We start from the raw sequence: 72,089 nt of genomic DNA on the forward strand, positions 1-72,089 counted from the left end.
CTAAGTCCATAGGATTACCTACTAAGCTTCAAGATATACGGCTTCTATTAGACCAACGACCAGAAGATGAGGTATCTATTTATTTAAATTCGAACTATATAATATTAACGTAGTGGATTTTGTATTTAGTAGTATATATATAACTAATGTTTTTTTATCCATTGGTAGTGTACACTACCGTCGAGATGCACAAGACCAATAAAGCATTGCGGTAGTTCGGATTCCGGCAGTTGATTCACGTGGCTCCTCAAGACCTTGATTATTTGCATCCTATCAACTTGCGGCGGTCAGATGAGAATTGGTCGGTATTTCACTCCTAACATATCAACATGTGAAATAATCGGTATGATTTCTTACCTACTAGTGAACCTATTGTCGCTCCGGAGTTAGCATGTGATCCAAAGTACATGTAACACCCTAAACCCGGCCTAGACGTCTAGACCAAATTTGGAGAGTTACATCATCAATACTAAAAATACCACAATTATAACGCAGTCAAAATAAGTCATTCATCACATAATATCCATCACAACAATTAACTAAGCATAAAATCTTCACAAATACCATAACATCATAAAATACTAAAATTCCTAGTAGTAATACTTAAAAGAAAAATAAAAGCTTGACCGAGCTCTCGCAGCGCCGACCCGTTCAAGTCTGTGAACCACCTACAATTCAATTAGAAAATAATGAGTTGTGAACTCAGTACATAAAAGAGGTTCATTCATGTGTAATACAATTGAAAGAGCATTCTCAAATTCCTGAGATTTGATTAAGCAACAAAAGTCATTCCAGTTCAGATACAAAACAATTCAATTACAGAAGCAGAAGCAGTCTCAGTTTCATTTACAGAACAGATCAATTTCATATGCAAGTTTTTCTACACCTAACCTCTATACACCATTTTCAGCCATCCCAACACACTATTAGGGTGTTCAATGCCTATCCAACCCTATACACCATAGAGTGTCTATCTGACACGTTTACAAAGTCGCAACTTAGCTGCTAAACCAGTATGCGCCAAAGCGCCAGATTCAGAGTTACCCGCACTGTGGCTTAGCCACTAGTTCGGATCAAAGTGCTTTCTTCTACACAGAATCTCAACCCATACATATGCATTATACAATATCCACTTTTATAGAATACAGTTCAATATCAGCTATAGCTATCACAGTACATATATATAGTTATGTTATACATATGTCAATCATAGAGCATCAAAGATCCCTCATACAATCAAACTCAGATCATTCAAACATCGAGGAGATCAAGATTTGTAACACTTCTTACCCGTACCCGAGGTCGAGATAGGATACGAGGCGTTACTGAACACATATACAGTCATTCATGCAAAAACCGGGCTATAAAATTTTTTCTTCAAAACAACTTCATTCATACATACACAGTTTGTCCCTGATACGGGCCTACAAGGCCCAAAACAACCATCAAAAAAGATTCGGGACTAAATCAAAAAATTTAAAAAGGTTTGAGAAAATTTTCCTAATATAGAGCCACACGTCCGTGTGAGACAGGGGACACACCCGTGTGCTCTCGACACGCCTGTGTCTTCCGGTCGTGTAACTCTCTAACTATGATGTCAGCACCAGTTTAGGGTCACACGGCTGTATCACACGCCCGTGTAGCCAGACCATATGGTCAATTAAAAATAAATGAATTTTTCATAAACTGGTGCAGACTTCACACAGCCAGAGTACACGCCCATATGGGTAGGTCGTGTCTCTCACACGGCCAAGACACACGCCCATGTCTTAGCCCGTGTGTTTACTACTGGCATACTGACTTGTAAAATTTAGGTGCAAGGGACACACGACTATTCAACACGCCCTTGGGGCGGACCGTGTGTCATACACGGCCTAGACATATGTTCGTATGTCTACCCTATGGACCATTTAAAGGCTATTTTCCAAGCCAATTGTCACCCTCAATCATTTATACACTCAAACATATTTCATAGAATGTAATATGACCTATTTAAAACACTCAATTATTCAACACCATGGCACTTTCACATCTTCATAATGTCGTTCTATTACACATTCAATTAGTCACACCAATTGGAAGCATTCCACACCAATTTTATGCATAATCAAATTTGTTACCATAACCTCAAATTACACATTCATGTCTATAGTCATCTTAAGTCATTAAGTCATTCCTTATTTCGAAGTACTTAATTTATTCCTCATCATATATCCATCAAACAAACCACATAGCACATCATCAAGGCATTAACACATGCATACATGAATAATTAGACATTACAATCCAATAATCAATTATGAGCCATACACATGGCTATTACAAAATGAATTATCAACATCATAGGCCTTCACAATTTGGCCAAATAGCATGACACATATCAAAAAATGACCAAGTCCACTATACATACCATACTCAAAATAACAATTTCACTCTACCCAATATTCTTTTGATAGTGTGATCGAATACTCCGCCAGCTTCTGATCCCCAAGCTAGCTTGGCCAAACTACAAAGGATGGAAAGAGAGAGGGTAAGCATTAAAGCTTAGTAAGTCCACATGCAAATAATATGCAATGATAGTAAGTAATTAACATGCAAAGACATAGTAACACATACATAAGGATTATTCATCATTTAAACCTTTTGACTTACTTATCATATGTACATATATACTTTCTCATCACAAATCATTCTTTATCAAGGCATTATTCATGGGTTTTGCGTGCATACCTGTACTTATCGCAGTATATCATATAACCATACCTCTTTAACATGCCCTCCTTGGGACTTTCATCACATCCATTGCATCACCCATTGAACACTCGGAATACTATTGGATACGCAAAAAACTTGCACATAAGTGCCACATATACATACGTAGCCAAAGCTACCTCATAACATGTAACGCTCGTAAAGAAGCTACTTATGGGCTTGCTCATATAAGCTATTGATCAAGGTGTAACTACACGGGCTGCTCGCATAAGCTGTCAGGTATCCGACCCACTCAAGGATTACCTAGCCACCGGTAGGACACACAAGAACATTGCCTGGAACCCAATTACATGTATCGCATCCATAATGAACTCAGACCAACTCAACGAGCCCGAATGCCTCATATATATCACGAACCCAGACCAACTCAATGAGTTTGAATTTCTTAATTCCTAGTGGCATGTCACTTGTATCCTAAACTATTCTTAAGGTTCAAACAAGATTCTTTCTCATATACACATAGGCGCTCTATCGTACTTGCTCGTAATGTCGTGGATAACGACCAATATCATTCATACTTACAAAGTTATCATTAGGCATAACATACATAATATTGATAAAACATTTATCACATAATATCAACACATCAAAATATAATACATTGTCACATTATTTACACATGTATTTACCTCGGTACAAAATGATGGTAATCGAGCCTAATCGTCGTATACTTTATTCTTTCCTCGATCAAAACTTGGTTCACGTTTTTCTTGATTTATAATACCAAATTTAACTTTTTTATTAATCACATTATTCAAATCATTCCATTATTCATACTTTGGTAAAATTACCCCTATTTTTTTACTTATTTACGATTTAGTCCCTAGGCTCGTAAAATGAAATGTGTGCATTTTTTTGGTTATCCAAGCCTAGTCGAACTTATACCATGCTCATATCAGCCCACACTTTCCTTTATTTCACATTTTTACTACCTACTTTTACACTTTTATAAACAAGTCCTTTTTAGGTGTTTTCACTAAAAATCATCTAGTAAAAGATGTTTATCATGCATCAAACATTCATATTCCTCCATTAACCATCAAAATACATGCATGGGCCAAATTTCATACATGAAACCTTGTTCAAAATATAGCTAGAAATGGATAGATGATGCTTCAAGGACTTCAAAAATGTAAAGAATATTAAAAACGAGGTTAGGGAGCACTTACAATCAAGCTTGAAATGTTGAACAAAACCCTAGCTATGGCTATTGGAAATTTCGACTAACACTTGGAGAAGATGAGCACATTTTTGCTTTGATTTTCCCTTTTTATTCTTTTAATTACCAAATGACCAAAATGTCCTTAGGGTCTTTCTTTCAAATTTTTCCTATGCATGCTCATTTTTGTCCAAAATTATAGAAATTGATAAAATTTCTAATTAGGACCTTCTAATTCATAATCTAAAACAATTTCATGCTTAAAGCTTCTAGAATGTAAGTTTTGCATTTTATTCAATTTGGTCCCTCAAGTGCAATTAGACATTTTATGCATAGAATTTCTTTAAGAAACTTTCACATAAGCATGAATTCTCATCATAGACCTCATAAGAATCATATAAAAATTATTTTTATCTCAGATTTGTTGTCTCAAAACCACTGTTCTGACTAGGCCCTAATTCGGGATGTTACAATATCAATGTCGGCCATACACACGGCCTCAAAAACTCAAGATTCAAACTCAATTTATATGCTACATAGCCTGGACACACGCCTATGGCCTTGCCCGTATGGTTGCAAAACATAAACAATGAGTTACACTGCTTGAGCACACGCCCATGTCCCTGATCATGTGGTCTAGACACAAGCCCGTGTCCTTACCCATGTAGCACTAAGATAATGAACAGTAAGTTACATGGCCTAGACACACACCCATGTCCTTGCTCATGTGAACCCTGCACTAATATGGCCACACACGGCCTGGACATACGCCCATGTGTCTTACCCGTGTGGCCTCAAATCGATAAATAGTGAGTTACACGGCCAACCACGGGCTTGACATATGGTAGTGTGGCTCATGCGGCCTAGACACACGTCCGTGTGCTTGGTTTTGTGGTGTCGATAGCCACTATTTTCGGAGACTAAAACTCATAAAAATTAAAGTTTTCGGCACGCATCTGAAGAGATTTAGAAGCAACAACAACAAAGAGGATCTCCAAAGCCTAAAACAAGCATTCAATTAAACAATTAAGTTATTTTATCGACAACCATTTCCAATTTCACTCATAAAACCCAAGTCGAAAGTGTTGACACGAAACTTTCAATTAACTCAATACCAACTGAAAAATCAACAGCAATCGTTGGAATTGGTGTGTCACTGTTCACCACTTCCGATACTTCTACCTAAATAGAAAAATCAACAATCCTCTGCCAACGATTCACATGGAACTCATAATACTTAACTTAGAGTAACTTATGAAGAATAAAAGGACAACCATACAAACAACTGACTGGCTGAGACTTACTCGATAGCCTTTCCATCGATGTGATTTACAGTGTATAATCTCGACTAGACCGTATCCACTTGCGACCACATTCAAAATGAAAAAAAAGAAAAGTAAAAGTATTGGAAATAAAAAGGAAAAGAAATGAAAATGACGCAAAAAAATAACGAATAAGAAAATGATACTTTAAAATTCTATTAACTTCTAATCAACTTCCCATATTTAACAAAAATATTCACTCTTGTATATTACGGGATTCAAACTTAGAACCAGATAGAATAAAAAACAGATGCTTAACAGTGAGCCAGCAGGCTAATTCTTGACATAGGATCACACAGATTTACACATTGTTATGTGATGTATGAATAGGGTTTATTCTAAAATGATAAAACTTTGAACGATGCAACTCAAACTCCATACCTCGAACACATAAGCAGAGCACAGAACCACAGATACAAAAATTAATTACTGTAGATTCTCACATTTAAATTCTAAAATTTTGGGGTGTTATAGTACATGCCATGATTTAGGATCCATAGCAAGCCATTTTTGTACGGGGGAGAAATAAGACGTCGACATCCCCATACGAGTAGGTTACGACGGCTCTCTTTAAATTCAAGGGTTGGCGAGGTGGCTCCATTATCAGCGCCTGTGAAATAACCAACACTAATGGTTGCAGCACCAATACCTACACCACTTACCGGTCAGTATGTACTGTCTTATTTTGGTGCGTATTCTAACCCTATTATCTTCACACAAGCATTATATGTTGCACCACATTTTTTTACTTCTAGTTCCATGTCAGGTTGGTCTTTTGGACATCCATCTCTGATGTATTACATGCTCATGCCATCTACTTTTCTGATGACGATGATGCCAACGACGATGTATAGGTCGTCTATGTTTCAAGCACCAACGAATAGTCCACTCGTTATCCCGTTAGTGTATGAGACTCAACATAATTATGCTTATTCACAGTTTATGACGCAAACACCTCCTGGATATTTGTTTTACCAAGGTGGGTCATCTTCCCAACCACCTATTCTTAAACTAAAGGATGCAAGATGTCAACCGAGAACGCACAGATCGTAATCGATCGAAAGTGAAGATGAGGAGCTACCGAGACCACAACCCCACTTGGAGGAAGAATTAAGAAGGAATCCAGCATGCAACCATCGATCATCCCAATATGGCACAGATTTTGATTGGCATTTGGACTGATTAATTTATCATTCTATTGAACATTTATATTGTACCGATGATTTTTATTATTATGTTTTTTTAGAAGAATATTGTTTTCATTTCACAAAATTAATGCATTGGATAAGTATTTTACTGAAATATCGGATCAATTTAAGATTAAAAAAAAGCAAAGATTTTTAAAACTAGTTCTACATCCAAACCGAGTACTCTGAGTTTTGATTTTTAAACGATTTTCAAAATCAAATTTGAATATACGATTAGTGTAAATAAGAATATTTAAATTCAATAATTACAATTATTATTATTTTAAAAATTTTATCAATTTAAAATTTAAAATCCAAAACCCTACTTTAAAACCCTAGCTTTAAACCCTTAAACACTAAAAACCATAAAAAAACTCTAAATAAACCCAAACAACCTTAAACCTTAATATAACACTGGGAAAACACTTCCGACGAGAAGGGTTTTCCCTAAATTGGCCTATTATGGTAATTTTAAAAAAAATAACTTTTTTGAGTAATAAACTCTATATAACTAGTATTTGATAAGAAAAAAAACATATATCTCTACTTAGGGTGAATTATATTTTGATTTATTTATTTAAAAAATTTAGATAAATTAATTTTTATGCATTTTGAAATGTGTAAATTAACCATTTTTGTTAAATTTTATTTGTTAAATGATGATGTGAAATATTAAATCCATGCTGAAAATTAATTTTTTATGGGAACACTACAAAAATGATCACCCAACTATACCTTTCATTTTATTTTGGTCACCCAACTATTAGTTTTTTCAATTTAGTCACTAAACGACCGAAATTAAATATTTTAGTCACTTTGAGTTGGTGTGAGCTTTTTTTATTGGTCTAGTAACAAAAATTAGCCTTCTAATGTTTACACATTCTATTAATTTAATCCTAAATATAAAAAGTTCTACAAATTTAGCCTTTAATGTTTATAAAAATTGTCATTTTAGTTCTAATTCTAGAAAATTCAACAAAATTTGGCCTTCAACATTTACAAAATCTATCAATTTAGTCCTAACTCTAAAATTTTCAAAAATATTTAAAAAAAATCATTTTTAGTCCTTTATAACTCATCGGCTAACCCATGAGAGATATTAAAATAAGAAAAAGAGTGCTCTAATTCAAGTCACTTGCAAAATAACTTTAAAAAGTTGGGACAAAATACACACAAAAAATTAAGATTCAAAGGAAAATAAAGGCATTAAAAATGTCATTTGTACGAGTAGTAATGCAACCAATTATTTCAAATAGGATCAAAATCAATTGGTTTGGTCTAGTGTGAAGCCTAAATTATAGCAAAAGAAATTATTGCAAGCGACTTAAAAGAATACTTTTTTTCTTATTTTAATATCTCATATGGGCTAGTCAATGGGTTATAAAGAGATAAAAATTATTTTTTTAATATATATATATATACACATAAAGGGTTATAAAGAGGTTTGGGGCCTCTTATGTATTAGGTCTAATTATATGTGCTTCTTAGACTTTTAACCCAACACTTTATAATTTAAACCATCCTAATATTTATTTTTTATTTCCCTAAATAAATATTATTTATTCAATTAATTTAATTAACTAAATTAATTTCTCAATTAAATAATTTTTTCAACCCAATTCTAATATCGTTAAAGTCATTACAACTTTAACGTAAAGAAATCTATGAGGAAATATATTTAATTTTTTTATTCAAAGAATTCATAATAACTAGTCTGATACAATTGAGACTTGGTACATTTGTGACTAGGAGCATATTTAGCCTTACACTAAAAGCATAGTCCCCTTTTACTTCTTTCCTCAATGTCAGTGGAAAGGAAAACTTAGTGGAAGGCTTGGTAGTGTTTGAGGTGGAACGAGGAGCATTAGAAGCCTGACTCACAGTTGAGGTGGTTGAAGATCTGGAAGAAGGCACAGGGATGAGAAAAGAATGGAAGCCTTACTAACGAACCTGAAGACATGAGAAAAACTCATTCTTTGAGTATTAGTAACAATACTCTTGTTGGATCTGGTGCCCTAAATGTAATATATTTGCTTTGTATACTTGTATTTTTTTAAAAAAAATGGTTTAATAAAAATATTTATTGATTACATTAATACTCTTTGTATATTGTCCTTAATGGTTTTGCACGCAAAGCAAAATTGAAGCAAATATTGGCTCAATGTTTATCTAATGTTTAACTAATACTAAGTGGTATTACGTGGTTGAATCATAATATAGAAAGACATCTTGTATTAGTAGATGAACTTAAACATGTCTTTACTTTAATCGAAAATTAGCAAATCGATTGAAAGACTAATATGTCATCTATCAAGTCCAATTAGGAAGATGTTTTACCTTGAGCATCAAAGCAAATGAATCTTAAAAGATAGAAACATAGATGTGACTAACTAGACTAATAATACATCAAATAGAACCTAAGTAGAATAGATCCTAGGTCCGTTTATAAGTTTATTCATTTTTGATGTTCATAGTGTAACATATCTTAATCTTGAGCGGATGATGGACTATGTACGTGCGACTAGTATACTTTAATGTAAGTAAAAGCCTGAGTTCAAATAAATAAGGAACCAAAGTCGGCATATTAGGTGTACAACTTCTGCAGTATGTAGCATCATTCACAATAGTGGAATTCATATCATTCATAGTAGTGGAATTCATAGCCTGACCAAAGGGTAAATGATATTCTTTCATCGGTAATACATGATAGATGAAAAGTAAATATGACCACGAATCATTTGCCTTTGTGATAAATAAATTGATTACTATTTGAAGTAATTGACTTTACATGGAGGAAGATATAATGATTACCATGAGATAAAGTAGGATCATATTGGGAGAACAAATTTATCCCAAAGAGATTAAGGATATCCTATGAGGGTAACACACATATGACAAGGGCATTGGATAAGCACTGATCAAGTAGCTTTCATAATGGCATGTAATTAGGAAGAGATCAGTCACGATACTATAATGGAATGAGTTCGTGATTAAATGAGTTTATGATTAATAGACGAAAAGCTGGAACTTAATTATAAATAAATTGAGCCCTAGTTATATACGTCCAAGTGGTCTCTCCGCTAGCTCGTTGAAACAAGAAATTGATTGTATATAGAACCAAACGAACAAAAATAGATGGAAATTATAAAGTTAGAGAAATGGGTCATATTCGGGAAAGAATGTGTTTTCTCACTAAGAATGAAAATGACTTGAGAATTAATTTAAGTTTTTCAAATTATTATTTAATCAAATAATTGAAGTTCGAAAATGGAATTATATTAATTGGTCATTGTGAATCCATTGAATATATAAATTAAATATATTTTCTCATAGATTCCCTTACGATAAAGTTGTAATGATTTTAACGAAATTAGAATTGAGTTGAGAAAATTATTTAATTGAAAATTTAATTTATCTACTTAAATTAATTTGGAAAAATAATATTTATTTTGGAAAAAAAAACATGTATTGGATTGGATTATATTATAAAGTGATGAGTTAAAAGTCTAGGAAGCACATATAATTGGACTCAAGATAGGAGAGGCCCAAAACCACTCATAATACATATGAGGGGCGGCAACTCTAGTTAAACTAGGAGACTAGTTTTTCTGTCAGATAAGTATTATTCGTATTCTATTAATTCAACTAGAATTTTCCTATCTTTCTCTATAAATATATGAGACTGGTAGGCTAAAAAATAAGTTTAACACAATTTTGAAATATTGTTATTGTGCTCGAAAATTGTGAAAATTTATTTTCTAAGTATAAATTCTATTTAATAGTAATAACAATTTTATTGGTTTCTATTGAGAGAATTATTTTCTTACTGAAAGTAAGAAATTATTTTTAGTTTTGTGTTTGATTCGTGATTGTTCGAGTCCACACTCAAAGTGATTTATGGTACGAGAATAGTGAAGAAAACTGTTCGGTTAAAAGTTGGGAATGACTAAGATTTGTTTTACACAAAGCACAAATACTTTTCAAGAAAAATTTATTGCTATAAATATAACAAACTGATTCAATTTTAAAATTTTAATTTTCCACTATAATAAAAAACCGTTTTTAAATTGAATTTTTCCAACAACTCTCCACCTGCCTAGCTATTAGAAACCCTTCAACTAGAGGCTTCAGCTCAAACAAACACAAAAATTGGTCAATTTTAGGCTTCAAACTAGAGAAAATGTCGAGAGCATAAGTCTTTGAGAGTTCCAATTTATTTAAGAGACTTACAAAAGCATTATGGTAATTGTCAACAAACCCCCTTTGCTTCAAGGAAACGAGATTTTCCATTGGATCTTGGAATCAATCTGAGCCAAAACTATTCCTCAAGCTTCCGAAATAAGAGTCCCAAGTGAACAAGTGGAATCCTCCTTTCTGTTGAGTGTAATGGTGCCAGTCCAAGGCCTTCCCCTCCCAATGTAACATGACAATATGGACCTTGGAAGAGCCAGGTACTCCCTCCCCCCTCAAAGTATTGCTCCATCTTGACCTACCAACCTCGAAAATTAGTCCCATCAAACTTGGAACAATCTAGCTGCTTGAAAGTACGAGAGTCACAATCCACTAAACCCCCTGAATAGATCTAGAATCAACAGGAGCAGTAACAGTAGTATCATTGGGAGGAAAACCTAGGGGAGCACCCCCAAGAATTCCTTTGCCTTTATCCTGGGAAACAATCTTGAGTTCAACACGAAATTCATCCTGAAAGCTTCCCAAACGGGTCTCCAATTTCTTATCCAAGTTAACTTAGAAAGCTCTTGCTGAAGTTGCCCAACCTCCTTCTGAGTACGCGTGGTGACGCCATCCCCAACCATGGAAAATCAAGCAGCTCTGGTACCCTTGATGCAGAAGAAATTGTTGACAGAAAAAAGAAGGAAAGAGACGAGAGAGAAAGAAAAAGCACGTATAAGATTTCCCTAAGTGTTTTCCGGAATAATTGCCCATTCTCATGCTAGCCTGTATATGGCCAACAGAAATTGCAGTGACAAATCCGTTTTTCAAGTTGTTACATCGACCAGTTATAAGAACCTCAGTGATATGCACTGTATCAATTAAAATCATAAAATCTCCAAAATGCTCTGAATCACTACCCCTTAGACTCAAACGCACCTTTCCAATAAAAAATATAACTAACTCAAATTAACTAACATTTTATTTCACAACATAATGAGGGTATTATCATCTTTTGCTGTGCTTGCGTCCATGGCTGAACATTAGCTGTCATCGGTATGAGTTGTGACAAAGGAGGCTGCTTCCGGAATAGGGACACTGCTGTTTGGCCAAGTTGAACTTGGTGGTAATGCAATTCTCTCTCTTTGAGCCTGTTCAAGTGAAGGCTAGTCTTATAATACCTCCAACATTATCTAAAAATTGTCCGATATTTGCTGGAAGCATAAGATTCTAATGATGGCGCACGAGATACTCAGTGGCCTACCACTATCAAGAAAAATGCTGGCCTAAAGAGTTTTTCCAGTTGTAATTATCCTGGGAAAAGCTTTGGTTGGTAGTCTAATACCTGTAAGTGTAGTGTTTGTTGAAAAAGATGTAATGTTCTTTGCATTCGACATGAAGAACATGGGAGCACCCTTGGTGAAAATCCTTTAACCAGTGCAATGGACATTGCCTCACTAGAAGTATTCCAAGAGAATTTCAAACTACACTAGGAAAGTTAGGAAAGGGTTTAAGAGTTAAATAGCAGGACTTTGTTCCTTGTTTTAGCACATGAAATCTGTCCAAAATTGAAAGGAGTTCCTGTCAAGCCCACCACACATGAAACGATTGTGCGGTTGGCTCTTTCACTTTGCATTAGTCTAGATGAGCTCCAAGAACGATCCAAGGTGTTGCAAGCTGTTAATCTCAATATTGGACCCTGTATGTATCACAAAATGGTCAAACATTTCATCACATTCTACAGAGCTCCTAAGAAATGGAAGGAACAACCCAGAAGAAATGCTTTTTAGGAAAAGAAATAATAAACAAAATAAGTGTACAACGTAATAGATATATACTACATTTATTTGTCTCTTTCTTATGGTTTAATAGAATTCAAGTACAGTGTAATAACTAATAACATACTATGTGAGGAGAAAATTACAGTAGTCGCAAATGAACATCTTCATTTGCTTATTCAGTTCTATAATGTATTATTTCTGTATTTTTTTTCTATTGTATAAGATTTTAATAGACAGGAATCTGGTTCTCGAATTATGTGAAAAGAAAGATTCGTGAATCAAAAAGGGAAGCTTCCTGTCATCCGAATATGATCAAGGGTCCTTTTAAGACCGTACTTGTTCACTGCTTGATTACCTTGCCTGAATCCCTCTCCATACGCTGTGGATGAATCTGACTCAATCTGGTGCTTAAAAAAGCCGCCAAGTTTCTTCTCAAAATCCGAGCGCTTTCCTTTCTTTGATGATGTGGAAGAGGATGATGATGGTGATGATGATGAAGAAGAAGATGCAGATGACGAGGATGACGATGAAGCTGCATCACTTCCCGCCGCAGCATAGATCTCAGAGTCCAACCACATATGTGCCAAAACCTGACATATTCCTTCCTCAACTTCCGGACTCAGATTTGGATAACCTGCCAAGATTTCCACTCTGTTAATAGTCCATACCATAAAAAAGATGAAAGCATTGATCATCAACTGGTAGAACAAACAACCACCTTTAAGCCTAAGCCAAGCGTGCATCATCTCATGAGCCAGGATAGATCCTGTCAGCAACCTGTATATCGAAAATGATATTCCGTTTTTAGGCCATTTATATCAAAGGTAAAGATAACAGAAATACAGCACCGAAAAGAAACACGAGACAATACCTAGGAAGACCATACAAAATGAGAATAGCTGTAACTTCACATCGACGAATTAGCCTATGAGGTTCAGTAATCATGTCTATGAACCGATAGCCAGCCCCAATCCTTGGCCTCCTTAAGACCTGGTAATTTGAATAAAATGTTGGAAATCCAGTTAAACATAAAGGCATCTTGATAAAACTGAACTACAGGAGTTAAGAAGTAAGAATCAGAGAGGAAATTCATACGGTGGTAACTGTCTGCTCCTCCGACAAGCAGAGTCCTCTAGTTTCTGGTAAGTGATGATGGCCCTGACCACAAGTAACACTATGGTAAACAAGACTAAGGAAATTTCCACTGACAGATAAAGCTTTCAATGTTCAAGCCTTACATTCTTTTCTCCCTCCATGGCCTCATTTAGAGCTTGCCTCTCAACCAGAAGGAGAGGAACCTGTTGTTCAACTTTCATATTTAATCCTTCATAAAATTCTTGGATTTCAAGGTAGAGAGGTTGGCATTCATGAGTATCCATAATTGCAGAATCTAGACACTCTAGGCACAGCCTCCGACCATCATCAAGTGATATATATTTTACATCTACAGGCTGCAAGCATTAGAAGGGTTATTAAAGATATACTACATATATTCTTTGTATAACTATAAAAGAATTTCATTCTCTTCTTTCCGTTTCTAAAAGAGAAAGGAACCATTCTTTCAACTCACCTCCATTCTTTCGCAACTACAACAGCGAGGAGTGCCATCACGCTCATGAGAGGGGCAGTACTTTTGCATCCAGTAGGGATGTGCCCTGTACTCAATTAGACCAGCTGGATTTGTCGGTATCTGCGAAAAGAAATGAGGTCAGCATTTAACTGTTATCATAGGCAAAAAAAAAAAAAAAGCCTTGATTTTCAACATGTTAATGCTTAAACTGGATAACACATGGTCCTAACTTGAATTAAAAAGACTCTGAAATATCATATATCTTGATGATTCCATGAAAAACACATGAAAGGTGGCTTAGACAGTGTGCAGCTGGCTCGTACAGCGGTCAACAATCAATATTAAGAACACTTGATCAGGAGTTTCCTCAGATTTAGAAGCCTATGATGGCTAATAGGTATATTTAGAAATGCCACTTCAGGATAGTTAGCATATGCTGGTATTAGTCTCAAACTAGGTTAAAAGAAGCCAGGTGTTCCTGTTGGTCTACCTCTTCGATGTATTCAATTTACTAATCAAAATATTTGATGAAAAAACCTAACCAACACTCCCTTCATCTACAGATGAATCACATAGTTATCAATTAATTTAGATGCACAGCTATAACTTTATATTAGATAAAGAGATAAGAAAACAAGTTTATGTAAAATAAATAAGGTTGATAGGACCCTGAGATGGATTTTAGCACTTACAAATTTCCTGCAAACATCACATTTTGGATGATGCTGCTCTTTATAGCAGGATTTATGAAAAGGACGATTCCCTGAAACCGAAAACTATCACCAGAAAAACAAACTTTTAAGATTAGGCTATATAGCATACAACATACACGTCTGTAAACCATGTACAACACAAAGTAGGATAACGATTAGAGCACCATGTTCAACAGTTTCAAACTAAATATAGATAAACTAGATGACATATACACCTCGTAATCATTAATTGGCTGGTTGCAAGCATGACAGCGGAAACATTCTGGATGCCAAACAGAACCCATGCAACTAAGGTATCGTCCATGACCAATCTCAGCATTGCAACCAGCACAGATTCTGCAAGCAGCATGATTTTGTAAACTAGGTTGGCTTTCGTAAGATACATGCAAATAAAGTCAACTAATTTCAAAGAAAAAAATGTATCATTTTATATACTTGGAACTCATGTCTGATTGTGCAATGTTGCATAAGTACTATAATGCACTAACTATCTAGGAATCCTTATATTCAACAGAGTAAATAATGCAACCCCGCCCCAGCAAGGCAGCAACCAAGAGAGAGATGCAACTTATTCATACATCACACATTTGTTCCAACCAAAGTGATTACCCATTTTAATCAAACAGAAAACTATATTTTGCATTAAGACTGGAAAGTTGGCATCAACTGTGTCTAGGTCTGACATTGATGTCTACAAGTAAGCTCTAAGCAATTTTCTGACTTTGTCAACAATGCATTTAGTATTGATTAGCTTCCCACTTCTACACTAGTCGATTTAGAAATCAATAAGAACTTAATACAGAAATTTATGTACGGGTAAATTACCTGTAACTAGCTGAAAAGAAGAATGGATAAGGAGAAAATAAACCCCCATGACCAGAACGAGGTGGAGACTCCACATTTAAACTTTCTTGAATTGCCTTAGCAAGTTGTTCATCTTCTTCCAATTGAACTTTAGCGAGATCTTCATCTTCCTCTTGCTGAACTTTGGCATGTCGGTCATCCTCTTTCTCTTCACGAGCTTTAGCATAGCTGTCCTCTTCCTCCTCCACATGAGATTCAACATATTTTTCATCATCATCCTCTATGTGACCTTCATCAAATGTTACATCCTCGTCCGATTCCTCCTCCGGTTCAGACTCATCTTCTACCAAGTCAATAGGAAACATGAGAGCTGATGTATGAATAACTTTATAACGCATTAAAACTCAGGAACCAAGTTGAAAACCAACCCCCAAATCCTGATACAAAAACTTCTGAAGAAAACAATTATCCTTTTGATTTTCATTTTCTCCATCTGACCAAACACAGGGATGAAGAATTGAAGAGTTCTATTAATTCATTTTGGATATGGATATAGATATGGGGTCATCTAACACATTCAACCAGTTCAGGAAAGGATAAATGGAGCTGATTCTAAATTTTGTCAGCTTGGGCAATTTTCTTACGGCGAAAGAATCAGTTTGCTATGGACGGATTTTGTTTCAAATCAGTTCACATTTGCACTATAAATTATATTAGAACTAGTTTAGGTTCAGGACCACATTGTACTGGTCATAAGGTTTCCCAAATGGTCACTATGACATCAAAGAGGTAAATGAAACTAATCTTCCTAGTTACCCAGTTCAAGATCTTTAAATGTAAGATTCAACCAGAAATAATTATGTGCCAGTTTAATTTCCGAACATTCAGAGCAATTTGGATACTAAAAAAAAACAAAACTTATTTCTGAAAACAATGATTAAAGAGTAGAGGCTTGAAGGGTCAAAACCATCTCTGTCACCTTTTAACTAGTAAAGCATAGTGTTTATTTGCATGATCAGTGCTTCAAACATGCAACCATACCTATTACTTTCTTGCCTTTTTGGTCTACTTCTGAAAGGGAAATTGCAATAGCACAATCAATTTCATCTTTGTCAAAACCATCAGAGCCTTCCTGCATCGTAGTTTTCCGAAAAAAGACTCACAGAGTTAACACTAGAAGAAACCTCATAGGAATGAATGAAATAGGATTGTGCAGACTGAAGTTTATGAATCATAACATTACATGCATAGACAAAGGTGTAACAATGAAATCATATTATAAACACTGATGATATCTGAACACAAGCAACCAGTGAATACTTATAAAGAACAGGGCAGTACTGTTGAACGGCGAGGTTCATCCCAAGTTCTACCATCTCCATATCTCTCATGATATCGCCCTTTATTACTTGAACCTTTAAGAATCTTGGTCAGCCAACCCATTATTTGAAATGCTTTTTGCTAACCAAGCAGTGTTCTTTTGCCTGCAACACCAAGTCATCCAGTTAGGAAAGCAAAAACAATTTTGACTCCCGAAATGGAATTGCAACTATAACTATAGATAGGGGAAAGCCATTATTAGAAAACAATAAGTGTTTATATAGCGTTAGATATGATTCTCGTAAAATATATAAAGGAGTTTCCACTTTAGGAGGCATTATCTAAATTGACCGACTGTCAAGGCTGTTGACTTCAATCATACAAAAACTATTTTTAACATAAATAATAGATAAAAGAGAAACTAGTCAATGACAGTACAAGTTTTGACCCAAATCATAAAACTCAAAGGGGTTACCAAATGCAATGAAATTTTCTTAAGTACAATATGGATTTCCCAAATTCAATCCCATAAAATAAATTTCCCCAAGGACCAGAATCCAATTTCCCAGACTTTCCTACAATTATTGCTTTCGGTGGCCTTAAATTGCCTCATCTCATCTCATCTCCTCTCATATTCATATAAATATGTAAGCACTCAAAACTAGAAGAACCAATATTGATGAGTAAAACAAATTATATATAAATACTGGAAATCAAAATGATATCAAACAATAGGCGACGAAGTGAATAAAGAAAAAAGTTAAAAAGAAACAAAGACTAACCAAAGAGTGAAGAATATGCAGAAACAGCAGAACCTGATGAATCCCAGATCAGGAACAACACGAAATTGATATGAATGCATAGTCATGGAATTATAGGAGACAAAAGGATATTCCAAGTTAGACCCTTAATTGCCATCATCTTAGAAAGAAAATAGAAAAAAACTGACCTTTCTTTTCTTCTTGTGACAGACAAAAAAAAAAGAAAGAAAGTGTTAAATAACCAATTCCTAGTGAAAGATAAAGTAGAAAAAAGTAGAGAGTATGAATTAAAAAGAGAGCTTGAATCCTAAGCAAAAACAAAATCACAGTGAAAGCAGGGTTGGGAAATTGAAAATAGCGATCATCCGGGTGTATGATGTTTAGCGTAACAACCACCAAAAAGATTGGTTTTTTATAAAGCAGATTAAAGGAATGAAGAAAAGGCATATGGGTTTGTTGAATTGTTACATTAACAAGTGGGTCCTTCATGTTATTGCCCATTTTCCACCACACTCCACTACACGTCAATAACACTTCAGCTTTTTTTGCTTTTCTTGTTGAAAAACATGACAATGAGAGAGGGAGAGAGAGAGGAAAGAAAAGAAGGTAGGACTTGAATTTCATTTCTTGATCTTCCTTTTGCAGTTGAGTTTTGTGGGGGGCACTTGCAGTTACTCTGTACTTACTCTGGTTTATTTTGTGTCCCTAGTTTTAGCACCCCTCCTTTTAGGTCACTGCCCCACGAATCACATTATGTTAAATGGCAAAACAATAAGCTCACCCTTTTTTTTAATAATAACCCATTAATAAATTGTTGAAGCTGGTTTAATTTGATTCAAAATATGAGTACATTATGCATTATTATTTAATATCATATTAAGAAGTTCTCTATATTAAAAGTTAGATTATATTTTGTCTAGAAAAAATAGTTAAATTAACATTTGTAAATTAGATTAAAGAACAAACTAGTTTTTCTATTAGAATTTTATCTATTTAATTTATAAAGGAATCATCTATTTTTATTATTAAAAATTACTTTTTATATGTCAATATAAGGTACACATAACACGACATATGTCATTGTCGGGTTTTCTTATACCAATTTTTAACCATATAAATAGATAAAATTTTTAATAAAAATGACAAATTTACTCTTTTTAAATAGATACGACAAAATATAATCTAACTCTTAGTTCAAGAATCTCTATGGAACTTTTGGCCAATATTCTACAACCAACCAATGTCGCCCTTTTGAATTATTTTTATTCTTTCAGTTTACTATTTAAAATTTTTTTTATCTCACTTAAAGTTTCATTAGTTTATTCATTTTTTAAAAAAAAACTCCTCAAAAATAAACCCAAACCAGCAAAAATAGTAAAATTTTCAAGAAACAAGTTAAAAAACTACTCCTAATGTCAATACCAAATAGCTTGAAAAGATAACCCTTCATTTTTTTCTTTTCTAAAGGAAGCTTAAAAAGTAAATTTGAAAGATCCATTATCCATAGAAACATTTTTTATATGATAATCAATCATCTGCAATATATACATATAAGGTTCCTAATGAGTGTATAAGCATGTGCATGCTTTTTTTGTTTACTATTCTATTTCTTGTATCCAACACCATACCTTTCATTTGCATGTGCCCTCAATCTAGAGACAGCTAAATTTCATGAGTCTAAGTGCTTGTTCAGATTATACTTAATCAATAATTTATTTAAAAAAAAAGTTTACTCAAATTAGTCAGTGCATGCAAGACTTTATTGGTTTGTTATAGATTAGGTGATATATTTATATAAATAAAAATAAATAAATTATAGTTTTCTTGTTCGGTTGCGTATAGATGTGTAGCTTTCAGGCTGCTTTTTATTGATGGCAGTTAATTAGGTGCTAGCTGAAGTTTGATAATTTCAATACTAAATCTTTTTAATTAAGTACCTACAAAGTTTAGCTATTTTTGACAGGGGTAAAATAAAAAATAAAAAATTAGGGGTCAAGATTCGGATTAAGTTTTATACTTTTTCATAAGAGTTAAAATGTAATTTCATCTTTATATTAATTTATATTTTTATGGTTTTCAAAAGGATTGAATTAAAAATTTAATATTTTTTGGAAGGATCAAACTACAATTTATTACATATTAATTTAAATTTTTTAAAATTTTTAAAATTTTTAAAGACACAAACAATAATTTCCCATTTTATTGGGTCAAGCCCCCGCCAACCTCTCTCCCTTTGCCTTCTGATTTTGGGCGTAATTAATCTTTATTTCTTTCACTCGGTATTCCAATTTCTAATATATATATATATATATATAAAAGTGTAAATTTAAAAATTACTAAAAATAAACAATTGGTTTTAAATTTTTTGATATCAATTATCCATAATTCTTCCCTAATTATTAAATAAGTAAATAAGAGGATAACGCGTTTAAAAAAAATAGAGTTGACATATATTTATTTTTTTATGAGTTTGCTTAAATTTAATATTAACTAAAAAAAATTGTATTATGAACTGAAAGTATAAAAATAAAGTTCATTATTTAATTAAAGTGTAGTTAACCTCCATTATTTAGAAAAAATTAGTAGGTTACCTTAATCAAGTAAGAATGCAGTGATATAGAAAGAAAACTGCATATATAAGTTACCGAAATTCATTAATATCCCCATGTATAATTATTTATTAAAGAAAATTGAAAATTTATCATGTCTGTTTAAATTGTATTTAAAAAATCCAAGTGATAATAATATAGAGAATGTAAACGTTATTCGATATAATTCAGCGTTAACTATTTATAGGTGATTTTTTAAGTAGGTCGTAAATCTCAGTATTAAGCTGAGTGGGCAAACGGTGAAATAGGTAGAGATTAAGAAAAATATCAAGGGCAAAAGCAGTATGCGACTGATACTAACACTAAAAGACGAAAGCTAAAGGAGGGAGTGAGATTAGATACGCAATAGTCCATGTGAAATAATTACCTAAATATAATTAATTATTTGATAAATAATTGAACCCAATTTACTTTAAGAATATTGACTTCCATCCTTTCTGTTCATAATTATAATTCAGTAACTTCTACATAGAAAAGGAAAAATGAAAGGGAGAAAAGACTTATGCTAACATGAACTCAGCTATACATATATATAAAGCAATTATCCAAACCTTGTTCCACATTTTCCATAAATTTTCAACTCACTCTGGCTTTAACATAAAAGAACTCAAAAATGCTGAAAACAAAATTTAATATCTCATAATTTATTTGAGCATTATATTTTAGATCATCTAATTTGAAGCACAAAAATGGACTTAATCTCATTCTCAGTAACATTTAAAACAAACCCAAATTGCATACGTATAATCTGCAGGAGACACCCTTTAATTATTTGAATACTGGAAAAAGGAAATTTCCCTTCTTTGGTCAGAAGATACTACTAATCAGTGGATATATAATTTTATAAGCATCTCATCCATTAATTTAAATAAATATCACTGTAGGTTTATAAACAGACAATAGTTGCATGCATCAGTTGTTACAAACTGACAACAGCTGGAAACAGCGCAGAAGATGCCCTAATGCTTTCGAATGAACAAAACTAGAAATTCTGGGTGGAAAAAAAGGAAAAAAGGAAAAAAGAAAAAAGAAAAAAAGAGTGAAGAATGTTGAAAGAAAAGCGATGGAGAAGTTATATTGACTAGTGGGCAGTTTTAAAGTAGTGTTTTTTTTTTCAGAAGTAAATTGTTTTTATAAAATATTATACAAATTTTAAATTACATAGCTATTCCTATGTTTCTATTGCATAATAATAAATTTAACTTCTAATGTTACATTTTTTTATTAATTTGGTACTTATTTTTTTAATTAAATTTATCATTAATCTTTTAAAATGAATTAAATCATTTTTAATAAAAATACTAACTAAAAATATTATTTTTAATGATCTTCAAGTGCCAAATTGGTGAAACAGAAAATTAGATATCAAATTAGGATATATATTAAGTTTTTATTCCAAATATTACATTAAAACTTAAAATAACTGAATGTGATATTTAGGTGTTTTTTATTTTATTTTTGATAAATTAAACTCTAAGTGTTGACATAATTTTTAGAACTAAATAAGTGTTAAATTTATATTATAAAATTGTTATGTTAGAACTAAATAAATGTTAAATTTATATTATAAAATTGTTATGTTAGTAAAATTTAAGTGAATAAATTATATTAGGATATCTTAAAAAGTATAGTTTTTAGGTACCAATAAAATAGTGTCACATCATTAAATTTTAAAGATAACAAAATATTATTATACACTCATCTATATCTAATATCTTCTCTACTTAATTTAACTTTAATTAAATTACTTAAAATAATTATTTTTTTTAAATTATAAACAAACATTTTTTTCTTCTTTTACAAATTTTATTAATTTTGTTTTTTTCCATAAGTTAATAATTTTTAATATTTGTGCAACCAATTTTAAAAAAATTAGTAATTTTTATGCAATTTTTCTATGTCAACACATAATTTTAGTAATTATTTTACTCTGAACCTGAATCCAGAACCGCAAATCTTGAACTCAAATCCTGAACCTTGAACCCCAAGGTTTAGGGTTTGGATTTGGGATTTAATGTTTAGGGTTCGGGTTTGGGTTTGAGGTTCATAGTTCATGTTTATGGGTTCAGGTTCAATGGTTCAAAGTTACGGGTTATGAGTTTGGGGTTATGGTTATGGTTATGGTTATGGTTTAAGGTTCTAAGTGTAGGGTTTAAGGTTCGGGGTTCTATATTCAGGGTTCAAGGTAAAAAAAAATCACCAAAATTATGTGTCAATGGCATGGAAAAAATTGTTGAAATGTTATTAAATAATTAAAAACGGACCATGAATAATGTGATGAGAAAAGCTTATAAAATATTTTCTCTATGGATGAGTGTATAATAATAAATTTATATATTTAAAATTTGAAGATGTGGCAAAATTTTATTGGTGCCTAAAAACCTTAACTTTTAGGATTATCCCTATGTAAATTATTCCCAAACTTAAATGCATATTATAATTATATTGTTTGATAATAAAAAATGGATTTTGAAAATTACTTATTTCATAATTTTAATTTTTTAATATAATAATTTATATTATTTTTTAATATTTTGAGATAAAAATTGAAAATAATAATTTGAATATTTTATTTACTTAAAAAAGTAATGAGATAATTTAATTTGAAGATAATTTTTCTAAAAATAAAATTAACACCACCTTTTCAACCTTAGTGATAAGTATTTATTCCGCATTTTTTTGTTAAAAATTTTAAATAAGTGAATATTTATTATAGTTATCAAACACATTTAAAAACTTAAATATTGAAAATTTAATTTTTCAATGAAATAAAAATTTCAATAGTTTATCAAACACATATTCAGTTTTGTTTTTTTTTTCTAATTAAATTGGTATTTGATTAACTTGTAACACTAATTTAATTAAAAATTTACAATATTAGAGATATCATATAAAAATTTAAATTGTATAATTACGTATTTTTAATTAAAAATAATAAATATATTATTTTAATATTTTTTCTATTAGGTTAATGTTCATTTAACTCGTGATATCAACTTAATTAAGAATTTTATTATAGTAGAGATTGAATAAATATCTTTAAAATGTCAATTGAATCATAGTTCAATTGAATCATAAATTTGAACTTCTAATTTAAAGGGTTTTTAGGAGTTATGCGTGTATATATATATTCGAAGTAATCATAGAAATAAAGCACCTGAATTAAAAATGGATGAGAGGAAGAATCAAAGCTGAGATAGAAGGCCCAACTTTGGGAATAAATGAAACTAGTTAAGGTGAGAAGCAAAGATCTAATTTTCTTCTCAATAGATGGGAAGCTTGGAAATAATTTTTGGAAATGCGATTAAGAGAAAAAAAATTATTTAAAGAAAATTTGGTTTATAAAATCCACTATTATATTTTTTACTCTTTTAACAATTATATCTATATAATTATAAAAATAAAAAATTTATATATTAAGACAAGTTAAAGTAAATAATTACCAAAACTACTCTTGTTATGATATTTACTATTATTGACTCACAAACCAAATAGATCTGCGTCGGACTCTAGGTGGTTTGCATATTGAGCTCGCATATCGAGCTCGCATGATATTGAGTGTTCACGGGAGGGGAACTTATACCCTCTTGCGAGATCACATTTGAAATCACATATGGGATCGCATAAACACGTGTTAAGTCTAAAATAGAATACGTATTGGCATACATAGAACCTACCTAGACATTACATCAATGAACAATAATTATATTATATAAATGCACAACTCTGCCCACATAAAGGATAAATAGAAATACTCAACAACTTTATATTTACTTTCTTTCACCCCTCTAGAAAAAAATCACCCTATTTCATTGGCACTGTTAAAAAAAGTGTTGCATACAGAGAAGGTTGGTTGAAAACCCATCAGGCATTTTGAGCTTTACCAACCTTACGGATGTTGCACAAGATGTTGAAGACATCTTAGGGTGTGTTTGGCAATGCTTTTGAAAAGTGCTTTTAAAAAGTGCGGTGGAAAAGTGCTTTTGAGAAGTGCTTTTGAAAATTTTAGGTGTTTGGTATTGCTGTTAAAAAGTGCTTTGGGAAAATAAAATGTCTATTTTAGACATGATATTATAAAGTAGCAAATATGTATTTAAATAATGTTTAAATTAGTTAATATTATGATATTTTATCAATAATATAAAATAATTTATTATAACTTATTGTTAAAAAAATTAATATATAATATTAATTTTAAATATTTCTAAGTAATTAATATTAATTATTTATTAAATTTAATTAGAATATATAAACTATATTAAAATATTAAAATATAATAATTAAATATTTGTAATTAAATATTGACAGAATTGTATTATTTTAAAAATTATTTTTTTTTATTTTTAATTAATGTTTTAACACATTTGTATTATTTTATTTTAAAATATAGTATGAATATATAATTCATATTAGATATTAACATAACATAGAAAATATAAACCTAACAAATTAAAATATTACATATATTTGGATTAAAGTCTCAAAAAGGGATAATATTTATATACCAAATATAAATACTAAAAATTTTACAATAGCATCAATTTAAAGTGAATTCATTAAACTAGAAGCTATAGCATCTCTTGTTAATTCCATTTCAAAATCACTTGAATTGTTTGATTCACCGTCATCACCATCATCATCGTCATCGTCATCATCATCACTTTCTCGACCATGCGCATTTTCTGAATGAATAATATTCTCATATGCCTAGTTAATATCTTCGTATTCCATAAAATCTGCATCATTTCGACCGACATGTTTTCGGATAAAATTATGTATCGTCATTGTAGCAACAACGATCATCGTTTGCTTTTCAAAACTATAACTTGGCATATCCCTTAAAATGACCCATTTTTTTTTTCAAAACACCAAAAATTCGTTCAATCACACTACGTAATGATGAATGTGAATGATTGAATATCTCTTCTTTACCAAATACCGGTCTACCTCTACGAAAGTCAGGTAAATGATATCGTTGACCTCTATATGGTCCAAGATAATCTTTCATTTGAGGATATCCAGAATTAACAAGATAATATTTTCCTACATGTCATAATATAACAAAAATTAATTCAAGAATTTTTTTATAAAAATTATCAATTAAAGAACTTATACTTTATTATTTTAAAAAATCACATATAAATAAAATATCTAACCATTTGGTGGGTGCGGAAATTTGTATTTTGGATCTCGAATTGCATCAAGAAATATTCTAGTGTCATGTGTCGATCCTTCCCATCCAGCCATGACAAAGGTGAAACACATATTAAAATCACATACTGCCATAACATTTTGAGTCGGAATACCTTTTCTTCCAATATAGGGAACTTGTTCATTTGGTGGAAGAATAGCAGCAATATGAGTACCATCAATTGCACCTATGCAATCCTGAACAAATAATGATATTAGTCTCGTGCATATTTTTAGTCGACCAAAAATATTAAAAAAATAAAATAAAATTAAATTTTAACCTTAAAATGCGGCATATATCTAGAATCATTACGTATTTGTTCGTGTATTGAGCTAAAAAAAGGATCTTCGGGTGCAATTAGATCAGTGGCCATCCTTGAAACTTTCTCAAGCACAATTGCAAAGTGTCGACTTATTGTTGATCCAGACCTTTGAAATCTTTCTCGACATTGGGAAACTTTTGCACTGGTGCCCAAGATGTATAAAAAAATTCCTAACATTTCAGTAGAAGATATGTTTCTTGAAGTTTGCAAGTTGTATCTTGTCTCCAAAACTCTCAACAAACTTGTGAATACCATTTTAGACATCCTAAAATTAATCATACAACGTGATTCGTGACCGTCAAGGACCTCTCGGATCCATGTCTCACCTGTCTGTTTTGAATCCATGCATGGTTGCTTCAATATATACTTCTCGTAATATAATTGTACAAAAGAAGATGCAACAACAAATATTCGGTTAAAACATTCCATGCGTTGTAATATCTCTTTCTTTTCCTTATCATCGTCACTTTCATCACCGTGGTAATTCTCAACTATACTCATCACCTGTGAATAAATTTTATATCCAAAATCATATATTAATAACTATTGATAAAACTAATTTAGTATAAATAAGTAGAGCATAAATTCAATATCCCAAAGACCAAACATAAACAACTATTAATAAAAGTAGATTACACATAAATAAGTAGAACATAAATTCAATATTCAAAAACTAAACATAAACAACCATTGATAAAACTAGATTACACATAAATAAGTAGAACATAAGTTCAATATCCAAAAACCAAACATAAATAACTATTGATAAAACTAGTTTAGCATTTTTGTTTAGTCAAATAATAGACATCTCCTAACCCTAGAAGATTAGAAAATTTTCAACTATTCTCCATTTCCGTCTTAAGCCACAAAGCTCTAATCTTGGGATTAATTGATAAAAACATAATTCGTTTGTCCTTATTGAGCAATAATCTAAGTGCGAAAAAGTATAGCGGACTAGCTTCTGGAACTTCTTCCGACATGCTGTCAAGCACTTTGACTGCTTCTGGAATACCATATGGATCCATAACAGGAGTCAAACTAGATGTGGCTTGACTCATATTGTCAGCTGCATTGCATAATTTTTCTATTTGACTGGACAATCTTACAGCCCCTCCAATTTGCTTTGAGGATTTTTTTCTTCCAGTTTTAAATTGTGAACTTGATATCTCAGGGTTTTTTCTTTTTTGACCATTTCCATCAATTTGAACATCATTTGAAATGTGAACATCATTTAAAATGTGAACATCATTTCTCACATTTTCTTCTTCATTCTCTTCAGGTATTTCATTGTTAACATCCTCAAAAAAATCACTACGGAGTGTACCAGAAGAAGGTGCCCATGCTTTATCACCTGTTGCAACTATCCCCATGAACATTTGGTCCAACTTCCCTTCGAATTCAGGATCAATGCCCGATGTTCTAAAATTTTGAGCTTCAGGCACAACCTACATATAAAATGATAGTTTAATAACAGTAATTATCAATAATCTCATAAATAAGATAAAAACAAAAATATTCGGAACTATTAATGTACCTTTAGCCTACTCTCCCACCAATCATCCGGTGCATCAACAGTTCTTTTTATAGGATTCCACCCTAGACCAGTATCTTCGCCTTTAAGTTTCTTCCAAGCTTTCCATTCTTTTTTTAGAGCATCCCACTTATTTTTAAGTTGTTTTTGTGAAAAGACCTTGCCCGCTTCTTTCTCAAAGTTGGTCATTATTTTCAACCATCCATCTTTTGTGAAATGAGTACCAGGCCTATTGCCTTTCAAAAACTCTTTAATACAAATATCGCAAAATATTTCTGTCAATCTCTTATCCCACATTGTTTTCACTTTTTCACCACTAACTTCAACCGCCGAAGTACTCATCTATTGTGTATACGAACAGATTCGTTTCAGCCAGTAAAGCAATTAAGAAAATCAAATGTGACATAAGTATATTTTTCTACATGTGTATCAAAATCAAAGATAATATCTTAAGAAAATTAGCACAGCATATCCAAGCAATATACCAGATCATAAACATCATCTGATCTATAAACTGTTACAGCTAAAAAAATAAACTATAAGATATGTGTATTGAAGGAAGTAAATCTCCAATACTAAACTAAAACAATAGGAGAGCAGGAGAAGTAGAGGCAATTACCTTGTTGATGACCAGGAGAAGCAGAGGCAACGGAAATTGTTCCTTTTTTAGCTTCCAACACTTAAAAAGAAAAAAAAAAGTAAAGAGAGATAAACAAAAAAGAAAATAGAAAATTTATGAAACTATAAATTATGAGTTTCATAAAATAAAAATCCAAATCTGTAGAAATGAAATGGCAAATTACAAGTAATTGGAGTCTTATTTTCTAATAAGAACTACGTAACGCTATTAATATAAAAGGTGCTATATCTATTAAAAGGTCCTGTATCTAAAACATAAATAACATGCAGAATTGGATTTAGGGAATAAGCAGCTTTTTTTAGGACAAAAAACAAGTTGAATTCTGCATTAATTAAACTCTGTGTCTTGGGTAAAAGGAAAAAGAGAGATTGGTAAGAATATTCCAACCTAACATTTCACTGACTCATGTTTCAACAATCACTTTTCTTCTTAAGCACAATAATAAATATATTTTTCTATATTGTTAGCAACATCTTTAATAAAACTTGCCACATCCTTGTTAGCATAAATGAATTTCTGACTAAATTCAATTTGCACTCCTATTTCAACAATAAACTATCCTTTCAACTTAAATAAGATGTCAATATATACACAAAATTAAATGGCTTATTGAATTACAACCACATATTCCTCTAAAATACTCGTGTAAAGTGATCGACATAATAGCAAAGATTTTCTAGTCCCTTTAATTGTACTAACAAGTAACTTTGCTGACACCTGCTCATCTAGGAAGTTCCTCTCCATACAGGGGATCTAAGCAAGCTAGTTGGTTCATACAGAATGTTGGAAACCACATCTCGGTTTGTGCAAATTTGCTCTGTATGGCCATTTGAGGAATACAAAGGATAGAATTTTCACCTTTCTTTTTTGCTTTATATTTGTGTTTAATAATAGGAAAGATAAAGATGGGAGCTTTTTAGACTTCAAATAATTTAAAAATAATATTCTTGCAGGATATCAAGACTAAACTATGGCCAGCTAGTCAAAAATCATGAAATTGCAACACCACTGCTCATTGTCAAACAAACAGATCAAACGTATTTGAATTCCACAATGGTTAAGAATATACCTTTTTCCTCGTGTTCATAAAGTGCAAAAACAAAAAAGAGGCACCTAAATTAATAGTGTACATTAGTTGACTTGTAAAATGAAGTTTTCCTTTGTTATTTTTAGTGCCATCATAACACTTACAAAAGCATATCTTAGACGCAGAGCACTAAAAATACACATCTAACCATTCCAGAAACCACAGTTCAACATTTAGGAGGTTATATTTGTATGCAGTCTAATCTCATGTCTCATTATAAACGCTTTTATGGATCATTACTGCTATATGACGGACACTGATAAAAGTTGGTAAGTGACAAGAATTAGCAGTAATACAAAGCAAACAACCTAATGTGAACCATTTACTAGCAATTTACTTAGGTTAATTCCATCCTTACTTAGCTTAATCTTACAACATTTACTAGCAAATTCAAGGTCTAAGCAGATTTGGTTAAAAGCATTTTATCAATTTTACTTTTAAGTTACAATTAGCATTGAACCTGACAAGTAAGACCTTCCGATTTAGTTAACTCAATACTCCCCTTAAATCCATACAATTAAACCATGATTTCAACCATTAATACGAAGAAATATACACATTAACAATTAAATACGAGGCATAAACTTTTTCATATTAAAAATAAATCGAAAGCAAAGCAAAACAAAACTTCAGCCACATCGTCAATCAACCCTACACTGCACCCTCGTCCTCCCCTTTTCTATTCAAAAAAGTGCCAAGGCAGTGACTTGTCGAGTAGCCAATAATAAAACAGAGCACAACAAAAAATAGCCAACGTACTAGAGAAGAGTTCCAGTACCAGTACCAAGACCATAACAGTGCAAAAGAAACTCGGGCTCTCAAATCAGAATGAAAAGGATGAGCTGCTGAGCAAGGGAGCGAAGGCAGAAGAAAGGTTTACAGAGAAGAAATATGCATATCCCTTCGAGAAAGAACAAACGGATGGGAAATCCAACAAGTTGGTGAATAATAAAAATAGTATCACGCCCAATTTATTAAGGTGCCGAATCAAAAATCACAATCCAAACAACTTAAAAATGATCATACAGCTGGGTGCCGCGTGTTAGAAAACAAAAATATGGGTAAATGAAATCACCAGGAAATCGTGCCCTCCAGACCCCAGCAGTGCAGAAAATAAAAACAAAAGCATAATGAACAATTAGAAGAAGAAGAGAAGAAAAAGATAAACTCACCGATGGAGAAGAGAAGAAGAACAAAGAACCAGACCAAAATGGGTAAAAGCAAAAGAGAAAAGCTGAAAGAAATGTGAAAAAATTAGAGTATATTTCATAATTATTTCATAAGATCAAACAATCAGAAAATAAAAACTAAAGCATAATGAAAAATTAGAAAAAGAAGAAAAGAAAAAGATAGAGTACTAGTGGAGAAGAGAAGATACAGAGAACAATTTCAGACAACTACCTGGAGGAGATCAGGTTAAAAGGGTAAAATATCAACCCAAATGAACTTCAGGCTTGAAAAAGCTAAAATAAATGACTTTTTCATCTGTAAAAAAGGCCTTAAACTAAGTTAAAAAAGTTGGTAAACTGATGGTTGTTCTTCGTTGCTTTTCAGATAAAAGCACTTTTTGGGAAAAAAGCTCATCCCAAACACAATTAAGAACAAGGGCTTAATGAACTTAAGGCCTTGCTTCATGGTATGTAAAAGTCACTCTATAAATAATGTGATTGGTGGTCTTACTGGTGAAATGAGGATAATTGAAAAGCCATGAAAAAACTAAAAATATATGGTGGAAAAATTGATTAAGAAAATAGTGTTTGTTGGATAGCAGAAGTTTTTTTAAAACTGTGTTATTTATAATAATAAATTCTAGATTAAATTAGCACCTTTGCTTTAAGTGAGACGGTTTAGATCGTTTCTTGGCTTTCTATCAAATAATCTTTGTTGTTATCCTCTATCCTTAACGTGCATAGAGTGTAGACTCTAAACTCACAAATTGATTGCATGAAATAAAAACTTTAATTAATTTTAGGTGGAAAAATTAATTCTCTCTATAAGAAACCAAAAACTTGAGCACTCAAGAAAATATAATATATTCTCTAAATAAATTCACTATTTTCTAAAAGAATAACAACACTCAAAATCTGAATAATTGCTGTGTTTTTTAGCTCATCTTATAATTCCTATTTATAGGAAAAAGTTAGAAGAGTTTTACTTGAACAATGGGTAATTAAATAATAATATTTTAATGGAAAAATACAACTCCCTAGTTGGGAATACTAAAAGATGATGACAACCATTACTGAGACTAGGGTTTGTCATCCTTCACACAATAGGATAGGCTCTCGAACTCACCTTATGTATTAGGTATAATTATGTGTTATCTGGACTTTTAACCAACACATATAATTTACCCAACCCAATAATAACTTTTTTTCTATTTCCCAAAATATTAATTTATTAAATTAATGTACTCAATTAAAATTTTTTCTTAACCCAATTATAATTTTGTTAAGGTCATGACAACTTTATTGTATTAAAATCTATAAGGAAATATATTTAGTTTCCTTATTCAATAAAATCGTGATGATTAATTAATTTAATATTCACTTTGAACTTCAATTATTTAATTACAATCAATTAAATAATAAGTCGAATAAATTAATTTAATTCCTAAGCCATCTCATGTACTTAACGAGAAAACGAATTCACTGCTGATAGTGATATGTGTGATCTATTTCTCTTAATCATCATTTTTATTCATTTCATAGTATCCGTTCTACATGCAATTCGTTTTGGGTTATGTCGAGTTAACGGAGGGACTGATTGGGTATATATAATTAAGGCTTAAATAATTTGTAATTAAATTCTAACTCTTTATCTATTAATTACAAAATTATTTAATCATGGAGTCATTCCACGAAGGTACCATAATTGAACTCTCATTTATTATATATCATTACGAAAGGAACTTTATACATGTTTATCCAATGAACTTGTCATAAGTGTGTTACCCTCATAAGATACCTTTTATCTCTTTAGGTTAAATTCATTTTACTCAATGTGATCCTATCTCATGGTAATCATTACTAACAAATAGTGATTAAATCATTCATCATAGACAAATGACTTATGATCATGCTAGTTTTTCATTTATTACGTAATGCCAATGAGAGGATACCATTAACCCTTTATCAGCCTATGAATTCCATTATTGTAAATTAAGTTATGTCATGTAAAATTCATATACCCAACATACCAACTTTCAAATATTTAGTTATTTGAAGTCAGGCTTTTAATTATCAAAATATACGAGTCATGCACACATAATCAGTCATTTATTCAAGATTAAGGTAAGTCACACTATAAACGACACTAGTGAATTAATCCATAAACAAATATCAGATTAATTCAACTTGGGTCACATCCTGTAACGCCCCCTAACCCTATACCGTCATCGGAACAGGGTTACGAGACATTACCAGTCAGTACAGTCCAATTTCGGTCATTAATTAAAATAAATATTTACACACATCCTAGTTTTAAGATGTTGTCCCTTTAATGGGCCCTCGCGGTCCAATATGAACAGTAAATTCAATTCGGGACTAATTTAGAATCACTACGAATTTTTAGTAAATTTCAAAATTCATACTACATACCGTTGCCAACCATAATTTACTCATTTCATGAGTACATCTACAACCTAAATGACTCTCATAAAACATCCTAGGTACATGCCATTACCAATAATTAACACACTTTACCTTAATGAATTCGGGATCGAACTGGGATGCTGATTCAACGTTCTATCTTTACTAAACCTGCGCATGGAAACAAACCGTACGCTGAGTATGGTATACTCAGTGGTATTTCCATAATCCGAACACTTAATAATATAACAATTAAACTTAAAATCACAATAACAATTATAAGTATTCATTTATTTGTTTTATAGATAAATTTTCAATTACTTACCATATAAATTCTATACAAGTCATATAACAAACACAATAACATATTTGTTCAATTCTTTTCATTTACTTACCGTATAAATTCTATACAATATATTCACAATTCACTTGTTTTCACACTTTATTTCTTAACAATATACCATTTTAATTCATTCTAACATCAATCATCATCCATTTGAACTTCACTCATTTCATGAACCTTTTGGTTCATGTTTTCAATCTCATATCTCAATTTCAATTCTCAATTCAATTTCTCATTTCATTCCAATAGCTCAATCAATCAAATTCACTCGACTTATCTTTTCACTTATTTACCCCTATTAACAAGACTCGGACCTTGGCGGATACACGGATCCAACCAAACACACCAATATGGCACCCAGTGCCTCATCGGATAGTTCGAAGCAATATTTGACACCCAGTGTCTCATCGGCCTAGCCGAAGGAAAGTTGGTACCCAGTACCTCATCGAATCTATCCGAAGAAATATAGTGACACCCAGTGTCTCATCGACTCGAGGTCGAAGAATCCCTGAACACTTCCAATCCTATGGCATGCCAACTATATCCGACTCAGCCCGATACTATTAATAGGATATTCAATTCACTTTCAATTTTTTTCAATCAATACACATTTTAATTAATCACATAAATTCATAATTCAATACAATTCAATTCACTTTTCAATAACAAATATCCAAATATCACAAATCTCATATTTAAAATTTTCAAACAATTTATATTTCAATTCAATTCAAATAATCAATATATATTCAATATTCAATATATATATCTATATATATACGCCAATTCAATCAATATAAATTCAATCAATATAAATTCAATAATTTCATCACATACAATATCAATCCATTTCATTTGCAAAACACAACAATTCTTACTTCAAAACACTTAATATACATATTAAGAAATAAATTCAACAATTAAGTATTAGGTTCGGATTATAGAAATACAAACCATAATTTTCGAGCTAACTCCCGTTGACTTTGTCTTGTCCTTTCTTAGCCGAGATTTCTGGTACCACATTGACTACGAAATTAATACAATTCATAATCATTAATACATTACTAATTCATATCTTGAGTTATAGAATTCTAAATTAAGATCCGCTAATTTTTCCTGAAACTAGACTCACAAATCTTCTTACAATAAAATTTTCAGAATTTTTTGGTTTAGCCATTAAGTACAGTTTATTCTTTAAATTCACCCCTATTCTGCTGTCTGACAGTTTCGTCCCTTCTTCACTAAAAATTAATTATCTTACAGTACAGAACTCGGATAACATTCTCGTTGATTTCTAATGAAAATAGACTCATTAGGGATTCTAAACATATAACTTTAAGTCTCTAATTATTTTTATTCAATTTTTGGTGATTTTCCAAAGTCAGAACAGGGGAACCCGAATTCATTCTGACCTTGTCTCACAAAATTCATTATATCTCATAATTTACAATTCAATTGCTTATATCGTTTCTTCTATAAGAAACTAGACTCAATAATATTTAATTTCATATTTTATTCATCCTCTAATTCAATTTCTACAACTTTTGGTGATTTTTCAAACTTAGACTACTGTTGCTGTCCAAAATAGTCTTAGTACAAAATGTTGTTTTACTTTAATTTCAATTTAATTCTAACTAAATTCACTTACTTTTCTATCTTAATTCATACTTTATTTCTATTCAAATTTCATCCATACTCTCATTTAAATATTAAATTTCCAGTATACTTTCCTAATTTCCTAATTTCATCAATTTAGTCCCTACAACATAAAACTTATAACTTACTTTACAATTTGATCCTATTATCAATTCTAGCTTGAAATTTACTCAATTAAACCCTTAATTCACTATTTTATTCAACATGAACTATACTTGAAAATCTATAAACTCTCAAAATATCAACTTAATTTCATCAAAGTCTTGTTCCAAAGCTTCTAAAACATCAAAATTTAAGAAGAAATGACTTAATTGACTTACCAAATTAAACTTTGAGCCTTGAAACCCAAATTTTCCTTTTTCTTTTTCTTTCTTTCTTTCTCCCCTGTTTCTTCTCTGTTTCGTTTGCTTTCATTCTGTTTCTTATGTTTCTTTACTTATTTATATAATATAATATATAATATAATATAATATAATATAATAATAATTTAATATATATATTTTAACACATAAAAAATCTCAGATTTTTATGTTTATGTCGCCTCACTTAGGACAAATGGCATAATTGCCATTTTGGTCCTCTTCATTTTCTTTTATTCTACAATTCAACTTTCATCCTTTATTCAATTTAGTCATTTTTCCTAATTACTCTTAATTAAACTAAATTTACTTAATTAAACTCTAATTAACCACTCAATTGACTTCGTAAATATTTTTAATAAATATTCACGAATCCATTTTTCAGAAATGGAGACCCGAAAATACACTTTTTTGGTAACGGTAAAATTCGGGTCGTTACACATCCGATGTATTGTCAGTACAAAAATCATATCTATGTCTCTATCTTTTGGGAGTCAACCACTTCGATACCTCAAATAAAGTATTTTCCCAATTGGACTTGATAGACGACATAATAGTCCTTTAACCGATTTGCTTAATTTTGATTTTTCATACTATGGACCTTTTACATTACCTACTAATAAAAATTATCTTCTCACATTACAATTTGACCACATAATGCTACTCACCATTAGTTAAACGTTAGGTAATAAGTGAGCTAATATTTGCTTAAATTTTTCTTTATGTGCAAAAACCATTTAGGCAAATACAAACGATATTAATGTGAATAATGAAATTTTATTAAACCAATCTTTTTGAAAACTTACAAGTACAAATAAGAATTAACTACATTTAGGACACTAGATCCTAACAAATTATGCATATTAAATTCCTTCCATCATGCCAAAAAAAGGTTAAAGAAACCTTGAAGGATGAATCTTGGATTCAACAATACAAAAAGAGCTACAACTATTTGTAAGATATGATATTTGACATCTACTACCTCATCTAAAAGCATACAATATCATTGTACTAGATGGATCTTCAAAATAAAAGATAGATGAAAGATGTAACACCACAAGATACAAAGTCAAACTAGTTACACAATGGTACACTTAATTTAAGGAGTTGATTTTGATGAAACTTTTGCTATTGATACTCAATTAGAGTCCATTCTTTGTTACTTGTTATGGCTAATTACTTGGTATAAATTTATTTTAGATGGATGTTAAAAGTGCCTTCATTTATAGTTTCGTGCATGAGTAAGTGTTTATCAAGAAGTTAAAAGGATTCACGAAGCCTCATCATCCAAATCACATTTACAAATTAACCAAAGCCCTATATGGTCTAAAAGAGGCCTTTTGTGCCTAGTATGAAAGGTTGTATAGGTTCCTTTATATAGGGTTATTAAAGGAGGAGTGTAGTCAAAGTTCTATCTATTGAAAGGTTAAAAAAAAAGGCATTATTATAGCTCAAATTTATGCCAATAACATAATCTTTGGCTCTACTTCATATGCTTCCAAGAAGGAATTATTACACTCATTAAATATAAATATGAAATGAGCATGGTTGGTAAGTTAACCTATTTTCTTAGCTTTTAGGTTAAATAACTTAAAGATGGAATTTTTATTTTATAGGGAAAATACATTAGAAACCTAGTTAAGAAGTTTGGATTGGAAGGTGCCAAACCAATAGAATCCTTATGGGCACCAATAACAAGTTAACTAGAGATTTTTAAGGTGTTGTAATAGACCCAGATGCATATCAAAGCATCATAAAAAGCTTGTTATATCTTATTGCTAGAAGACCTGATATATATCACAGTATAAATGTGTGTGCTAGATACCAAGCTAACCTCAAAGAGTCTCATCTAAAGGTTGTTAAACACATCATCAAATATGTGAATGGAATAGCAAATCCCAAAGTATGGTTCATGAAAAAATTTAATCTAAACTTAGCAAGGTATAGTAATGTTGATCAAGTAAGAAACATAGATCATCAAAACATTACATTTGTTTCTTGTTTTTACTTTGGTAACAACTTGGTCTTCTAGTACATTACAAAGCACACCTCTATCTCTTTATGAACTACTGAGGCTAAGTACATCGCTACTGGTACAGGTTGTGCATAACTTCTTTGGATGAAGAAAATATTGGAAGACTTTGGTGTCAAACAAGGCATTGCAATAATACTCTATGACAAGAAAAGTGCATATTAAAGAATCTAGTGTTACACTTATGCACTAAACGCATTGATAGCAAACACCATTTAATCGAAGATTTGGTTGAAGTAAAAACAAAATTATACTAGAATACATTCCAACTAAAAATCAACTTGTAGATATCTTTATAAAGAGCTTGGATGTAAATAGGTTTCGGAGCTTGAAAAGCTCTCTTGGTGTTTTACAAGTGTGATGAAATTTAAAAATCTTTGGTTGTGAAGATGTTACATGATTTGTTAGGAATGTAGGAATAATTCATGTAACATAGATGAAAAATAGTTAAAAAATAAAAATTACAAAAATAAAAATTCATATAACTAACTAACTAGAATTAATGTGGAATAGAACTCAGACACTTACAAAAGGTGGGACTTAAACTTGGGATATCAAAGTCTCCAGGGCCTTAACCTTTCTATTGAGTCAAGGCCTTATTGCCAATGTCTTATTTTATTGTATAAAAGGTTTGAGTATGATTTACTACCTAGCTTTGTCAAAAATGGCAAAGGGGTATATTGTTGAGGCGTAAAGGTGTTATACTAAAATGTTGCACATAGTGTTGCAACACTATAAGCAAAACTGCTTCCACAGAGAAAGAATTGAGAATTTTTATTTGTATTTATCTTGTTGATGATTTATTTTCTTCTCTAAATGCAACAAATGTAAGATTTAATTGTAAGTGGGAACTAAATATTATTAATGTCTATAAAATATGATGTTTACTCTTTCCTCTTTTAATGGAGATATCGAGGATTAAGAAATGTGATCTAAAGGATATATAATTGACAACTGAATCCTTATTAGCGGGAGGATATTTTTTTCCCACATTCCAGTTTATTTGAAGAGCATATAAAAAGAACAAACCTCCTCCTTTGAAAATTATAGTTAAAAAAGCATAATTCAATTCATTTGAGGAAGCTTTCTAATTTGTTTCAATTAATATTTCACTACTATATATGTGAGTAAAGATTATAACCTTCAGCATGAAAGGTTTAAGTGCTTAATGGAGTTCATCAATTGTGTGACACTATAACTGCAATAGTACTAAGATTGATTGGATTGTACTATTTGCTTTCAATATCTATGAAAGGTCTTGCAAATGTAGGTGTGTTCATCAAGATGTTAAACAACCTTTAGTGTATTAATATCTTTTGTCATGAAGTTGTTATTCTTTAATGTTACACAATATATTCTAACAAGCTTAACAACATTTTATGTAACACCTCACATAATTGAATGATGTAAATGATATATAATATAAAAACAAATAATTAGTAATAGATTATAATAGTTAATATTATACTAAAAATTGTAAAAATTTACATAACTAATGAATTAATTAAAAAATTATATAATTTTATATTAGAAGTTATATATATATATTTTAAAATATAACTTACAATTAAATTATCCATTGTATGTTTTTTAAATTATTTTATTAAATTAATTAATTAAAAATTTATCATTAAAAAATTAAAATTTTATTATTTTAATATTATAAGTTTTGAACTTAAATTTAAATTTTATATTGATGTAATATAAAAGAGATTATTTTAATTATATTTTATAATAATTTACTATATTTAAATTTAATAGTTTTACATAGCACAATTAAAAGAAAAAAAAGAGATTACATAGCTTGTTTAGTATTATTCGATTGGATCTTAGTATAGAATAAAGTTATTGACTTGAGACTTGAGTCCTATTTTGATTTGGTAATAATATTTTATCCTTTCCTAAAAAAATTAATCATTTAACTATTATCACGATATGAATCTATATTATTAGTATAGTCCATTATCAAATCTTTTTCAATATTTATTTTTCGAATATTATTTATATTTTTTAAGATTAGCACATTAATTACAAAAAAGAATACTTTTTTCCTCTCAAAAAACTTAGAATCTTTCAAGTTGAATGATTAATTTCCATCATATTTAACAACTGATTTACTTTATTATTATTACTATTACTATTTTTATGGTAATTACTTTTAACTATTTTCTTTAAATAATTATTATAATAGTAATAATAAAACGGGAAAAAAAATATAATCTATTATTTAGAATTGTGCTTCGTGCACCCAAAAGGAAGGATGTAGAAGACAGTGGTAGGCTAAACAATCATATGATTGTCCACCATTTCAACCCCCAAAGCTTATTAGGTCATCAGCTCATCCCATCACTTAGCCATTGGCATATATTCCCATCCCAAATCATCACAAATTTTTCCTTTTTTCAGCTTTTCCTCTTGTTTGTCTGTCCTATATATTTAGATTGATGTGATGATTTTATATCAATAGACTGATGCAACCAAATTCTTTAAAATAAACTATTAATGTTAAAATGGTTTTTTACTTGAATATCATAAAAAATAAATAGGTAAAGTTAGAAATTATTTTTTTTCAAAATATTATGTATTTTAGGGGTTATCTCGACAAGTGTAAAACTCAAACAGGATAATTTTTAATCACATCGAGATTAGAGAGGAGAAAAGAAGAAAGAATCTCCCCACACAAATTTGAAGTGTTAGTGTTTGCTTTATTTATTTATTTTACTTCTTTTCTTTTATTTCTTATCATAGATAGGAACGCATATATCATACAAAATAAACTTTCTCATGTTTTTTTTTTCAAAGAAAGTAACTCTTCAGAGGTTGAGAAAATTCATGACTACTTATCTTTATTTATTGAAGAAAAAAATAAAAATGCATTAAATGCTTTGTAGAGTTATTGAAAATTATAAATTTTACGCCAATATGAAAAATTAGATGGTTAATAAATTTTTTCCCATTTTGTTTTATTTAAAAATTTTATATAAATTTAGGGAAATCAAAATTTCATATTCTCCAGTTTTTTGAATTGATGCAAAATTGAAAATTTTCTACTATGCCCACGTAACATTTTGGGCTTTTTTATGCTACTTTTATAAATAGAGGCATGCTCCCACTAATCTTTTCAAACTCTTAACAATTTCTTTCATTGAAGAAACATTAATATGTTGATGTAATCAAAAACATTTTATGATATTTTCTATCTCTTTTCATTTTTTTATGAAATTTTGATAGTATTATATAATATTAATTTAGATAATCTATAGGAATAGATAAATAATGACATCAAAAGTTTGATTATTTTTTTTAAAAATAGATGTTTTTGACTTAAACTAGTTGTTAAAATCAATAAATGGAGTATGAGTATAAGTGACAATGGAAGTGGACACTTTTGATCAAACTACAATAAACAACAAAAAATGAGATAATAATATTTTTATTTGGTTTCCCTACATCTATGGAGCGTAGCTCAGTGAGATAAATCCACTATCTTCGAACTTAATACAACCAATGATTATAGTTCTAACACTCCCCCAATAAAGAATCTCCATTTTTGTACTTCAAAGACTAAGTCTGTCACAACTAAATTCTCCCCTTAAGAACTTAGCTTGTAAAACTAACAAGAAAATGTTTTACAACCTCAAATGCACTCTCACAAATAATGTTACTCACTGAACTAATAAGTGTTTTAAAAAATTCTCAGTCCATAAACTTATACAAGTCTCTCAAATATATAGAAGTTTTCAAGACTTGCTAATATACAAAAGATAAATCACAATTCCTTCTAAACATCAACTAAAATAGCTAATTACAATATTATAATAATGACCAAAGTAAGGTGGACCATTGGAAGATAAGTCCACAAGTTTTCTTCTTATTCAACATCCATGATCTAAGGGATTTGATACAATCAATCTAATCCGATCTTCAGGATATGTTACTCCAAGTGAATTGATCTTTATTAATAAGCTAAAATAATCCCACAGCATCAACATAGCCCAAAGATTTTGTTTTAATAAATTGTCAATCCCCCAAAAATGGCAAGTTGCATTATGTCACAATGGTGATGGAAGTGGGCACTTCCATTGGCATATTTCAACAATATCAAATATTTGCCTCAACAATCTCCCCTTTTGACAATTTTTTGAACAAAACCAAAAACTGTAGGAAGTAAATCAACTAAACAACTATAACTCCCCCTCAACACAATCCCTTAATCCAACATACTTAACTTAGAACATAATTAAGCAAATTAACTATTAATGCTCTATTTAGAATTTGCATAAATAATCAAAATACTGTGATTATAACTAAGTAAGACGAGGATAAGAAAATGTGCAACAATGTAAACAAACTCCAATCATTATAAAAGTCCATAAAATCAAGTCTAAAAAAACAACAAGAACAACTTTCAAATATCAGTTCAATAGAAAAATATCAAAATTATCTAGCAACAACCTTCAAACCAATCCCCATTTTTGTATAAAAGATTAACAAATCGTTGGTCTAGAAGGAGTATAAGGAAATCAGTACGTAGGTATTTCACGATCCTTGATTTTCTAGATGACTTTCACCTCATCTTGTACCCTATTGATGATATGTTTTTGGGATTTAATGGAGGAAATTAGTTCATCAATCATCCACTTTGTGAGTCCTACAAGAGTGGTCTTGGAGCTGGCAGAAGTGGGCACTTCTTGACTATTTTAAGTAGGCTCTTCAATTGGATTCTCCTCCCATCCTCTGGTTGCTCCTTAGGTTTATTTAAAGCATGCTTCCCTTCAAACCATTTGTGAAAGAACTTTAGCCTTTCCACTGGTCTCTCAGCTTGTTCTGCTGTTCAAACTAGCTTGGGATTTTGCTTAATATGGACTTGGTATATTAGAGAAGGAAACGGCATGTGGTATCTTTCATAGATTCTTTTTGCATGCTTAAAAATTTCTTAATATAATCGTCCACAACCTTTTCAAGTTCTACTCCACGCTTGATAATATTGGTGGTGAAGGCAAAGGTATCAATATGACTTTTTGAAAAAGTAGGTTTTACAGGGCTAGCAACCACATTAACTAGGGTATTGTCTATAGTAGAAACTACGTTACCTTGGATAATAACAACCTTAATTAGATCATTTATCTTGTCTTCTAGCATTGAATTATGTTTAAGCATAAGAGGATTGTCCAATAGGGCATCAATTTTAGCAAAAAGGTTTAGGCTATCAATATAACAATAAACAAGTGAATTTTTAAATATAAACTTAATGTAAATCTGATAGTATCAAGCTTAACATTGCATTTATATTTCATATAACATCACAATATATGTACCAAGCATCAAAGTTATCATAATTTATCACAACTATAGATGAATCTCACATATTATAGTATATTATTGAGCTACAACCAAAATATGTTTTCTTGAGAAACTGAAAGGTTTGATAATAGTTGGGCATCTTCCATCTTGACGAAATTGAAAATGGATATACATTAGTAACTGCCAATTGAAAAAATGTTCTTTTGATGTCAGTAACAAAAAAATCTATCAACCAGACAAATGTCCAATTAGTAACACTTGAAGCAAATAATAGATGAAGTAATAGCCCATTTCCTTAAATACTATAACATTTTCATTGTTCCCCAAAAAGATGTAACTCTGAGACAAATGAAAATAGAAAAATATACATTGTGCATATTTTTCATTGCGAAAATATTCTTTCGATGTATGTAACAAATGAATCTATTAAGCAGTTGAGTGTCCAATTAGTAATATCCAAAGGAAATTGTAAACAAAGTAATAACCTATTTCCCTAACTACATAGGCCCATTTCGCCTGGGCCCATACAAAAACTAAAACCAAAAAAATAAAACCAAATTAATTAAAATTGTCCAAGTCCTTTTACAAATAATATATCCAAACCCGAAACCCAAATTGAAACCCCAAGTAACTAAAATAGCCTAAGTCTATTGGCTTAGGCCATAAACCCAAACCCACTTAAAATTAAACCTAAATTAACCCAAATTCATAAGGCCCAATGGCCCAATCTCAAAATTGGCCCAAATGGCCCTGGCAAATTGAAGCTTCTGGAAACCTTAGGTTTCCCCGTGCTGCAGCTCCCACGAACGGCCTCGCCACGTCTGCAGCCCTCTCTGTACGATGCCGAACCTGCAAGAAGAAACCAAAAAATGACAACACAGCAAATAACAACAAGAAATATAACAGAGAAAAAACAAAAAAGAAGAAAAAATAGTTTTTGTAATTTCATTTTTATTTTATTCGGCTATATAATGCCATACAATAGGGTTGTATTTTTTTACGAACGCAATAGATATCAATCAAAATAGAAAAAAGGAAAAACAGTTTATTCGAAGGTATATTTTCATGCTTTTTCCAGCCTACGCACATCGAATATAGCGTACATACATATATAGTTATACAAAAATACCATTTTTTTTACCTTTTTGGGCGACCGGAAGAGATGAAACCGAGTGGTTTTCTCGATTTCTTTCAACGTTCATGGGATTTTTGAGTGTTTTGATTGTAGATTTGGGTCGGAGAAAGGAAAAAGGCCGAAGAGGGCCTTTATTTAGGTCCCGGCCGTCGCGTACAGTGGTGTACGACTATGGGTCGATAACCGGAGCTCAGTCAGAGCTCGAAAGGCTAAAGAGTAAGAAGAACTCTCTGTTTTTTTTAAGTTTTTCAAACAGAAATGAAGTTTTTCAAAAAAATTTTGGTTTTTATAAGAATTACCAAACGGCGCCATTTAGGGCCAAATTTAAAATGTTAAAAATGCGTCGTTTAAACTTTATCGGACCCGACCAAATTCGATGCCCTCAAGATCCGCGTGTTTCTGCGGTGAAGGAGTATTTACGCGATGAGTCCCTCCCCTCTTGCGCTGACCTTTGATTAAGCCCTGATTATATTTTATTTGTTTTTAAATTTCCCCTGGGATTTGTGCCCCATTTCAACTTAATCCTTATTTAAACGCCGCGTTTCGAGATTTGGGATATTTGTATTTTAAATCCCTATTTATTTGTGCGCATTTCATTCTTGTCTTTGACTCTGTTTTAGTAATTTTATTAGGTTGTAAATTGTCCTTTTGATTTTATTTTTATGTCAATTGAGTTTTTTTAATTTATGTTTTATTCTCTATAATTCTTTTATTTTTTTAAATTTATTTATTATTCGCTTTTTTAAAATTATCCTAATATAGTATTTTAAACTATTTTATTGATTCTATATTGTTTTAATTTGTTATTTTTTCGTTTGTATAAAATTTTAAATTGTTCTATTATATAAAATTTTTTTATTTTAAAATTTTCTTTTATACATATCTCTTTGTTTTAAGAATTCATACTATATTTATTTTAAACAATTTTATACATTATTACGTTATACATTTTTTTGGTATATATTGTTGATTTCGTATTATTTTATGTATATATTTTCTTTTGAATCTATATATATATAATTTATCTCTTTTAAAGACCCTATTTCATTATGTATTTTTGTTTATTTCAAGTATTTTTATATATTATTATTTTTGTGTATATATATATTTATAATAAGTTTTTCATTTCATGTATATTATTCATTTAGATTGATTTATATTATTTTGTATATTATGTACTTTGATTTTCTTCTTACCTAGTATTTATTTTAAAATTCATTCATGTATTAGTATATTATTTATTTTTATTTCTTATTTTTATCTATTTTAAACTTCCACACATCTTACTTGCTTTTAAAATTTTTACTTGTAATTTGTTGTTTTTATATTGATGATTTCAAATTTCCCTTCTTTCATATTATTTATTATTTATTTATTTTAAAACTTGTTACATTTTATTTGTGTTAATTTGCTCAGGATTTCTTTTAAAATTGTCTTCTAATTCATTAACTTTCGAGTATTGATGTTAGTATTTGTATAATATTATTGTCATGTATTATTCTTCCATGCTTGCAATTATGCTTTTATTTCTTGTTATTGCATCATGATTACAATTCCAACTTTTGCCCAAATCGATTGCCTTTTATCCTTAAGTAAACCAAATAAATATATTTTGAGTCGGGTTTATATTCGCTTATTTGGAAATCTTCTCAAAACAAGGCAATATTTCGTATTTAGAAATTCGAGAAATTGTGCCCTAATGTGTTGGGTTGCGATTTTCCATTGACCAAATAACCAAATATCATTTTAAAATCTTAATGCATGAGTTTTGGAAATCATGAGATGATCTTGATATCGAGAGTTTGAAATGTTGTATCCTAACGTGCTGGATATGATATTTTTTTCCTTCGGAACAAGAAAATCTCAATATTCAATTCGAGTTATCCAAACATTTTTTAAGGAATTGTATTTTAAAATCTTTTCAATATTAGGACATTAATTAATCAATAAGGTACCAATTTTGGGCGCTGCGAGGGTGCTAATCCTTCCTCGCACGTAACTGACTCCCGAACCCGTTTTCTTGAATTTCGTAGCTAAAATAAATATTTGAATAAAATAAAATGTTTTATAGGTGATCTGATCACACCTAAACAAAAAGTATTGGTGGCGACTCCATTTTTATTTTTTAAAGTCGACTCCTATTTTTCAAAATAAAAAATGGTTAAGTGTGGAGATTCTAACATTAAGCCTTAAACCCTAATAGTAAAAAATAATAAACTAAAATTAAACATTTAATTATTTTAGAAATGGGTTTATGGTTTATGGATAGATGTTGAATGCAATAGGAAAAACTGGTTTAGGTTGTATTTGTAGATGTTTGATAAAAAAAAGTAAACTACTAGGGGTCATAATTTCTAAAATAAGGAAGTTAATAACCATGTGTGTCGAGATCTTCAAGAAAAAGAACTCGACAACTACATGTGTCGAGTTTAGTTTCATTTCATCAATCTTAATAAAAATTATCGTACTATTAGGAATATCTTACAATATTAACTAGCTCTACACCCATGAGTGTTGAGCTCAATAAACTTTTCACAAATTCCAGAGATTCTTGAAACCCTAACCCTACTTCACAACATAGAATTTGACAATTGTGGGTGTCAAGTTCAATAATCTGTTTTGGTAAAAAAATTATAGATTCTTGAAACCTACCTTAAATACAATGAACTTGATGCCATCACCATATACCTTTTCAAATTAAACTCCACAACAATTGGTGTCAAGTTATTTAGCTAATTTGACAAACTCGCACCCAAAGTTGTCGACTTTATCAAGTCTTTTACACTATAAATATGGTTGAATCATTCATCTATTGGTAGGACTAAATTATAAACACTAACCTATTTTTCTAAACATCTAATAATAAAGAGAGATATTTGATTTACTTTCAAAATAATTGTATTTCTTCCATCATTATGGTTTATTGTTTATCTAGTGCTATTACTTACAATTAGGTTTTTAAGGAAATGATTTTGATTTTATCGAAAAGGGTTTTAAGGTTTAAGAACAGGGATTCGGGACAAAATTTATGGGTTTTCAATGCTTAGGTTCAATACCATCCCTATTACATATGGAAACATTAGAAAATCTATCACGATTAGGCCTTTTTACTTGATGCCACCAAGAATAGGGATTCATCCATGTATGCAGTGAAAATGTAACACCCCAAACCCGGCCCAGATGTTATTGCCAGATCTGACGTGTCACATAGACTTACGACTTAGTATGCATTCGTTGGTTTAAGTGACTGGGGTGGTCTTTGTAAAAATAGCGTTTGAATGAAAAGCCGATTTATCAATCTTTAGGCTATCCATTTGTTGTACTTGTTGAGTCTTGGAAAACGTTCATTAATTTTGAAAACCCGTGCAGCCTAACACTAGTAGTTTCGACATAGTATAAATATAATCAGAAAATAAAACCATAGTGGAAAAAAATTTAAATAGCGGCCTTATTATAACTTAAAACCAAAAATTAAATCAGAATATAAAATAATAAAAATAAACTAACTTAGGAAAACCAACTTTGTAGATGATGTGGCCACTCCGAATCCCTCACAGCTCCAAGCCCACTATGGTTGGGGATTTCCTGCAGAGATGAAAATAAAGGGTGAGTTCGGTAAACTCAGTGTGTAACATAACCCAACCATAGCCCAAAACAGATCAAACCTCAGAGTCAAACTTATCTGGGCCTTGGCCTAGTACAGAAATCAGAATGAAACCCATAGGCCCATAGCAGATACAAAACAAATATATCATGAATGCAGAAATCCCAACCCAGAGCCATCCATAACACCCCCGTACCAGCCTTACACCATGTGGGGAGACTACTCGACCCACCCAACCGCTACACACCACAAAAAGTACAGTGAGGCTGCCAGATATTGTGACGAAGTCACCAGATACAGATATTGTGGCTAGACCACCAGAATATATATATATGTATGTGGCGAAGCCACCAGATTGCAGCGAGGCTGCCAGATATTGTGACGAAGTCACCAGAACAGATATATGTGACGAGGCCACCAGATTGCAGCGAGGTTGCCAGAATGCTTCCTCCATCAATATAAACCCATGTCCCATGCAACAGAAATAATATGTCATGGCATACGTATACAGAAACAGAACATCATGCTTTTCAGAAAAAAATAACCCTAGGGGTAAAATGGTAATTTTGCATGCATAAGGGTATTTCAGTAATTATTACCTATTGCTAAGGTTTCATGCTCATTCTAAAGTTTACCAAGTAATCAGAAGTACTTACCTCGTCTTTTTACCAAAGTGGGCCCATTGGGCCATTGGACTGTTTTCGGCCCATTAAGCCCAAAAATACCGTTGTGCACGAAAATGCACACTCTGCACTCTAATCATCCAAATGCACCATATTCATTAACAACTATTTCACGAGCGCTCGCACGCTCGCAAGTACACAAAATACCAACGTTTCGGTATTTCAGCTTTTACCGATTCAGTCTAAGGGAGGGTGTCGTTTACACACCTAGTTGATGACGATTGATGACGATATCTCCCACGCGATAATCCTACAATTGATCACTAACACATTAGACTTACGAATTGACGATAACTAACATAAATCCACGTCAACTAACCCAATCATCACACAAGTTAGTCATTTACGTACGAGGGGCAAAATAGTCATTTAACACCCTAGGGGCAAAATGGTAATTTTACCCCACAAGGGTATCTCAGTAATTCTACCCTACAGGGGTATTTCGGTATTCCTACCCTACAAGGGGATTTCGGTAATTCTATCCTATAGGGGTATTTCGGTAATTTTACCCTACAGGGGTATTTCAGTAATTCTACCCAACAGGGGTATTTCGGTAATTCTACCCTACAGGGGTATTTCGGTAATTCTACCCTACAGGGGTATTTCGGTAATTTTACCCTATAGGGGTGTTTCGGTAATTTTGTAAATCGAGGGTAAAACGGTAATTTTGTAAATCGGAGGTACTTTGGTAATTTTACAAGTTGAAGGTATTTTAGTAATTTTACAAATCGGGGTATTTCAGTAAATTTTCAAATCGGAGGTATTTCGGTAATTTTACAAATCGGGGGTAATTTGGTAATTTTACAAACCAGGGGTATTTTGGTAATTTTACAAACCAAGGGTATTTTGGTAATTTTGCTAATCGAGGGTATTTTGGTAATTTTGCTAATCGAGGGTATTTTGGTAATTTGGTAAACTAAAGTATTCTATACAGGGATAACAATACGAATAGGCCTAAAGCCCATTCTCGGCCCAAGTGGGTCCACACGCTCGTGTGGCCCTTTTAGCCCAAATCTAGCCACAGATATGAGATTCACCTAGCCTAGTCCAATATTTACTACACAATCAAACAACTTATCCAATTGGGCCCGTAGGCCCATTGGGCCCATATGGCCCTTTTCGGCCCGAAGTAGCCAGCCTACAGCTAGAGTAGTGAGAGATACACACCTGTTAGGAGACTGCAGTTAATCTGCGCTCCAAACACTCTTAGCTGACGCCCAACTCAAATGAACACGTCACAAAGCGAAAGGGATCAGCCAAGAAGGGTATGCCTACTCTTCTCATGGTTTGCTCTATTTAAAGCCAGCTCTCCATCTACTCTTATGTTAGCTTCCCGATGTGGGATCCCTCCATCACCAGAGTTTAAAACCAATACCAACTCTTGCCGTCCCAACATAGCAAAATAATCAACCTGTGCGTGCCAAGGGATTCGAACCAAAGTCCTCTCACATGCCAACTCACGCCACCACCACTAGGCCATCAACTCATTTATGTCATAAATCCAACACATTAAACTTTAAAGTGCACCTACTTGCTTCCAGATTTATTGAAAAGAAAAACCAAAATATATTGCAAGAGCCAAGACTTGAACCTTGGACCCCTTGCTTCCTTTATGGCGTCACATCCTTGTCCCCTAAGTGGCGCCACTTTGCCACTACACCACACTCATTTTTGTGTCCTTTTTTACCCCTTTACTCTTAAAAGCCCAAACGCCAATTACATCACTTGTTCATAAAATTAAAATTCCGAAGACTACCACGGATTTAACTTAAGTTTGGGCCTTCTAAAGGCCCACTAACCTACTAAAATATATATTTTAACCATCCAGAACACACAAAAAATTTTAAAAATCACAGAAACACAGAAAACCTGAAAATTGGGGCTTTACAACTCTACCCTCCTTAAAGAAATTTCGTCCTCAAAATTTTACCTGAATCAAACAGATGAGGATATTGTTGACGCATCGCCACTCCTGGCTCCCAAGTAGCTTCCTCTCTGCCATGATTACGCCACAGCACCTTTACTAGCAGAACTGATTTCCTCCTCAAAATCTTAACATCTCGATCCAAATTCTGCACAGGCCCTTCTTCAAAAGTCAAGTCTATTTGGACCTCGATCTCTGCAACCGGCACAACATGAGTAGGGTCAGAACGATACCGCCTTAACATGGAGACGTGAAAGACATTATGAATCCTATCCAATTCTGGAGGTAGCTCCAACTGATGAGCCACTGGATCCACTCGCTTAAGAATCCAATAAGGCCCAATGAAATGTGGACTTAACTTGCCTTTCCTCCCAAACTTTAATATTTTCTTCCAAAGTGAAACCTTCAAGAAGACCATATCACCCACAGAGTACTCAATTTCCTTGCGCTTTAAATCTGTATATGACTTCTGTCTATCAGATGCTTCCTTCAACTGGTCTCTAATCAACTTGACCTTATCTTCAGTATCTGCCACCAACTTAGGTCCAAGAACCTGTCGTTCACCCTACTCGATCCAACAACTAGGTGTACGACATCTTCGCTCATACAGTGCCTCATTAGGAGCCATTCGAATACTTGTCTGATAACTGTTGTTGTATGCAAACTCTGCCAACAGTAAGTAATCCTCCTAACTACCTCAAAAGTCGGTAACGCATCCCCTCAACATGTCTTCCAGAATCTGAATAACCCTTTCCGACTGACCATCAGTCTGAGGATGAAAGGCTGTACTAAAGTTCAACCGCGTACCCAACGCCTCATGCAACTTTTGCCAAAACCGAGATGTGAATCTAGGATCTCGATCAGAAATAATCGACACTGGCACTCCGTGAAGTCGTGCTATTTTCGTCACATACAATTTGGCTAACTTCTGAAGTGAATAATCAGTACGGACAGGTATGAAATGAGCAGATTTGGTCAACCTATCCACAATTACCCAAATCGAATCCTTCTTCGACGGTGTCAAGGGTAACCCACTCACAAAATCCATGGTTACCCTCTCCCACTTCCAAAGTGGTACTTTCACTGGCTGTAAAATTCTGGAAGGTAATTGATGTTCAGCTTTCACTTGCTGACAAGTCAGACATTTTACAACTTCCGTTACCTCTCGCTTCAATCCAGGCCACCAATACAACTCCTTTAAGTCGCGATACATTTTACTCCCTCTAGGATGCATAGCACACAGACCTCCATGAGCTTCTTTCAGAATTGCTTGCCTCAAGTCAGCGTCCTTCGGAATACAAACTCTACCTCAATAACACAGAACTCCCTCACTGTTCAGTCCGAACTCAGAAGTATCCCCATTCTTAACCTACCAGAATTGAGAACCAAGGACTCATCCCTCGACTATTTTTCCTTAATCTCATCCACCCAGGTCGGCCTAACTTGCAGTTCTGCTAACAGACTACCGTCGTCATACAGACTCAAACGAGCAAACATGGTTCTCAGATCAGATACAGTTCTACGACTTAGGGCATCAGCCACCACATTAGCTTTGCCTGGGTGATACTCAATCTCGCAGTCATAATCCTTAAGCAACTCTATCCATCTCCGCTGCCTAAGGTTCAGCTCCTTCTGAGTCAGCAAGTACTTAAGACTCTTATGATCTGTGTATATAATACACCTTTCTCTGTACAGGTATTGTCTCCAAATCTTAAGCGCAAAAATTACCGCTGCCAACTCCAGATCATGAGTAGGATAGTTAACTTCATGTGGTTTAAGCTGTCGTGATGCATAAGCAACCACTTTACCCTCTTGTATCAGCTCACAGCCCAACCCTACATGTGATGCATCACTGCATACGGTAAAATCTTTTCCAGACTCCGGCTGAATCAGTACAGGTGCCTCGGTCAGAACTTTCTTCAGCTTTTCAAAAGATTCCTGTTGTTTCTCAGTCCAAACAAACGGTACTCCCTTCCTTATAAGCTTTGTCAAAGGCGCTGCCATCACAGAAAATCCTTCCACAAACCTTCTATAATACCGAGCTAAACCCAAAAAACTTCGTATTTTCGACACTGACCTTGGTGGCTTCCATTCCAGAATCGCTTCAATCTTTTAAGGGTCCACCTTGATCCCTTCAGCAGAGACAACATGCCCCAAGAAAGTTACCTCTCTCAACCAGAACTCACACTTACTGAATTTCGCATAAAGCTCTTTCTCCCTTAGCACTTGCAGCACAACACGAAGGTGCTCATCATGCTTCTCCTCAGTTTCAGAATAAACCAGAATATCATCGATAAAGACGACCACGAATCGATCCAAGTATGGTTGGAACACTCGATTCATCAGATCCATAAATGCCGCAGGTGCATTCGTCAACCCAAATGGCATAACCAAGAACTCATAGTGACCATACCGGGTTCTGAATGCCGTCTTGTGAACATCCACCTCCTTAACCCTCAACTGATGATACCTAAATTGAAGGTCAATCTTGGAAAATACTGAAGCTCCTCTAAGTTGGTCGAATAAATCATCGATTCTCGGCAGTGGGTACTTGTCTCAGCAACCCTTTCCAAAACTCGGAGCATTGCTTGGGATAGAGCATCGTCCTCGGCACCTCGATCATGAGACTCTACCTCCGTTGTAGGTGGTACTGATGCATCTGCTGCCGGCACATGTCTTGAAGACAAAGATTCAGCCTGAGCATTACCTCAGAGACGTCCACGGCCTCTTCCACAAGCTGCTCGTGTACTCATTTCGTATTATCTGATTAAGAATTTTATGAATCAGTTTAATATTTCAGTGTTTATTATAGCTGTCTTATAAATAACAGTAATTCAGAGTTTGAGTTTGTTTCCTTTTGCAGTAGCCTAGCTATAGTCTCAGTCTACTTATCAGAGTTTCTATAGTTCCAGTGTTACCCTAACTAAAGTACCATGATAAGGTTTTGTACAAGCATATAATAGATATTTCAGAAAAAATCAGAAAGGCTCAGAAAACTTACAGACTTGGGTCGGAGATTCGGTGTGCCACCTTCTAAAAAACCTAATTTTAGAAAACCAATTTTAATCTTTAAAATCATCTATTTGTAAAGAGAAAATATTGGAAATATTCTCGAAAATAATTTATAATCAAGTTCTAAAAAAAACGAGTTTTGAAAACTTTTATTCAGTGTTTCTTTACAAACGCCTGTTTTTAGACCCGTTCCACAGCTGAGTTGTTATAACTTCACTCTGATACCACTAAATGTAACACCCCAAACCCGGCCCAGACGTTATTGCCAGATCTGACATGTCACATGGACTTATGACTTAGTATGCATTAGTTGGTTTAAGTGATTAGGGTGGTCTTTGTAAAAATAGCGGCTTTATGAAAAGCCGGTTTATCAATCTTTAGGCTACCCATTTGTTGTGCTTGTTGAGTCTTGGAAAACATTCATTAATTTTGAAAACTCGCGCAGCCTAACACTAGCAGTTTCGACATAGTATAAATATAATCAGAAAATAAAACCATAGCGGAAAAAGAAATTTAAATAGTAGCCTTATTACAACTTAAAACCCAAAATTAAATTAGAATAAAAAATAATAAAAATAAACTAACTTAGAAAAACCAACTTTGCAGATGATGTGGCCACTCCAAATCCCTCACAGCTCTAAGCCCACTATGGTTGGGGATTTCCTGCAGAGATGAAAATAAAGGGTGAGTTCGGTAAACACAGTGTGTAACAAAACCCAACCATAGCCCAAAACAGATCAAACCTCAGAGTCAGACTTATCTGGGCCTTGGCCCAGTACAGAAATCAGAATGAAACCCATTGGCCCATAGCAGATACAAAACAAATATATCATGAATGTAGAAATCCCAACCCAGAGCCATCCATAACACCCCTGTACCAGCCTTACACCATGTGGAGAGACTACTCGACCCACCCAACCGCTATACACCACAGAAATTGCAGCGAGGCTGCCAGATATTGTGATGAAGTCACCAGATACAGATATTGTGGCTAGGCCACCAGAACAGATATATATATAATTATATGTGGCGAAGCCACCAGATTGCAGCGAGGCTGCCAGAACGCTTCCTCCATTAATATAAACCGATGTCCCATGCAACAGAAATAATATGTCATGTCATAGTATACAGAAACAGAACATCATGCTTTTCAGAAAAAATAAATAACCCTAGGGGTAAAATCGTAATTTTGCATGCATAAGGGTATTTTAGTAATTATTACCTATTGCTAAGGTTTCATGCTCATTCTAACGTTTACCAAGTAATCAGAAGTACTTACCTCGTCTTTTAACCAAAGTGGGCCCGTTGGCCCATTGGCCCGTTTTCGGCCCATTAAGCCCAAAAATACCGTTTTGCACGAAAATGTACACTCTGCACTCTAATCATCCAAATGCACTATATTCATTAACAACTGTCTCACGAGTGCTCGCACGCTCGCGAGTTCACAAAATACCAACGTTTCGGTATTTCAGCTTTTACCGATTCAGTCTAAGGGAGGGTGTCGTTTACACACCTGGTTGATAATGATTGATGACGATATCTCCCACGCGATAATCCTACAATTGATCACTAACACATTAGACTTACGAATTGACGATAACTAACATAAATCCACGTCAACTAACCCAATCATCACACAAGTTAGTCATTTACGCACGAGGGGCAAAATAGTTATTTAACACCCTAGGGGAAAAATGGTAATTTTACCCCACAAGGGTATCTCGGTAATTCTACCCTACAGGGGTATTTTGGTATTCCTACCCTACAAGGGTATTTCAGTAATTCTATCCTACAGGGGTATTTCGGTAATTCTACCCTATAGGGGTATTTCAATAATTCTACCCTACAGGGGTATTTTGGTAATTTTACCCTATAGGGGTATTTCGGTAATTCTACCCTACAGGGATATTTCAGTAATTCTACCCTATAGGGGTGTTTCGGTAATTTTGTAAATCGAGGGTAAAACTGTAATTTTGTAAATCGGGGGTACTTTGGTAATTTTACAAGTCGAAAGTATTTTAGTAATTTTACAAATCGGGGTATTTCAGTAATTTTACAAATCAGATGTATTTCGGTAATTTTACAAATCGGAGGTATTTCGGTAATTTTACAAATCAGGGGTAATTTGGTAATTTTACAAATCAGGGGTAATTTGGTAATTTTACAAACCAGGGGTATTTTGGTAATTTTGCTAATCGAGGGTATTTTGGTAATTTTGTTAATCAAGGGTATTTTGGTAATTTTGCTAATCGATGGTATTTTGATAATTTGGTAAACTAAAGTATTCTAAACAGGGATAACAATACGAATGGGCCTAAAGCCCATTCTCGGCCCAAATGGGCCCACACGCTCGTGTGGCCCTTTTAGCCCAAATCTAGCCACAGATATAAGATTCACCTAGCCTAGTCCAATATTTACTACACAATCAAACAACGTATCCAATTGGGCCCGTAGGCCCATTGGGCCCATATGACCCTTTTCGGCCCATCGCGGCCCGAAATAGCCATCCTACAGCTAGAGTAGTGAGAGATACACACCTGTTAGGAGATTGCAGTTAATCCGCGCTCCAAACACTCTTAGCTGACGCCTAATAGTGGGCCAAGAAATCTTGAATGGCGATGTGGGTGGGGGTTTCCGAGGAATACAAATAACCTCTGGTTTTTTTCAGATTTGGCGAGCATCTGGAATAACTAGTGAATTACAACTCTATTGTACTGCAATCGGTGCATTGGTCTTTGCGGCCTTAATGCTTTTTGCTGGTTGGTTCCATTATCACAAAGCGGGTATGCCTACTCTCCTCATGGTTTGCTCTATTTAAAGCCAGCTCTCCATCTACTCTTATGTTAGCTTCCCGATGTGGGATCCCTCCATTACCAGAGTTTAAAACCAACACCAACTCTTGCCGTCCCAACATAGCAAAATAATCAGCCTTTACGTGCCAAGGGATTCGAACCAAAGTCCTCTCACATGCCAACTCACGCCACCACCACTAGGCCATCAACTCATTTGTGTCATAAATCCAACACATTAAACTTTAAAGCGCACCTACTTGCTTCCAGATTTATTGAAAAGAAAAACTAAAATATATTGCAAGAGCCAAGACTTGAACCTTGGACCCCTTGCTTCCTTTATGGCATCACTTCCTTGTCCCCTAAGTGGCGCCACCTTGCCACTACACCACACTCCTTTTTGTGTCATCTTTTACCCCTTTACTCTTAAAAGCCCAAACGCCAATTGCATCACCTGTTCATAAAATTAAAATTTCGAAGACTACCACGGATTTAACTTAAGTTTGGGCCTTTTAAAGGCCCACTAACCTACTAAAATATATATTTTAACCAACCAGAACACACAAAAAATTTTAAAAATCACAGAAACACAGAAAACCCGAAAATTAGGGTGTTACAGAAAACTAATGATGTTCATTTTTCATTATTTTACCCATTATCTCTTTACTTATATTTGATGCTTAGATCAATAAATCCATTTGATAAGATTAAAAAGCATGGAGTCAAACAATAGGTATTAGAGAAATGTTAAGCTAGGAGTCTTAGATAAGATATTTATAGCTCTAAGTGAAAAAGTGGTATGTTTTCGCTTCACTCATTCTATAAGTTTAGCAAGAGATCCCTAATGGACTTAACCTTTGGAAACAAACTCCATCAATTTTTGAATTCCATTCTCCTTGAGGTGAAATGACAAACAACCTTTGTAGCATTCATTTTAACACTTAGTTTAATAAAGAGAGTTGAATCACCAACAACAGTGCATTACAAAAAAAAAAAAGAAAAAGAAAGAAAGAACAACATACAAGTACAAAATTAACACTTTAAGTGCAAGGTAACTAGAAGCAATCTCTATCAATGTTTGAATTTGTAACTCTACTTGAGGTGAAATAACAAACAAGATTTGTAGCATCTTAAAATAAGCACATAATTTTACTCTCTAAGATCATCTTTATATTGCTCCTTTAGTTTCTAAAACCAATCTCTTAAGTGAACACTTATGGATATTGAGCTCACTTATATTATTAAATGCATTCCACATTTCTTGCTCTAAACCAACACTTGAAGTGTAAGGTAACTTGAAATTACTGAAAAAATTTACTAATTAAAAATACAAAGAACAAATAATGTAGAGTCTTCGGTTGAAAAACTATACCAACTAAAAATTCTACTACACTGAAAAGTTACATGAGGCATCTCCGAGTCGCGGGGTATTGTGAAAAAACCTTGAGTTGTTTACTAACCTGAAATCAAGGTAACAATTATCTATCGAACAAGTTGATGTCAAATTAGTAACAACTTGATGCCAGGGACACCCACTTCATGGTTTCATGTCAATCTAAAATGTGCAAATGATGGTTGGAATCCTCCCATATGGATAAAGCTACAATCCACTTTTCATCACTAACTTGAATCCACAAATGATGAAGCCTATAAGGTAGACATATGTAAACTTAGTAATAGTATATGGGTATTATACCGTATGAAAACAACCTATTCCCTTAAACCCTATAAAGTCTGAACTCATCTCCACTAACTTACAAATAATTTGATGTAGAAAAATGGTTTAGAGGATTCATGAAACCTTTGGTTAAATGAGATTTGTGTGTATATCAAAACTTTAACCCTAACCCTGACCCTTGAACCCTAAACATTAATGCATTATTTTAGGATTTAAAGATTAGGGAAATGGGTTAAATTTTTTATATGAAAGTTTAACATGAGAGGAGGAAGTGTCACAACTTAAAAAATAAAGTCAATAACCATAGAAAATTATCTTTAAAGTAAGGTCAACAACAATGGGTCAAGTTTACTTGTAGTACTAAACTTGACAGTTGTGGGTATAAAGTTTAGAGTAATATATTTCAATTGTATTGTAACCTTAAATGAGATTCATAGACCCAAAATTATTATATTGATAGACAACTGAGGGTGTCAAATTCAATAAAGCTACATGTTAAGTGTTCCTTCTATAAAGGTTTCTCACGAGGTTACTTTTTTAGAAGATAATTCACTAAATTGACGTCTACACCTGTGAGTATTGAGTTTAGGTATTTTAGATTCAACTCGTGGTTGGTGAGTTTGTACATGGGTTTTATCTATAAATAACCCACATTGACTATTTTTTTATTCATTTTCATCCACATGTTAATGTGTACAGTTTAAAGAAATGGGTTAAGGGTTTTAAGTGTTTTGAAAGAGCAGGAGAGTGAAAAAGTTACTAACTAAAATGTACCGATGCTTAATGCCACCAACTAAATCTTTTTAAGGTTTGGGGAATTGGGTTAATGCATTTTGCCAAGCCAGAATTTTTTTAATGGTTTTCTTCCAATATGAGAGTATTTTTACAAAAGTTGCTTGCTTTCGAGAAAGATTATACCCAATGGCTTAGGTAGATTAGTAATGGCCACTCAAACCAAAAAATATCACCAAGTAGTCAAATGTTAAGGATAAGGCAAATGGCTTAAGGTTTTCACGCAACATCGTTTTAGAGTTTGTAACCGTGATGGCATGAATGACGTTTAACATGTATGGTTGTATTTATATTAGCTGTTCAAATCAATCATTGAGATGGGTCATATTTGTAAAATTAGAGAAAAGATTTATGTTATTTTCTTGTGTGCGTAATGTTATGTTTTTTTATACAATTGTTGACCTATGATCTAAACCTTAAATTTTACTTTTCTTAAATAAATTTTCTTAAGTTTGATGTCTTATGGACATTTAATTCCACTTTTTTACTTCACTATTTCTCCAATATTTGATCGACATAAATACTAAAAAAGAAACCAAATGATTTGTAGAAATTAATTTAAATTGAATATGTAACATAAACACATAAAATTATCTAGTTGAAGTAATGCAATATAATTACAAAAATATCAATTTCCATCTGGTTGCTGCATCAGATCTTCATTCATGATCTGGGCGAATCTAGGATTGAGCTCTACATTTTCAAACTCAAAACCTTTATCAGGTTTGATAAGTACGATGGATAGGAAAATTTTAGCAAGAACACCTCAACCTCAACCTTGAGCTTTAGCTCTACCTCCACCTCAACAATGGCCATGTTGGCCAACTTCAACAGCTTCATCGAAGGTACTATGCCACGATATGGCTATAGATTTATCCTTCTTTTGTGTTGCCCTTTTGCAGTAGGTTGGATTCATGCTTCCATGTTCTTCCCTCGGAGTTGCAAAATTAGAAAATGAATCCAATATGCAAAAGTTTATCCTAACGGATACATATATGGTTTACCATCTTCTATAAACCATTCACTATAAAATACATATGCTGCAAAATTACCATCGTTGATCAATGCAAATTGTGGCCTATATTGAAGATGATAGGTCCAATGTTCAATGTGCCTAAAAAATCTAATGGCTTAATTATGCCTGCTCCTCGAATGTAAATCTATAGGATGACAATCATCCATGTTCTCTGGATCTTCCAAAATTTCTTAGATTGTAAGCATTATCGTGATACCTGATCAGACTGATTGCACTTAATCCAAGAAAAGCATATAAGTGGCATGCACATATTAAAAACATGACTATGTGCATGTGCCTCCAGTAGTAGTATGGTTGTAATCTCTTCCACTTGGTACAACATCCATAGAAATTGGAAAAAACAAATAGAAGTGTTGCATTTAAATTATATTATGAGATGATATTAATTAAAGTCCATAAACACAACAATATAAAACACGAATTACCGAATCATTGGATTCTATATTAGTGGATGTTCATATCACTAACAAATCATCCTTCTAATAAGTTTTATAGTCATGATGCCTAGACTATATATTAAAATATAAAATGTTAGTTCATATATAAACCATTTAGAAAGTAACGGATTTTAAGGTTTGGGGTTTTATTTTTATTTTATAAGGGAAACTGAGAGCTTTGGAGGGTATAAACACAATCCATGGAAGCTGATAACCAGCCCACGGTTGTAAAAAACACAAGGCAACCATTTACTTCATCGTTCCCCACTTTACATGCCTTGCATAACACTTTTATAAGCATGTTAGAACAATAAACCCCAATTGTATATACCATTCATTTGGAAATTTGTTAACAATAGGAAGTACATGGTATGAACTAAACTGTTAGACTTTCTGGCATCAACATACCTCTGATCAATTAAAGAATTTATACTCTAGCATAATTATTAATATCATTGAATGTTGGATTTTATAGGATATTCTTAAAGTGAGTTTTCAACCATTTTAACTTACGAAAGCTTTTGAAAAATTGGACTTAAGTTTAGTACCTATTTTGAACACTCAATAACCACCCTTAGGTTGTGTTTAGAATTTCCTATTACAATACGTCTATATATTGGAAGCCTTATCGGCAACACTACATCTTCTAGTGCTTTTATGTATGAGAGACGAAACATATAGTTCTTATGTAACACCCAAAAACTGACCTGATGAATCGGATCTGAATCTAGGGTGTTACTACTCAAGTACATATGTAGCTCACTCAATTATACAAATTTACATTCGATTACAACTGTTTAATTATGACTGTGTCTATGAAATACATAAGTGTGAATAATACTAGAATTCAATTGGTATACACAAAGAATTTGATTACAAGTATGATTGAATTGATGTCCTAGTCTATTATAATTATTCTGTGCAAAAGACTTCTAAAAAATAACTTAGACTTGAACACGCCAACAAACTTGCTTTGTATGCATAATAGTTCAATACGCCACTCCTTTGGCGTAGCCCTAGCGTCGTCCCTCCTGGTGTAGACCTAAATAAATCTACCTATAATATGACATACGGAGGTAAGTTCATGAGAACTAGTGAGATAAGCACCAATTACCTAAATTATTTTTTTAACACCCCAAAAATTAAGAGGTTGGAATTTTAAAATTTGCATAATCTAGATCCTAGTATTAGTGGTTAAGAGGTTAGTAAAATCTGTAGAGAACCAAGGTTCAAATCCCACTTTTTTTCACTTTTCCCTTTTACTTTTTTGCAGTTAAAGAACTAAGGTTAAAGTAGCTTATGTATTATTTGTGGTAAAATATGGCCTTAGAATGGGCTTTAGCCTAATGGCTAAGCTCTATCCTTTCTGTTCCTTTGATCTTAAGTTCAAGCCACATTGGTTTCACTTCCTTTCCTTTAATTTTTACTTGATTTCAACCAAAAAGGGTTAATTTCCAAACAACCCTTATTTTTTCAAAGTCCAACTAGTAAACCAATTTCTAGCACAATTAGGATTTCCTATTTGATTCTAACCCAAACTGAAACCCCCATTCTCTTGATTTATTCTCAATTTTCTCTACAAACCCTCTTTTGCAAAATTCTCTCAAAGTTCTTGCTAGAAATTAAGTTCTTGAATCTTAACTTTGTAATCAAGTCCAAATCAAATCATTTATCATCAATCATTGAATTTCGGGTCACCAAACTCTAAATTTCTATCAAGATCGATAAGTTTTTCTCGTTTCCCAATAGCTAGATATCATCAATTTTGTAAAATCATTGTTTTCATTAGATTTTTCATCCAATATGGAGCTTTTACAATCTTGCTGAACCCCCCCTAAATCTTGAAATCTATCATTAATTATTATGTTTTGTCAATAGAAAGTCCCATGTAGGTAATCCAGATCATACTTAGACGTGAAAATCATCATACGAGACCCTAAAAGTCAAGTGTGTGTTTTTTTTTATGAAAAAACGAGTAAAAAATCGAATCTACCTAGTCGTATGCAGCTTATCACATGGGCGTGTGGCCAGCCCATGTGGATCACATGACCTTACACATGGTCATGTCCCTCTGTAATCCCTCACGTCTTTGCATCATACACGGCCTGGGGCTTTGCACACTGTTCCGTTACTCAGTCGTGTCACCCAATTCAAAAATTATAATTTTATCTTAAGTGTTATTATTTTACTCAAATCAGTCCCTGATTAGGTTTTTAATGGCATTTAGAAAACTAGTTTATGCAATTGGGTCCTAGAATAAGAATAGATCAATGAGATATATGGATGATTGAATTTGTTGCTTGAATTAATTTTTATTGAATACCTGAATAATCAATAATATTAAATGTATTTTATGAATGCTTGATTGAATGATCCAAATGCCTAATTGTTTGCAAAATTGAATGCCTAATTTATTCATGATTTTCATTTATTGGTTATGAGATTAAAGGTAAACGATATATTGATTGAATGTATTGGAATGTATTTATATTGCATTTGCATGATTTGGGATAATATGATCAGAGAAAGAACTGGCAGTATAACTGCATTTAATTTTTCACTGTGTACTCACAATTACAGCAGGTTCCAATTGCGATGATCTCACTATGTACCCACAGTTATAGTAGATCCTAACTGCGGCATTTTCATTGTGCTCCCATGGTCCCTCTAACAGCTTTTATGTGAAAGATGGTCGTGTTTCCGCAGTTACCAAAAGATTTTACATACAATTACCTAAATTTGAATGTGGTATTAAGTCCACAAATTGGAGTGATGGTGGAGAGATTTCGGGGGAACTCCCAATTTTGGAGCACTAGTGATTAGAGGTAGGACAACTGATTTTTAAATCAATTTTTGTATGGCACATTTGACCATTTATGCATACATGACTAAATTTTATTGATGAAATTATTGAATTGATTTTGTATATATATCTTTTGTGAACAATATGAATAACTCTAAAATTGATTCAGTTGATTGTCTATATTTGAGAATATTATCAATCGTGACTAAAGTCGTAACAGCCCATTTTCAGTGAAATCAGAATAGTGGTTTTGAGACCACAAATATGATGTGAAAAAATTATTTTATTAATATTTTAATGTCTACAGAATGTTAGTAGTGTCGTATAAAAATTTCGTGAAAAAATTTTATCGTTTGCATGTTTAATTTGCAAAAAGTGCAAACCTTGTGTTCTCTTAGTAAAAGGTGTCAAATTGCTATGGAATTGAAATGTGAGTGGCCTTAAATGGTAATTAGACCATTAATTAAAGTAGTGGACAATTATGGACACCATTAATGTAATTAGTAAAGGTTATATTAGTAATTTAATTAATTAAGCTAGTAAAATGATTAAAAATAAATAAGGTTGTCATCTTTGTTTCTTTCTTAGCTAATTTTTAACCTACGGAAATCACCATTTTTAAGCATCCAAGCATTCGACCAACTCTTGATAGTGCATGTAAGTGTATTTTTGTTCGATTTTTAATGATTTTTATGTTTTTGGAATCGTTGTAACTTAATCTAGCTAACTCGAGGACTAATTTGCAAAATTGTTAAAAGTGTAGGGTTTAGCCATGAAAATGAAAATGAATTTTTTTATGAATTTGTCATTTAGGGATTTAATTGAAAAATAGAAAAATGTTCATGGAAAAAATGTAAAATAAATGGAATATAGGGCTTTCTAGGGACTTAATTGATATTCAGCTAGGATGGGTTGGTACTAAATTACATGGATTTTCATCTTTATGAGCTAGGGACTAAATTGTAATGAATTCAAAATTTTAAAGGCAAAAGCGTAATTTTTCAAAATATGATTTTTGGATTAAATTGAATAGAATAAATTTTTAATGAGTTAAATTTGATTATATAGATCAAGAAAAGCAGCATATGAATTTAGATCGAGGAAAAGAAAAAATATTGGATTAATCGATTGTATTTCTTCGTTCGTGTTTGTGGTAAGTTCGTTAATTTAAATAGAATTGAATTATGTTCAATTTAAATGTTTTATGTTATATATACTGATATTAAAACTCTACGAAAATATCCAACGAAGTTTCAACGACTTTCGGATCTCGTTTGAACCTTAGGAATATGTAGGATACAGATGATATGTCATTAGGGGTTACTATGTTTCAGGTGCTGGTTTTATACGTCCTACTGGTGGCTGAGTTTCCGGAATGTGTTGTTGTTACTTGACAGCTTGTGTGAGCAGCACCGTGTAGCTACGTCCTGACTGACAGCTTGTGTGAGCAGACCTACTTATGGCTCGAGACAGAGCAATTATATGAGATATGAGATAGTAGTGGTTTCGACCACGTGTTAGTACAAAGTGTACAAGATTCCCGAGTATTCGATATTATTCTAGTGGTTCAACGAGTATAAAAAAAAGAGAGGAAGGATCAGTATAAACTTCGATTTATAATGTCATGAATGTTAATATGGAAAGTATAAGGAAGCTCTTTGTTGTGTAATGAATTCGTCTAAGTTATGTGCTAATCACTAATGTGAATTGTTGCTGGTACTTAGGCTTGTGCCAAGCCATGTTGGATATGTTCATTAATTGCCTTTAAGCTTTTATAATGAAATGGCAAGTATTGTTTATGATTTACGAACTTACTAAGCATTATATGCTTACTTGTGTGATTTCTCTATGTTTCTAGAAAACCAAAGGCTCGTTCGGATTTGAAGCTTGTTGGAGATCCATCATACTATCCATCGGCTAAATCGATAGATTTTGGTGATTTTGAGTCATGGTTATAATGGCATGTATAGGTGTCATGTCTGATGAATTTAGCCATTATGTGTGGTTTGTGTATAAGTCATTTTGGATGATGAACTAGTTGGTATGATATTATGAACATATATATATGGTTTTATATGTGGTTGTTATTTTTATGTGGTGGCGGTTAAAATGATGGAAATGAAATGATGTTTATAATGGTCTATTATGAATTGTTGTTTGGCATGGATTGAGGTAGTTTATAATGTGGTTAATGGCTAGATTTGGTAGCTTGAATGTGGTTGGTTTTAGGTCAAAATGGTAAAATGTAAGATGAATGTGAAAATGGCCCAAAATGGTGCTTGTTGTGCTTATTTTTGGTATATGAATATCTTGGCTAATGTGATATTGAAATTGTTCAATTAGTAGTTTAATTGATGAATGAAATGATTAGGTGTTTAGGTAAGTTTGATTGTTGAAATTGAGATGCCATTTTGGCATATTGGTTGAATAGATAGTTTCTATGATATGTATGCCTGAATATGCATATGTAAAGTGTGTTTTGAATGCTTGATTATAGGTAGAATTGGTTTGTGCATGAGGTGTGAGATTGGGTGAGAAAAATTGCTTAGAATTGGCCTATTTTTCATCCACGCGGCCATGTTTCCCCTGTAGTTTTCAAAGGTGATGGGCATCGAAACCACCAAAATTAATTCCTACAAAATAACTCTAATAGTAGAAAAGAGTGGTAGTAGGGTCGAGTCCACAGGGATTGAATGTTGCAATCAATTTCTGCGTTTACTTATGAACAGAAAGTTCGTCGTGTCAAGGGTCGTGGCAAGTGTCGTGCCCAAGACTCTAAATGCACCTGCAACAAAAATAAACAAGTAAATTAGGGGGTTTCGCGAATATTTAGAAATTAAATAATTGAAACAACATAAATAAATAACTAAATAAATTAAAAATTAAACTAGAAATTATATTCGGGTTTTGTAATCAAAGATAATAAGCCTTAGCCTTAGACTCGGTAAATTCTGTATTAAGAATCGATCCTGAAAAATTAATCTTCTCTTCCAAACGATAAGCTGGTTATAGCAATTAGGAAAGTCTTAACCACCAATTCTTCCTTTCGTAGCTGGTTCCTGTATGACCTGCAAACCAACCCTTACCAATTATCCAACCGAGATACACACATTTCGGATTTAAGATTCTGGCAGCCTTGTGTTCTGAAGAACCCAACTCGAATCAACAGCCTCAACCGTGTGGGTCATTTAAATCTGATCACTTCTTCCTTGATTTGTTCTCGGAGATCCGGATGCAGCACAGCTGACCCGTTTCTCCAACTGTCAGCAAACACGACTCCAACCCAACGTGCACTTTGACTTGAAATCGAGTTTAACTTTAAGGGATGATTGGTCTGTCCCAATACTTAGAAAAAAAATGAATACCAATTGGATGAATTTTTAGTACGAATTCGTATCTCACGATTCCTGACCGGAAGGAACACCAGCCTAAGGCTAAGATGAAATTTAGTGAAGCATGAAAGTGTTCATGCTTTGTAAACTTTGGAAGGGAGGTTGATGATTATGGTAAAAAAAAACGAAAAGAAAGGTACTTGGAGAGCAATTGGACCAATTTTGGAAAAGAAACATAAATTGGAAACAATACTACAAAATGTTAACGCAAATTGAAAGGGAAAAAAAATCAATTCCAAATTGAAGTAGGAATGTAGGATTAAGTGATGCCTTTCCAAAGGACATTAAGGCCCTATTTATATACATAGAATTTGCTATTTTTGGCCTTGACTAATTTAATATAAAATCAAAAGAAAATAAAATAAAAATAAAATAAGATTTTTTTTCCTATTTTTTGCTTTTACAAAGTCAAAAATTCTAATGAGTCTTTTGCTTTTCTCCACATTTTTTATCTGACCTCATTTTTATTGATTGTGTTTCAATTTGGTCTTTTTCTACTCGTTTTTCTCTCTTAGCGTCCCAATTACATCCCTAACAAGATTAAAACATAAAATTACTAATTTAGCAATGATCAATTCAAAAATAAACCGAATTAAACACATAATAACATGCAAATTAATATGTTATCAAATCCCCCCAACTTAGCTCATGCTTGTCCTCAAGCATATTGCTCCTTCAAACACTAGAAATTATTCTAAAATTTATTACAAATCAAGCCTCTTTTCCACATTCATAATCAACGCAAACAACATAGGAAAAAAATGCTCAGAATATATAGTTTAATCAACAAGTGTCATAAAATTGAAATATGTGAACTAAATAATTTCACTAAATTGAGTTTGAATCTAAAATTTGCAAGGCATTATTAATTAAAAAAATCTTTTTAGACATGTTCAAACCTTTTTACAAGAACTAGGATGACAACCAAGTACCCTATCTCGGTTACTCAGTTCAAACAGTCTATTTTTTAATTTTTTTTTGAAAGCTTCGGTTAGCGAAATGTTTGCAAGTTTTCGACTTATCACTCGAACCTTTTTACGCGAGATAAAATGACAACCCAAGCACCCTATCCCAGTTACTCAATTCGGTCATGTTTTCGAAACTTTCTCTCATAACTTGAGCATTTATTTATTTTATTTATTTATGTACAAGCAAATTATTTATATACAAGCAAACATTTTTTCAAACAATCAATTTATATAAAAAATCTAGTTACATATATCAACCTTAAAACACAAATGTCGACTAATCTAGATACTTTGAACACTTTAATTCGAAATTTGCCCAATTTTCCAAATTGACTAAGTAATGATATTAGAGGCTCAATGTCAGAATAAACTATCGAATAATTCTAGCATAAGATTGAACATATGCAAAAGAGAGACATGTAGCCAAAATCATGCATATATACTTACAATTTTCAATCTCCCCTACTTACTCTATGCTTGTCCTCAAGCATATTTTATATGCAATAAAGTACAGTAACTCAAACAACAAGCAAAGAGAAAAGTTAAGAATACTCCCTATGTGTTTCTAACGATGTTGTCGGTGTTAGAAAATAATTGTCAGCATTTAGCACGGCGTGCCCACGCCACCATTAGTATCTGATTTTGGGAAAATTGACAACCTCCATTATGTACCTGAAAATAGCACATTAACCTGATTAAATAATAATCTGATTATTATTCATTTTATTTTAATATAAATTAAACTAAAATTAAAAAAATCAATAATTTAAAAATAAATTTGGGTCTCCTCCTAAAAAGCGCTTTTGTTTAACATTGTTAGCTCAACGACCATAAATGTTATCCGTTTGGCTCATTGAGATTTAATTTTTCCATCACGTGTACTTGGATGTTCTTGCAAAATAGTTTCGACATTTTCCCACTATCCTTAAAGCCCTTCCCGGATTCCCCTATCATTAGTAGATTGAGGTGTCTTTAAGGTTCTCCATTCAATTTTGCATTTTTCTCTGTCAGAATTCTTGTACATTCTGAAAATGGTTTCAGCTCTAATTTCGAGGCTTTCATGACAGCTTCACCTATTGGTTTTTTGATCATCGATAATTCCTCTTGCTTAACATCGAGATCTACATTCCTACAAGGCACGATTTGTAGCTTATCATTGGGATGTCTCATATCCTCATAAACATTAAACTTAACCAATTCTCAGTCAAATTCCATAGTGAGTGTTCCACTCCAAACATCAATTTTCATTCGCGTGGTACTCAAGAATGATCTCCCAAGAAGTATCTCAAACGAATTGGCCGAGTTTTCATCCTCCATGTTGACGATAGAAATATCAGTCTGTTTACCTTAACAAGAACGTTTTCCAACACTCCTTCCGGATGCACTACATGTAACACCCCTTACCCGTATCCGTCGCCGAAACAGGGTACAAGTTATTAACAAATCATAGTACATACTGTTAAATAAAACCGAGACAAAAATATGGCGTGCAATTAGATCATGAATCATTATAACATATGCCTTTAACAATACTAGCCAATTTCAAAGGCTTCGTACAAAATAATCGGTCAAATACTACAATTAATATTTTAAACCTAGGCAATTATGACACGTAACAAAATAATTAAGTCTACTATACATGCCATAATTCAAAATGTTCAGTTCAAATACCCAAAAGTATTGATAGTGTAGGCAGATCTTCAACGATCCTTGACTCCTGTGCAAGCTGGATGACACTATAAGACAAAAGAGAGAAAAGAAAGTAAGCTTATAGCTTAGTAAGCAAGTATATAAATAATGAATAAAGAATTTAATATGTTTACACAATAACTCAAGTGTATCTACTTTTAATTTCACTATTTACTCCACTTTGGTCAAGCTGTCTCTCCTGCGTCATATTCACTAAATAAATCATAACTCGAGTTAAAAAACTCGAAATTCAAATTAGTAAAATTTTCCTGAAACTAGACTCATATTAACTCTTACTAAAATTTTTCTAGAATTTTTTGTCTAGCCAATTAGTACAGTTTATTAGTTAAAATTTCCCCTATTATACAGCTTGACTGATCTGTCCTTTGTTCACTACAAATTGAATTTCTCCCAGTACACAATTCAAATAGCCATGAAATTTGTTTCATTTAAAACTAGACTCAATAAGGAATCTATAAATATAAATTATATTTCTTAATTTGTTTTGTAAAATTTTTAATTATTTTTCAAAGTTAGAATAGGGGATCACATAGTCATTCTGAGCGAGTCACACACAAATATATATATCTCAAAATATAGAGTTCCTTTACTTTTTCTGTTTCTTTTACACGGGAATAGACTCATTAATCTTTAATTTCATATCTTATTCAGCCTATAGTTAAATTCCTACTATTTTTGGTGATTTTTCAAATTCACATCACTGCGACTGTCCAAAACAGTATTATTGCTAATTCACTCTTTCACACTTTCTTTGTATTAACCTCATTTTAACATGCATATCACAATTCATTTTCACCACATTTCATATATCACAAGTATAGGTCCATGATTACAATGTCACCATAAAACCATCCCGTTGAACAATTCGGATCAATCCTCGATACTTGATGGTTTCAGCACACAGCCCCACCATCATATTTCATATAATTCGACTCTCTTGTACACATGGTGAGCACTTAGTATCACCCATGTGATCTAGACAATTTATCTCGTAGCTCTCTTGTCTACATGGGATACATCCCGTATCACACATGCGGCCTAGCTACATTTATCCTCTCCCGTAGCTCTCTTGTCTACATGGGATACATCCCGTATCACACATGTGACCTAGCTACTACATAGTATCTCGTAGCTCTCTTGTACACATGATGTGCACTCAGCACCATACATGTGACCTAGCTACATTTCATCTATATTATTCAATCTTTCCGAAAGTTCAACCGGGATTTCTCTCACTATTACTTATTTTCATTCTTCCAATAGTTGATTTATGATTCAAAATCAACTAAAATATATAAAATAGGCTGAAATATAAAAATGTAAATGAAGTTAATGTATTATTTACATACAAACTTGCCTCGGTGCAAAATATGGAAATTTTGCAATTTAGTCCATAACCATTTCCTTCCCCCGTTCGAGGTCGATTCCCCGCCTTTCTTGATCTATAACAACACATTTAGCTCATTTAACACTCATACTATTTATTTCAATACAAAAAATCACGTTATGGAAAAATTACATTTTTGCCCCTTAACTTTTACAAAATTATGATTTTGTCCCTAGGCTCGGAAATTTAATTTCAGCCCTTATTCTTATGTTTTATGACATGCTGAACATTTTTCTCTTCTATGACAACATCAAATTCTCACTCTAACATGCACTTATGAGCATTAGGTATTTTTACCGATTATACCGTTTTGCTCGTTTTCGCTAAAAATCGCTTAGAAAATATTGTTCTCCTAACCTCAACCATTCATATTCTAGCATCAAACATCAAAATACATGCATATCATTCATGGGTAAATTTTTAAACATAAACCCTAACTCGAAATAATGGTAGAAATAGGTAAACCGAGCTACGAGGATTTCAAAAATGTAAAGAACATTAAAAACGGGGCTTGAATGCACTTACTATTGAGCTTGAAAGCTTGAAACAAACCCTAGCTATGGAGAACATGCAAGTTTCAGCCAAGCTAGATGAATATGAACACATTTTTGTGTTATTTTTCCCATTTTATTTCATTTAATATGCAAATGACCAAAATGCCCTTACTACTAAACTTTCTAAAAATTCCATCCATGTCCAAATTTTTGTCCATATAAAGTATAATGGTCTAATTTCCATTTAAGGACCCCTACTTAAAACCCCCATTTCAATCAAGTACTTTATGAACTAGAACACACATTTTTCACCTATTTCAATTTAGTCCTAAACGTCAAATTAAACACCCAATCGATAAAATTTCGCAACGAAATTTTCACACAATTATGCAATCATAATATAAACACTAAAACTTAATTAAAATAATTTTGTTTTTTCAACCTCGAATTCGTGGTTTTGAAACCACTGTTCTGTTTTGGCCCTAAATCGGGCTGTTACAACTCTCCCCCTTTAGGGATTTTCGTCCCTGAAAATCTTACAGATAAAAAGGTTTGGGTACTTTTTTCTTATGGCTTCCTCCGGTTCCCACGTAGCTTCTTCTACTCCATGTCTTTGCCATAACACTTTCATTAAAGCTACGCTTTTCTTTCTCAACTGTTTCACTTCTCGAGCCAAAATCTTAATCGGTTCCTCATCATAGGTCAAGTCCGATCGAATCTCAATTTCTGTTGGAGAAATCACATGTGAAGGATCAGAACGATAACATCGCAACATTGATACATGAAACACATTATGAATTCTTTCTAATTCTGTGGGTAATGCCAACCGATATGCCACTGGTCCAATCCTCTCAATAATCTCGTACGGCCCAATAAAACTCGGACTCAACTTGCCTTTTCGGCTAAATCTCAGAATCTTCTTCCATGGTGACACCTTCAAGAATACTTTATCACCCACCTGAAATTCAATCTCTTTTCTTTTTAAATCTGCATATGACTTTTGTCGATCTGAAGCAGCTTTCAAGCAATCACGAATTACTTTTACTTTCTCTTTGGTTTCTTTAACTAGATCAACTCCGTGAATCTGTTTCTCACTAAGTTCGGTCCAATATAAAGGAGTCCGACACTTGCGACCATACAAGGCTTCGTACGGTGCCATCTGTATACTTGACTGAAAATTATTATTGTCGGCAAATTCAACCAAAGGTAGATATTTCTCCCAACTGCCTTCAAATTCTAAAACACAACATCTAAGCATATCTTCGAGTGCTTGGATTACTCTTTCCGACTGATCATCTGTTTGTGGATGAAACGCGGTACTAAAGTTCAATTTTGTGCCCAAAGCTTCTTGTAACTTTTTCCAGAATCTCGAGGTAAACCTCCGATCTCTATATGATATTATAGACATAGGTACCCCGTACAACCTCACAATTTCAGCAATATATAATTCAACTAATTTATCAAGTGAGTAATCAGTACGTACGGGTATAAAGTGAGCCAACTTTGTTAACCTATCAACCACTACCCAGACAACATCCTTCTTTTTAGGAGTTAGAGGCAAACCGATTACAAAATCCATGGTAATCCTATCCCATATCCACTCAGGCACCATTACTAGTTGGAGTAATCCTGAAGGCACTTGATGCTCAGCTTTTACTTTTTGACAGATCAAACACTTGGTTACAAATTCAGAAATGTCCCTTTTCATGCCTGGCCACCAATATAACTTCTTTAAATCATTATACATTTTTGTGCTACCAGGGTGAACTGAAAAACAGCCACTATGTGCCTCATGTAATATTTTTTGAATCAATTCATCATTTTTTGGTACACATATCCTGTCTCGAAACATCAAACAGTCATCTGGTCCAACTCGAAAATCTGAGTCGTAACCCGATTCACACTGAGTTCTCTTGGTTCGCAACTCACTATCGTTCTTTTGAGCATCACAAATTATCTAGAGAAATAACGGTTTAGCCCTCATCTCTGCTAAGATTGACCCATCATCAGACAATGCTAACC

The 72,089-nt window shown here is 32.6% G+C and overlaps 2 protein-coding genes across 9 annotated transcripts; both read right to left on the reverse strand.

The window, feature by feature from the left end:
- Positions 1 to 12,427: 12,427 nt before the first annotated feature.
- Positions 12,428 to 18,017, reverse strand: LOC107926505 (protein DA1-related 1). 2 transcript variants are annotated; one of them, XM_041084056.1, is made up of 13 exons: positions 17,748 to 18,017; positions 17,581 to 17,613; positions 16,820 to 16,962; positions 16,520 to 16,610; positions 15,500 to 15,821; positions 14,890 to 15,010; positions 14,654 to 14,737; positions 13,962 to 14,081; positions 13,630 to 13,842; positions 13,487 to 13,549; positions 13,263 to 13,381; positions 13,110 to 13,168; positions 12,428 to 13,025 (listed from the first exon to the last, which is right to left on the reverse strand). In XM_041084056.1, exons 3-13 carry the CDS (start codon positions 16,919 to 16,921, stop codon positions 12,670 to 12,672), a joined length of 1,650 nt encoding a protein of 549 aa, XP_040939990.1. In that variant the 5' UTR covers positions 16,922 to 16,962; positions 17,581 to 17,613; positions 17,748 to 18,017; the 3' UTR covers positions 12,428 to 12,669. The 2 variants fall into 2 exon arrangements, with proteins under 2 accessions (XP_040939990.1, XP_040939991.1); XM_041084057.1 differs by having other exon boundaries at positions 15,500 to 15,818; positions 17,748 to 17,995.
- A 6,844-nt stretch (positions 18,018 to 24,861) lies between these two features.
- On the reverse strand, positions 24,862 to 30,976 carry LOC107926491 (L10-interacting MYB domain-containing protein). 7 transcript variants are annotated; one of them, XM_041084061.1, is made up of 6 exons: positions 30,341 to 30,970; positions 30,112 to 30,173; positions 27,832 to 27,891; positions 25,640 to 26,185; positions 25,325 to 25,556; positions 24,862 to 25,211 (listed from the first exon to the last, which is right to left on the reverse strand). In XM_041084061.1, exons 4-6 carry the CDS (start codon positions 26,180 to 26,182, stop codon positions 24,988 to 24,990), a joined length of 999 nt encoding a protein of 332 aa, XP_040939995.1. In that variant the 5' UTR covers positions 26,183 to 26,185; positions 27,832 to 27,891; positions 30,112 to 30,173; positions 30,341 to 30,970; the 3' UTR covers positions 24,862 to 24,987. The 7 variants fall into 7 exon arrangements, with proteins under 7 accessions (XP_040939995.1, XP_040939996.1, XP_040939993.1 ...); XM_041084062.1 differs by lacking the exon at positions 30,112 to 30,173 and having other exon boundaries at positions 30,341 to 30,976; XM_041084059.1 differs by lacking the exons at positions 30,112 to 30,173; positions 30,341 to 30,970 and adding an exon at positions 29,718 to 30,105.
- Positions 30,977 to 72,089: the final 41,113 nt, after the last annotated feature.

This window comes from Gossypium hirsutum, chromosome A12 (genome assembly GCF_007990345.1).
Source record: "Gossypium hirsutum isolate 1008001.06 chromosome A12, Gossypium_hirsutum_v2.1, whole genome shotgun sequence".
In the NCBI taxonomy this organism is placed as follows: domain Eukaryota; kingdom Viridiplantae; phylum Streptophyta; class Magnoliopsida; order Malvales; family Malvaceae; genus Gossypium; species Gossypium hirsutum.

Coding starts and splice junctions, on each gene's coding strand:
- LOC107926505 (XM_041084056.1), bottom strand. CDS start 16,921: ATGGGTTGGCTGACCAAGATTCTTAAAGGTTCAAGTAATAAAGGGCGA. Junction 15,822..16,519: donor AAAAGGCAAGAAAGTAATAG/GTATGGTTGCAT, acceptor TTGACTTGGTAG/AAGATGAGTCTGAACCGGAG. Junction 13,550..13,629: donor CCATGGAGGGAGAAAAGAAT/GTAAGGCTTGAA, acceptor ACTTGTGGTCAG/GGCCATCATCACTTACCAGA.
- LOC107926491 (XM_041084058.1), bottom strand. CDS start 28,984: ATGTACACTATTAATTTAGGTGCCTCTTTTTTGTTTTTGCACTTTATG. Junction 27,892..28,921: donor TTATGAACACGAGGAAAAAG/GTATATTCTTAA, acceptor TTTCTTTTTAAG/TGTTGGAAGCTAAAAAAGGA. Junction 25,557..25,639: donor GATATATGCCGCATTTTAAG/GTTAAAATTTAA, acceptor TTATTTGTTCAG/GATTGCATAGGTGCAATTGA.